Raw genomic sequence first — 62,248 nt, forward strand, 5'->3', positions numbered from 1 at the left:
GTAAAATGAAAGTAAATGCATATCTGGGGGGCTGAGGTGGGGAGTAGAGAAAGTTTAAGGATATGAGATTGAGAATGGAAAGGTCTGAGCAAGAAGTCCACGAGAAGAGACACCTGGACGACAGGGACCTTGAATGGGAAGACTTAAAGAGAGTGGGGTCCTGGCCGGTGGGATCAGTGGTTAGGGCATCAGCCAGGCACCTAAGGGGTTCTGGTTTCAGAGAGGGAGAGGGAGAGAGAGAGATAGAAACATCAATGATGAGAGAGAATCACTGATGGGCTGCCTCCTGCATGCACCACACCGGGGATCGAGCCCGCAACCTGGGAATCGAACTGTGACCATTGACGCTCAACCACTGGGCCACACCAGCCAGACTGGGGTTCAGGTTTGATTCTTGGTCAAGGGCAAGTTACCTGGGTTGCAGGTTTGCTCCCCGCCCCTGGTTGGGGCACGTGCAGGAGGTAACCAGTCAATGTGTCTCTCTCACATTGAATCTCTCTCCCCTCTCCTCCGTCCCCCTACTCTCTCTGAAAAGCCATGGAAAAAGTACCCTCAGGTGAGGATTAAAAACAAGAAAGGAGAGTAGGAATTGGGGCAAGTTGAGTGGAGTGAGAAGGCCAAAATAAAGTTAGGTGGTTGGAGTCTGGAATCGGGGAGTCAGGAGTTGTAAGATTCAGAACTAGAGGAATCCATAGGCTGAGGTTCAGATTCTAGAATCAGAAGCATTTGAAGGCTGAGTTCTAGAACCAGAAGAATTTGGATCTGAAACCAGAGGCAGTTGGCAGCTGTGAGACCTAGAACCAGAGGCATTTATCAGGAAAGTTCTATAATCAGAAGTTGTTTGAAGGCTGGGTTCTAACTCAGGGTAATGTGGAGTAACAAGATCTGGAGTGAGAAGGAATTAGAGACGGTCTAGGCCAGCGACGGCGAACCTTCTGAGCTTGGCGTGTCAGCGTTTTGAAAAACCCTAACTTAACTCTGGTGCCGTGTCACATATAGAGATTTTTTGATCTTTGCAACCATAGTAAAACAAAGATTTATATTTTTATACTTATTTTATGAATTTAAATGCCATTTAACAGAAAAATCAACCCAAAAAATGAGCTCGCGTGTCACCTCTGACATGCGTGTCATAGGTTCGCCATCACGGGTCTAGGACCAAGGGACTATAGTATGAGGTCTGGAATCAGACACGTTTGAGGCCAAGTTCTAGAACCAGAGAAAGGGGAGATAATCAGATCTAGAATCAGAGGGCCCTGGAAATTGCAAGTCCCAGAGGTTGTGTGGTCTAGAACCAGTGAATGGTAGAGGTCATAAGATCTAGAATAAAAAAGAACTACAGCATGGTGTCCGGTTTTGGAGGTATTGGTTATAAGATCAAGACATAGAGCCCAGCTGGCATGGCCCAGTGGTTGAATGCCCACCTATGAACCAGGAGGTCACGGTTCAATTCCCAATCAAGGCATATGCCCAGGTTGTGGGCTTGATTCCCAGTGTGGGGCATGCAGGAGGCAGCCAACCAATGACTCTCATCATTGATATTTCTGTCTCTCCCTCTCCCTCTCTGAAATCAATAAAAATATATATTTTTAAAAAGACACAGAACTCAGTTTTCTCCTTTTTGATGAGAAAAGCAAATCTTGAGTGTACAAAGTTTAAAGGAATGAGCTGGGAATCCTGGGATTTAGAGGTTAGAAAGTCTGGATTTGGAACCAGATGTGTTCCAGATTAGGAAGAGCAGAGCCAATAGGAAGCATGGGGTTGTGGGGTCCAGAATCAGAGAAAACACTCGGTTGTAAGATCTGGAACCAGCAGGAATGGGAGAGAGTGCCATCTAGAACAAAGGAGTTTACAGGAAGAGGTCCAGAACCAGAGAAAGAGATTGGGTTCTAGACCCAGAGGATTCCGGTGGTCAGAGGCTCTGGAGCCAGAGGGAGTTAGAGGGTGTGAGGTCTAGAATCAGACAACTTCTGATGAAAATAGAGTTGGAGGTCATGAAGTCCAGAAGGAGAAAGCAGAAGACTGTGAGATCTAGAGTCAGAGGGGTTTGGAGGGTGCTAGGTCTCCACCAGACCATGTTGGAGGTTGTGCCGTCTAGAAACGGAAGGTAGGGAGTTGTGCAGTCTGGAACCAGAAAGGTCTGAGGTTGCACAGTCTGGAACCAAAGGAAGGCTGGAGGTTGTATTGTACGGAAGCAGCCAACTAGAGGAAGTTGGAGGCTATACCTGGAATAGGAGATTCAAGAGTAAAGTCAGTGTCCAGGCAAGGCTGGGGGCCACAGAAGTCCAGAGTGGAGGAGGTAGCCAGGTCGGCAGAGCTGGGTGGCTGCTTGGGAGGCTAAGGGCTCAATGAGAAGTCGCCGGGTAGCGGGGGGGTCTGGCCCAGAGGCCCCCCTCCCCATTGACACCTGAGTGGGGGGGTGAAGATCAAAGTTCCACATTCTTATGGACTCCCAGCGAGTCATAGCAATTAAAAACAGCATGAAAAACAAAAAAATAGGAGCAATAATAAAAGAAAGATAGATGGGAAGAAATGTGATTGATTATGGTTATCAATACACCCCAGGGCCTAGAAACACAGATCCCAACCCCAGCCTCCCACCCCTAGTTACCCAAAAGGAAGCCAAGAGAGTTGGAGAAAGAAATGAGGTAACCAGTACGAAGAACCCCAAGGGAAGTCCTGAGAGACAGGAGGAAGGGGCCGGAGACCCCCCTCCCAGAGGTCACTGAGCTGAGACCACCCCAAAGAGCCCCCGGATGGGGGAGGGGGACAGGGGCGACGACTGAGGTAGGCCCGAGGTGGGCAGGGGCCACTGTGCATTGGCTGCCAGCTTGGAGAGTGGGTGAGGTCCTTTCTGGGAAGAAGAGAGATGAGAAGAGGAGCTGGTTCAGTGGGCCTGGGTCAAGCTTGTCACCGGCTGGAAGTGGCTTTTGCGTTGGGTGGCGTCCTCATCCGGGTAGAGACAGAGCAGTGAAGGGCCCATGCCTGTGGGGGGAGATAGAAGGTAAACCAGTGGGGAATTGTCACCCCCACCCGTGGGTCCTTCTGGACAGTTAAAAGTGGGTGATGAGGCAGGCAGTTCTGGATTCAAGTAGCAGTGAAATCTTGGGCAAGTTCTGCTCTCAGGTGTCCAGGGTATTTAGGACAGTAGGTAAGGAGTCTAGAGCCAGACTCTACCTGAGTTTGAATCCAGGCTCTGCTGTTTACTTGCTGTGTGACCTGGGGCAAGTGACCTAACCTCTTTGTGTCTCAGTTACCTCATCTGTAAAATGGGCCGATAACTGCCTCTCTCCCAAGACCGCTGTGAGGAGTAAATGAGTGAATCCATGGGAAGTGCTCTGCACAATAACTGGTTTACTACCTGGGAAACCGAGACACTTCTGTCTACCTCATTTAGTGAACACTGTAGAAGACATGCCTCTGTGATTCACCTTCATAGAAAAGAAACAGCATGTGGCCAGTCGGTTACTGAATTTCCCCAGAACAAACAGGATGTGGGGGGTGGGGAGAGGGTGTGAGAGCTGTGCACGGGGCTGGTGGCACGTGTTCCAAGAAGATTCCCCCTTAGACAAAGGGAGGTGGATCCACGGCAGCTAGAAAAGGCCTCAGCCCATTTTTATTTTTTATTTTTTTATTTTAAATATATTTTATTGATTTTTTACAGAGAGGAAGGGAGAGGGATAGAGAGTTAGAAACATTGATGAGAGAGAAGCATCGATCAGCTGCCTCCTGCACACCCCCCACTGGGGATGTGCCGGCAACCAAGGTACACGCCCTTGACTGGAATCGAACCTGGGACCTTTCAGTCCGCAGGCTGATGCTCTATCCACTGAGCCAAACCGGCCAGGGACATTTTTTTTTTTTTAAATAACCCAATAGGAGACCGTAAGACCTAGGTGATGCTTGGAATAGGTTGTAAACTCCATAGTACTCAGCCGAGGAGGACCTGGAGGAGGGACCCTCGCAATAGGATAAATATTGCCTGTGCTAGCGAATTCCAGTGCGCCTGCCACAAGGGACAGCTCTCGAGAGGGGAGGGGATACCCACTCTCTAGTCTGTCATTTGAATTCGGACAGGTGTGCATTTTCTCACAACACCTACTGTGCGCCAGGCACTGGGGACACAGCAGGGAACAGGATGGATGAAACTCCATGACCTTGTGGGGCTGGCATTCCAGTTAGGGGAGTCCGTTAGGTCATGTATGTAAATTTAGCACACATCTTGGCAGAGTGAGTGTTAGATAAATGTTAGCTCTTCCTTTACAAATATATACCGAGGATCCGCTCTGTGCCCAGCCACTGGCCAGCCTGCCCACACAGCAGTGACCAAGATGGGCCTGGCGCTTGCATTCACAGGGCTCACACCCACAGGGAGAAGGCAGCCAATTACCAAATAGCTACACAGTCACCTATGTCAGTGGTCGGCAAACTCATTAGTCCACAGAACCAAATGTCAACAGTACAACGGTTGAAATTCCTTTTGAGAGCCAAATTTTTTAAACTTAAACTATACAGGTAGGTACATTGTTATTAACTTCGTTAGGGTACTCCTAAGCTGGCCTTTGCTAAAAACGTCCTCAATCTGATTGAGGTACGTTCGCTGAGGTCGACCCCTTCCAACTCTCCCATCCACACTCGTCTTGTATACTTGTTTCGTCTATCTTTTGTCACCCGCCGCACGATTTGCACTAACCACTGCACACGAGACTGCTGACTGGCTGGCTCACTCAGCTTGTGCATGAATCGCACACGCCTCCCCCACGCTGCGTATCCTGAGGCCCGCCTGCGCCCGTGTCTCCCGTCGCCCGACCAACCGACACCCCCCACTTGTTATAACGCCACTTCTTCAAATTAGACTCGCCCAGGCCGAAAACCGACTTCTGCGCACGGGCCACGAAGTTTCTATCGCACTGTACGTGCGTGGCCGCACATGGTATTTTGTGGAAGAGTCACACTCAAGGGGCCAAAGAGCCACATGTGGCTCGCAAGCCGAGGTTTGCCGACCACTGACCTATGTAAATATGGTCTGCGATGAGTGCTATGAGCCCTGAGCTTTGGAAGTTGGGGGGGGGGGGGGGCTTCATGGAAGGAGTAATATTTGATAGAGATCTCAAGGATGCACTCAGTCCTAGTCTGTTTGGCTCAGTGGATAGAGTGTTGGCCTTTGGACCTCAGGGTCCCAGGTTTGATTCTGGTCAAGGGCATGTACCTCGGTTGCAGGCTCCTTCCTGCAGGAGGCAACCAATCCATGTGTTTCTCTCACATTGATATTTCTCTCTGTCTTTCCCTCTCTCTCTTCCACTCTCTCTAAAAATCAATGGAAAAAAAGAAGGAAAGATATCCTTAAGTGAGGTTTAAAAATAATAATAATAATTTTTTAAAAAAACTTAAAAATAAAGGTTGCAGTCATTAGCAAAGAATAGATGGAAAAACATTTCAGGTACCCAGATCAGCACATGCAAAGGCCCTGAGGCAGCCTCCACAAGCAAGATGATTTAAAAGCCATTGCAGTGCCCTACAGAGGCCCTGTGGAATCTGCCTTACCCCTCTCTCCCCTCCTCTCTCTGCTCTAGCACTCTGGTCTTATTTCCCCCAAATAAGACAGATATACCCCACCCCAGATCTTTGTATTCACTCTTCCCTCCATCTGGAATGCACTACCCCCAGAAACTGTCACGGCTCACTCCCTCACCTCCATCAGGTCTTTGCTCAAACGTCACCTTCTGAATGAGACCACGCCTAATCATAAAATTGAAATCCCCCCACCCAGGGACTCCCTGTCCCTTTGTATGCATTATTTTCTCCAGTAGCACTTCTTGTCTCCTGCACTCTTTACTGTATTTGTTTCTTCATTCTGTGGACGGGGCCGGGGGGGGGGGGGGGTGGAGCTGGGGGAGGCCACATGCTGACCTGACTAGCTCAGGGAAGGCCTGCAGGGCAGTGTTGCAAACTTAGAGACCTAAAGTAACCACAAAGGATGGTCTGAAATGAAAACGAACTAAGAGCGGTTACTGTTACGGTGGTTAGTCATGTCCTAGGCCAGTATCTTCCCCACAAGGTCAACCTTTACCTTAACTGAGCCTACTGTCTTTTTGCATCTATGATAACATATCACAGAAATGTCAGGGTAGCTTGTAACTTCCCTTTTTTCCGGACGCCTCCCGGCACAACCAAATGCCCTGGGTGCCGGGACAGACACCACAAAGTCCTTCATTGTTACTGTTATCACGTTAATTATTGACTGAGGTAAAAGAAGTAGGTGTCTATCATTTTACTTTTTATCCAATCCCAGAGGTCCCCCCCCCTTTTGCTTTCTCCCGCCTCGCTAATCTATCACCAATGGATTTCATGTGACCCACGGACGTCTCCTTTGAATGTAACGTATAAAACAAGGTGAAAAACCACCATTCTCCGGAGCTTTATCCCAATACGTTGAGATTTTGCTTCCTGGCAATTGTCAACAGGTTGGCTCAAATATACTCACAAAAGTTCTTGACGGGTTTGAATGTTTTTACGTTAACATCTCTGAACCGTCTCTCTCCCTCACTAGAATGTCAGCTCTGCAAGGGCAGAGATGTCTATGTTTCGTTCACAGGGTCTCTGGCTCGTAGGACAGTGTCTGGCATTTCCTGTGTGTTCTATAGATACATTTGTTACATGTATAAAAGGACAGAATGACTCTAAAAACAGCAACTGTGGCCGAAACAGAGGGTGTGAGGAAGCAGAGTGTGGTCTGAGATGAGGCAGCAGTCAGACCCCGGAGACTTGAGTCTCTCCGAAGGGCACTAGGGAGCCATGGAAGGCTTTAGAGCAGAGGCAGGCCAGGGGCAGATTCCTGCTTTGAAAAGACCTCTCTGGCCGATGCCTGGAGGTTTCAAGTGGAGCTCCGGCAGATGGTGTCATAGTATCACAGACCAGAGAGCGGTTTGTCTCGCACCCTGCACTCTGCAGAGGTGCCATGGAAGCAGTGTGGCACCGAAGCAGGCGTTTCTTTCTTTCTTTCTTTTTTTTTTTTAAATATATTTTATTGATTTTTTACAGAGAGGAAGGGAGAGGGATAGAGAGTTAGAAACATCGATCAGCTGCCTCCTGCACATCTCCTATTGGGGATATGCCCACAACCCAGGTACATGCCCTTGACCGGAATCGAACCTGGGACCTTTTAGCCCGCAGGCCGACGCTCTATCCACTGAGCCAAACCGGTTTCGCTGAGGCAGGTGTTTCTTAAGCATTTACTATGAACAGGTCTCATGCTAAGCGTTCCCTGTGTCACGAGTCTTTAAGCATCTCCCTGAGGTAAGAACTATTAGGATAGATCCTAATTGATGGGGTGGGGGTGGAACAGAGACACCAGAAGCAAAATTGCAATCCCAGGTTCGATTCCGGTTAAGGGCATGTACCTTGGTTGCGGGCACATCCCCTGTTGGGGGGTGTGCAGGAGGCAGCTGATCAATGTTTCTCTCTCATCGATGTTTCTAAATCTCTATCCCTCTCCCTTCCTCTCTGGAAAAAGTCAATAAAATATATATTTTTTAAAAAATTGTTTCTCCTAACCACTCAGTTGGTAATGACCGAGTTGTGACTCAGCCCCAAGGCGTAATCAGACACAGGCTTCAGGAGGTCTAGGCGTGGGGCTAGGCGCAGATTCCAAGCCTCCCTCGGGGCGTCCCCTCCCCTCTCAGAGGGGGCCCAGGGCGTCTGCATAGCTAGGCTGCTACTCACCCAGGGGCTCATTCAGTTCCAGGAGGTGGGTGCTGGGATCCTGCTGCCGCCCCGGGGCTGGTCCTGTCAGGAGGAAATTCTGCAGGACAGAGACAAAACCAGCATCATGGAGATCAATATCCAAGGAGGCAGGACGGTGCAGTGGTTAGGGGCACAGTGGGGTTCAGTGGCTGCTCATCAGCTGTGTGACTTTGGGAAGTCACCGTCCCAGACACCTTCCTCCTGTCCCTCCAGCCGTGTGCCCCCCTCTGTGCCCAGCAGGCTCTGTGTGTGGACCCCACCAAGGCACAACCGCGCTCTGAGTGTTCCCGTTGGATTCATGGAATGGGAGGTGCCAGCAGGTGGGAGGAGGGAGAGGAGGGTGTTGATCTTCTAGCTGCTGGGTCCTCGGTTGGCTGTGTCCCTCCACAGAAGGTTCCAGCTCTTCTGAGGCAGAGCTCCCCTTCTCCAAGATCCAGTTGTTAGGGGGCAAGAATAGAATACTGGGGACCAGCCATGGTTATTAATCAAACTCTGGTAACCATGATCGCCTTGTGCTGGTTAAAAAAAGGACATTCTGACCTGGCTGGGAGTTGTACGCCCCCGGGACCTGGGAGTCAACCTTGGAATGCGGTCCCTTCTCATGGGAAGATGAACACCCTTGTTGCCCAAACAGTGGAGTCCCTCCCCAACCTGCAGGGCCTACTCCCCAGGCCTGCAATCCCTGCCTCCCCACGTAATCCTTGTCCTACCCCACATAGACAGCTGGTTTATGGGGGGCTGCGGAGCGGGTTTTTGTGGATGACCTGCTGCTCTCCCATGCTGCCGGCAGGATTGGAATAAACGCTCCCATATGATTCAACCCTCGCTGCTTAATTGGCTCACGCAGTGACAGGCAGCCCGGATCCATGGATTGACCATCCCCTGCTCTCTGCCTTCAGGCGAGGGGTGGTGCCAGCTCCCCACACTGCGGGCCCGGGGGCGCTGCACCCGCCCTTGTCGATTCCTCACATGCTGCCCACACCATTGCCAACAGTCCCGTTAAATTCTCCTCAACACCCCCTGTGAGCGTGTGGTTCTTGCCCAGACTCTGACGGATGCAGTTACCTAAACTCGCCTTTGTAAGTGTGGGCGATGATGGTGATAAAATTTCAAGAATGGTCGTGGGGATTGAATAATTTAATCATGCAAGGAATTAGTGCAGTCAGTGTCCGGCATGTGGCAGGCACTCATAAATACACTGAGTGGCCAGATTATTATGACCACCCCATCAGTGCAGTGAAGTGAATTAGTTATGCAAATATCTATATATATAAAAGCCTAAGTGACCGTTCTACTGTTCGACTGGCAGCTATGACACGCACCGACCGCCAGGGGGCAGACGCTCAATGCACAGGCATGGAAACATGGAACAGACTGATGAATCTTAGATGGAAAAGGGTAGGGGGGAGGGCAGGAAGAGATTAACTAAAGATCTTATATGCATAGTAGAGGCCCAGTGCACGGATTCATGCACTGGTAGGGCCCCTCGGCCTGGCCTGTGGGGGTCGGGCCAAATCTGTGCACCGAGCCTCTGACATCCCCTGAGGGGTCCCGGATGCGAGAGGGCGCAGGCCAGACTGAGGGACCGCACCGGTGCACGAATCCGTGCACCGGGCCTCTAGTAATAATAATAAAACCTTGAGAGTATTTGCTTAGGAAGTTTTCAATATTCAGTATTTTTGGAAGTGTCAATGAAGTACTGATGGGGTGGTCATCATAATCTGGCCACTCAGTGTATAAGTTATTGATATTATCCATCACACCCCTCATGTTCAAACAGCCCTGTTGGGTGAGGAGCCAGAGAGCTCTTCTGGGGCAGTAGGGAGCCATGGAAGGTCCTGGAGTGGGGGGGAGGCCTTGTGGAAGCCACAGTCTTGGCTGGTTTTTAGAAAGGGTTGCTGTTGTGCAGAATTGACAACCAGGGCAAGACGAGGCAGGGAGAATGCAGGGGAAGGGATGCTGTCCTAGTTTGCTTTGCTTTTCTATCTCATCTATCTGTCGCCCGCTGAGGAACAGTGAAGGGCCTGGTTTCGTTTGCTTCTCAGGGCAGTCCTGTGAGATGTAACTCTCCCACTTTCCAGGTGAGGAAACTGAGGCTCAGTTTGGGGACATCACCTGCCCAAGGTCTCAGTCACTAGGTGGCTGACCGGAACCCAGTCAGACTCTAGTGTCTGTACTCTTAACACTACACGAATCATCCAAAGCCAAACCTGTTCTAGGTTTGAAAGGGGACCCACAGGAGCAGATACTGACCCTTGTCATTTCCCCCTTCCCCTGCTTAAATGTCTTCTTAGTACTTCCGACCAACTTACATACATTTCCAAAGCCCTTTCTTACCCCTTACCTGAGCTAAAATATCAAGGTCCTAGCTCCAGATGGGTTACCGACCTTCTATCTGACTATCAGCCCTGTCCCCTCTGGTTCTCCCATCCATAGAAGGGTAAGCTTAAGCCTGCTGGGTTCTGAGGGCCAGGGAACCCCACAAATCCCCACACATACCAGGCTGAGAGGAGGCAGTAGGAAGTTTTCGGGTCTTAGGCTGGGGGACCGTTTAGGGGGTCTCACCCCCAGCAGCTCTGCCCCCTCGGCCTCATCCTCTGAGCTCCGGGCCAGGGTCCTGGAGGAAAACAGGCAGGAATCTCAGAACACAGCAAACATGGGCAGGGGTGGGCACTGGTATGAGTAGATGACGAGTATTCATTCACTCCCCCAAGCACCTATTTATCTACTCATCCATCCACCTGTCCAATCATCCATCCATCCATTCATCCATCCATCCATCAATCTATCTTCCTTTTCATCTATCCAACGATCCATCACCTACCCATACAACCTCCATCTATCTATCCTTTCATTCATTCACGTATCCATCCACTCACTCACCCACTTACCATCCATCCATCATCTATCTATCCCTCCACCTACTATATTCATTAATTTACTACCTTCCTCATTTTAAAAAGTTTTTTTAAAACATATTTTTATTGATTTCAGAGAGGAAGGGAGAGGGAGAGAGAGAGAGAAACATCAATGATGAGAGAGAATCTTCGATCAGCTAGCTGCCTCCTGCACGCCCCACACTGGGGACCGAGCCCACACTGGGGACCGAGAGGTTGGGCATATGTCCCTACCTGGAATTGAACAGTGACTCCCTGGTTCACAGGTCGACGCTAAACCACTGAGCTACGCCGACCGGGCTTAACAAGTTTTTATTAGGCACCAACTGTATACCCAGTGTCAAGCTGGGAGCCTTGGGGAATACTGAGATGTATGCATAAAAGCTTCACATGGACAGTAGAGACCACTCTGGAGACTAAATGGGCGTGTGCCCACAAGTTGGCGAGCAAAAGCTTAAGTATTGGGAATCTAACATCTTTGGAAGAGGGACACGGACCCTCTGACATTATATGCAAAGTGTGTGTCTCTATGTGTAGGTCAATTTTCTTGGGAAAGAGTCCATAGCTTTCAATAGATTCTCAAAGGTATTAGAAACTTAGTTCCAGCCCTAACCAGTTTGGCTCAGTGGATAGAGCGTCGGCCTGCGAACTGAAAGGTCCCAGGTTCGATTCCGGTCAAGGGCATGTACCTTGGTTTCAGGCACATCCCCAGTAGGAGGTGTGCAGAAGGCAGCTGATCGATGTTTCTCTCTCATGGATGTTTCTAACTCTCTATCTCTCTCCCTTCCTCTCTGTAAAAAATCAATAAAATATATTTAAAAAAAAGAAAAGAAAAGAAACTTAGTTCCAGACAGTGTCTCTGACATTGTGGCAAGTCCTCTTAACTATGACAAAAACCGTCAGTAGGCCAGATATAAATATGTCCCAACGGAGGGGGCCTGGCTGACTGGTGGGATTGGATTACCAGTGGTTCTTAACCTTCCTAATGCCGCGACCCTTTCATACAGTTCCTCATGTTGTGGTGACCCCCAACCATAAAATTATTTTCGTGGCTACTTCATAACTGTAATTTTGCTACTGTTATGAATCGTCATGTAAATATCTGATATGCAGGATGTATTTTCATTGTTACAAATTGAACATAATGAAAGCATAGTGATTCATCACAAAAACAATATGTAATTATATATGTGTTTTCTGATGGTCTTAGGCGACCCCTGTGAAAGGGTCGTTCGACCCCCAAAGGGGTCGCGACCCACAGGTTGCGAACCGCTGGATTAGATGGTGAGCACAGTGAAGTGCACTCCAGAAGGAGGGCGAGGCCTAGGCATAGACATAGAGGTTGGGACAAACATGCCATGCGGGGCACACTGTGGGTACGGCTAGGGCAGGTCAGTGTGGGAGGGGTGATGAGAATGAGGCTGGAGAAGGAGGCAGGAGCAAGACAGGGGGTCAGGGACCCTACACACTCCCTTGGTATCCCTCCTCTACTGTGGCTCACCTCTTCCGAGCCCCAGCCATGGATGGGGCGGAGGTGTCCCTCCTGGAAGGGCTGGAGCAGCTCAGCCGGGGGTCACTCCCCCAGCGGGGCAGCAGGGAGGGCTCAGGAGTTGGGGGAGACAGGCCGTGGAAGCTCCGGGCGCGAGGCCGGGGGGCAACCCCCAGAGGTCTGTGGTAGAGCCTGGGCAGGTGCTCACTGGAGTTGAGCTGGAAGTCATCATCCATGGAGATGTAGGGGGCCAGCATCTCCAAATCCAGGGCATCGCCGTCCTGCGGAGGGCAGGAGGGAGGTAAAAGCATGAGCCTTGGCCTCGGACGGGCCTGGGCTCGTGTCCTAGCTCCCCCACTTTGGAGTTCTGTGCCTGCTGCGTTCTGAGCTTCAGGTTTCCCATCTGTAAAATGGGTAGGACTCTGTGGTAACCAGCCAACATGGCCCCTGAGGATCCTCTCGTCTTGGCACTCACGCCTTCATGCAGTCCCCTAGTACAGTGACTAGGGTTGCCCTGGGAACAATAGGTTATTGACGAGATGATGGTGTGTGACTTCCAACATATACACTAATGAAAGAGAAAGATGCATATTGACTGTACCTTTGCGACACCCACCAGCCATTTAGGAGTGAGTATGCAAATTAATCCAACAAAGATGGCAGGTTAATTTGCATATGCAGGTACTGAGTGGCCAGGGCTGGGGCAGGAGGCTTGCGTCGTTCCCATGATGCAGGCGTTCTGCACCGCCCCAGCCCCTCCTGGCCTCTGGGCAGCGTGGGAAGGCGGAAAGGCGGCTCAGGCCAGAGTGAAGGTGGTGACGGCAGCCAGGGGAAGGAAGGCCCATTCTTGCATGAATCTTCATGCATCGGGCCTCTAGTTAGGTTATAAAGACACCATGGCTTTTTTTGCACTCTCTTTCTCGGATCACTTGCTCTGGGGAAAGCCATGTCGTGAGCAGCCCTATGGAGAGACTCACATGGCAAAAAACAGATCCCTTGCCAACAGCCAGTGAGTGACCTTGGAAATGAATTGTCTAGCCCAGTGGTCGGCAAACTCATTAGTCACCAGAGCCAAATATCAACAGTACAACGATTGAAATTTCTTTTGAGAGCCAAATTTTTTAAACTTAAACTATATAGGTAGATACACTGTTATTAACTTGATTAGGGTACTCCTAAGGCTTAGGAAGAGCCACACTCAAGGGGCCAAAGAGCCGCATGTGGCTCGCGAGCCGCAGTTTGCCGACCACGGGTCTAGTCTAGTCAGGGCTTCCGATGATTGCAACCCCGGATGACCTCTTGACTGCAATCTCGTGAAAGACCTGAGCCAAGCCACCAAGCTAAGTGGCTTCCAGATTCCTGACCCTCAGAAATGATGTGAGGTAATACATGATTGCTGGTTTTTAAAAAAATATATATTTATTGGTTTTAGAGAGGAAGGGAGAGGGAGAGAAAGAGATAGAAACATGAATCATGAGAGAGAATCATCAATCAGCTGCCTCCTGCACGCCCCCCACTGGGGATCGAGCCCACAATCCGGGCATGTGCCCTGACCAGGAATTGAACCATGACCTCCTGGTTCATAGGCTGACGTTCAATCACTGAGCCACACTGGCCAGGCACATAATTGCTTTTTTAAATGTCTAACTTATAAAGTAGCTTGTTATCCAGAAGTAGATTACAGGTGAGATTTTGGAACTGAGAGTGGTGCACTGCTGTAACAGAAGCCCACTGCCTGGAGAGCCCTGGGGAGAAGACCTAGGTTACCTTGAAAAAATGTTAGTGAAGAGCTAAACCTAGAGGAGTGTGCCAGGGAGGGCCTTAAGCAGCGGTTCTCAATCTGTGGGTCGCGACCCCTTTAGGGGTCGAACGACCCTTTCACAGGGGTCGCCTAAGACCATCGGAAAACACATATATAATTACATATTGTTTTTGTGATGAATCACTATGCTTTCATTATGTTCAATTTGTAACAATGAAATTGGGGGTCACCACAACATGAGGAACCGTATCAAAGGGTCGTGGCATTAGGAAGGTTGAGAACCACTGGCTTAAAGGGAAGTGAGGAACATGTTCTTTGAACAGAGGAGAGGGGATTTTTGATGTGTAGTAGCTGAAAGTTTAGCAACACTGCCACCTGCAGTTGTGTGGGGGGAAAAAATGTAACTAGTGACCTGGGTGATCTAGCTAAGGAGAGTTCTAGGCAGACTGTCGAAGGAGCAGCCCGATTTCTTCTTGTTACTTGGAGTAGAAGGCAAGAGGAGAGAGAAGCCAAATAAAGAAATGTTGCCCTAACCGGTTTGGCTCAGTGGATAGAGTGTCGACCTGCAGACTGAAGGGTCCCGAGTTCGATTCCGGCCAAGGGCACATGGCTGGGTTGCAGGCTCGATCCTCAGTGGGGGTGTGCAGGAGGCAGCCGATCCATGATTCTCTCTCATCATTGATGTTTCTAGCTCTCTCTCCCTCTCCCTTCCTCTCTGAAATCAATAAAAAACAGATTTAAAAAAAGGAAAGAAAGAAAGGTTAAACACGAAGGAGCTGGGACTTGACAATCTTGAAAATTCTCAATCTCTCTGCATCCTGAAGCATTAACTTTACCCAAAAAGAGGTTTGGCCTTTGACCTGGCTCCTGGGAGGTAACATAGAAACCAAGGGAATTTCCTGAGTGATAGGTGTGTCTTTGCTGTTCAGGGTGGGCCCCTTGGGCCATGCCTGATAGTTTATGCCAGTGGTCAGCAAACTCATCAGTCAACAGAGCCAAATATCAACAGTACTTCTTCAAAACAGACTCGCCCAGGCCGGAAACCGACTTCTGCGCATGGGCCACGAAGTTTCAATCGCACTGTCCGTGCGCGCCCGCACGTGGTATTTTGTGGAAGAGCCACAGTCAAGGGGCCAAAGAGCCGCAGTTTGCCGACCACTGGTTTATGCTAACAAGATGACTCAGGGTGAGTGAGGCCTGGCTATGTCAGAAAGGTTAATCATGTGAGTAGAGGGTTGGGGTTTGGGCCGTGTGAAATCAGCCTGACCTTCAAGGAAAGTGTGTGTCTTGGGTGAGGAAGAGATGGTGATCAAGCCCAAGTACCTGGGCAGGAACTCAAGCAGTCATGCCTGCAAAACCTTAAAAGCTTGAGTGAGCTTCCTTGAGTGTCAATACTCTGTGTGTGAGTGTCACACTTCAATGCCAGGAGGGTTACACCTCCCTGGGACATGGAAGCTTTGCATTTGGGACCCTCCCAGTCCTAGGTTCCACCCTATGCATCTCGACCTTTGGTTATAATATTTTTTTTTTTTGGCTGTAATACAACTGTAATAATAACTATTGCACTTTCCTAAGTTCTATGCCTCGTTCTAGAAAAACATTGAACTTGAGGGAGTCTGTGGGAATCTCTGAATTTTAATCCAGATGGTGTGAAGTGAGGGTGGCCCTGAGGACCCCTGAACTTGGGCAGACTTGGTAGTCTGGAGGACTGTGTCTTTCACCTTGGGTTTAGCTGCCTCTGGGAACTCCCCGGATGGCAAATGATGCTGCAATTAAGAAATGGCTTCTGAGCAAAGACGGGCGCTCTCAGGAAAGCATGGTCTGAAGATGAAGCCAGGGCGTGACTATAACATACCTTTTAAACCCTCAGAGGGATCAAAGGTGGCGCCTAGCAGTATCCTTCAGACTCAGACAAAAGATTCTAGAATTTAGGGATGTGCCTCATAGATTTTCCCAAACACAATAGGGCTTCTATTCAACTTCAGGGCTCTGTCACTCAGCCATCTCAGCAGCAGTGCAAGGTAGACAAGGTTCTATCTCCATGAAATTTGTGGGTGTGACTTTAATGGTGTGAACTCCCAAAGAAATTCACATAAGACCCATGAAAAAATTTTAAGAGAATTATATGGGGAGAAACATTGCCAGCTTGGACTGAAAGGGACAGAAATGGAACAAAATGAAAAGAGACCTTTGGACCACCAAAGTTCCCTCAGCTGGAAGCCAGGTATGAAAACCACCCAGCTGCAGCACATGTTGCATTTTATGAAAAAGGAAGGATGACGACAGTGAGGAGCCCAAAGCCCAGAAGGCCGGGCCAACCACCACGAAGAAAAGCTGGCAAGTCGTCGGAATGAGTTCTGATCAAGGAACTGCCGATATTTGCCTAACTGTATTTCAAAACTGCTGTGGACCAGTGGCACCTGTGTGTTCTCCGTTGACCCTTTTGAATGGGAGTGCATAGAGCAGTTATTCTATGCCTCTCCCACAGCTGTATGTGGGGTATGTGGGTGGCAGATAACTTGTCTCTTCAGCTCACAGGCCAACAGATTGAGATGGGGGTTCGCTGCACCCAGACCTGGTTTTAAGCGTGTGTGACATTCTGGAATTGAAGCGGATGCTGTCATGGGGAGTGACTTTGTCATGGAGCCCCAATGGTCCTTGTATTTGGGTTTTCACACTTGAATGTGGTTGCCTTTCACATTGTACTAGGGTTGGTCTACATTACAGAAAAATGTCACTTCTAAGATTAAGTTATAAAAGACAGCATCTTCGGTCTTGGGCTCACCCTCACCCTGTCTTGGATTATTTGCCGTGGGGAAATCCAGCTGCCGGGGTGTGAGGGCACAAAGGTCAGGAAGGAGGCCTCCAGCCAGAGCTAGCGAGGGACCGAGTCCTGCCAACAACCCTGTGCATGCGTTTGGAAGTGGATCCTCTGTAGCCCCAGGTGACTGCAGCCTTGACTGAGAGCTTGACTTCAGCCTCATGAGGCACCCCGAGCAAAAACCACCCAGCTAAGCAGCTCCCAGATTCCTGATTCTCAGAAACTGTGTGACATCATACAGGTGAGTTGTTTTAAGGTGCTGAGTTTTGGGGTAATTTGTTATATAGAAATAGATAATTAATACATCATGCCACTATCATTGATCTATCCACTCAATAATTCAAACATTCTCCACCCATCATCCATCCAATGAACCAAAGGTCTTTCCCAGTGGTCGGGCAAACTGCGGCTCGCGAGCCACATGCGGCTCTGTGGCCCCTTCAGTGCGGCTCTTCTACAAAATACTGACTTCTGCACATGGGCCATGAAGTTTCAATCGCACGTACCGTGTGCGCCCGCACGTGGTATTTTGTGGAAGAGCCACACTGAAGGGGCCAAAGAGCCGCATGTGGCTCGTGAGCCGCGGTTTGCCGACCATGGTTTTATCCAAACATCTGTCTAAACATCACCCATCCATCTACCCACCACCACCCACCTAATGAATACAATGGTCTGTCCATCTGTCCACCCACTCATCCCTTCAACCATCCCGCTACCTTTCTTCGAAGCCCAGATATGTCGGCCCCCACGCCTGCCCTTACCTGAGCTGTGGCTAGATCTGTCTCCACTGCCTCAAGGTCTCTCCCAGAGGCCAAGACTTTGTGTGCGTTCTCCGTGTCCACAGGTGGCTCATCTGGGAGATCAGCCTGTGAGGAGACAGAGTAGAGGCATCCCTTGAGCCTGGGCGATGTCAACAGTAAGACAGTCTAGGGCAGTGGTTCTCAACCTTCTGGCCCTTTCAATGCAGTTCCTCATGTTGTGACCCAACCATAAAATTATTTTCGTTGCTACTTCATCACTGTCATGTTTGCTACTGTTATGAATCCTAATGTAAATATCTGATACGCAGGATGGTCTTAGGCGACCCCTGTGAAAGGGTCGTTCGACCGCCAAAGGGGTCGCGACCCACAGGCTGAGAACCACTGGTCTAGACATTTGAGTTCGGGAGTAGAAGGGAGGGTCAGATCTCAAACAGCTGGACACCAAGAGGGTCAAATAGCAAATGCAAATGAGGTCTGAACCTGGGTGTTCAAAGAGTGTAGGGATCAGGTCAACAGGAAAAACATCAAAGGTTTGAAAGACCAGAGCCCGAGGCCAAGACAGGCAGGCCCTCTGGGGTTAAAGGTCTTGGGGTGGGGGTTGGGGGGGAAACCATGCAGAAGTACTGCTATCCCAAGGGCGAACAGTAAGGTCAAAGGTCACAACCTAGTTTTGTGGTGGAGAGAAGATATTTGGGAAAATAGGGTCGGGATGAGGAAAGTCAATATGGACCCCTGAGTCAAAGGTCAGGCTATCTGGACTCTTAGGTAAAAACAGCAACCGCTATGGTCTATTGAGCACGTACTAGGCGTCAGGTTCCTACTAAGGTCTTCCCGTGAACCCTCACAATAACCAACGAGGTGGCTGTTTGCCATTATCCAAACTTTACAGGTGAAGAAACAGGCCCCACTTGTCCAGGGTAACACAGCTGGTAAGTGGCAGATTCAGGCTTTGAATGCAGAGTCGTGTAATTTAAGACATTAGACGTTCTTGAGTCCTTGAAGTCAGAGTTCAGAGAGCCTGGTGCTTTGTCACAAGCCAGGAGGGGGCCATCCATGCCAATCCAAACACACCCCCGGTTTTGGTCCAGATCACAGTTGAACAATCTGGAATCTAGGTCTTAAGAAAACCCCAGGACCCATGTCATCCCAACCTTCCCACTACACAGATGGAGAAACTGAGGCCCAGCAAGGTTCAAGCCAAAGAACAAAGCAGCCCGGATCCTCAGGGCTCCAGTGCTAGGGATTGCTTACCGGAAGGGGGCTCGGGGGGCGCCGTGTGGCTGGGGGTGCGCTGGGGGTGGCAGCTACCGCAGTCCCATCTAGGATAGGTGCCAGGAGGCGACGGAGATCAGGGCTACAGAAGCGGCGGGGGTCAGCGGCCAGGGTGGCCTCGCTCAGGGCAGGGGGGTGTAGGAAGGCCAGGATCCGGGGACCAGAGACGTCTGCAGGGCACATGGAGATGGGGAGGACACAGGATGGAACCCAGGGCGGAAGAGTAGAGTCCTCCCCGCCAACCCCAGGGAGCATAGCTGACATCTTCAACAACCAATCAGGGTGGACACCGTTCACGGGGCTGGGGAGCTGGGTCCTGGGGAACCCTTGCTGGGCCAGGTGCCTTCCCTTTGGTCATGGGGCAACGTGGGGTGGGGAGGGCACACAGGAGGCCCGAGAGAGTAGCAATTGCCCAGTGGTGGGGAAATACTCGAATATTTAAAATAGACATGGCTGGACCCAGTTTTCCAACCGCACAGAGCAGCATTCGGCTACTTGGCTCTGGAGGGAAAAGACTGGCCCAAGGCCCTCAAAGAGGTTCTAAAGTCGCTGCAGGTCAAGACATCGCCTGAGCCAGTTCTGAGCCAGAAAAGGAAAGGAGACTGTCAACCCCACACCACACCCAGGCGCATGGACTGCCAGCAACAGCTTGGAGCAGGTGAGGCCCTGAAGAGTAAACAGAGAGGGCAGCTCATCCCAGGGCTGGGGAGAAGGAAGAGGTAGAGAGGAACCAGATTTGGGAGGGTCACGATGACTGGACGCCGAAGAACAGTGAAGCAGGGGGCGGGAAGTGAAGGGTGGGCGCAATGGGGAGCCACGGCAGGTTCCAGAGCAGAGAGTACAAGACTGAAGCCATCATCCCAGGGCCACAGGAAAAGAGGGAGGACAGGAGAGAGGAGAGCTTTCTGGGCAGAGGAAACGGCATGTGCAAAGGCCCTGAGGCACAGAAAGGGGCTGGTGCGATTAGTCCGAGAGAGCACCGCAGGAGCTGGTGTGATCTTAAGGTAAGAAAAGGAAGGAGGCAGGCCACACGGGGTGAACCGTGTTAAGGTGCTTGGGCTTTCTCCTAAGCATCCTGGGGACACAACCCCTCCCAGCCCCAGCCCTGCCCCATACCAAGGCTGGCCCGAGGGTTGGGGGTGTCCTTCTGAGAGGGGGTGGCTGGCTGCAGGGGTCTGCGAGAACGTCGCTCCGTTTGCTGCAGGGACAGCACCACTCCGGTCTCTTCCACCCGGCTGGGTACAGGGCAGAAAGGGGAGGGGGAGTCAGGGAGGGTCCTCGGCCGGCCCAGGCAGCCCCCTCGGATGATGTCCTGTCTTAGGAGGCAATCCCACCGGGGGGCAGGAGGGCATCGTGCAGGAAATAATTGGCCACATTTACTTGTTTCTGGATTTAAGGATTTGATTGGTCTCGAATGCTTTTTATTATAATAGCATTTACAAGAAAGTTGAGTGTGTCTTCCCCAGCTCCCTCTGTGGAAGGAAAGACAGAAAAAAGAGTTGGCATTTAGTACAGCTTGGGTAGAGAGAGCAGGCTGAGGCGGGTGGGGAACTGAGGGGGCAGGGACGGGGAGAGTAAAAGGTATAAAAATGAAATACCCTCTTTATAGATACGTATTCATAAACATTCATTAAAAGGAATTCATGAAGAATATATATTTAACATTCCTATGTTACCAAATATGAAGAATTGATAGGGATATATTTTAACGAATAAGATTTTAGTTATGAAGATTCTATTCATAGACGTTCAAGGGAATGGCTTTATAAATACATCCTTCTTACGTCCCCCGCGCCTCCCCTCCCGGCAGTCCCTAGCTGTAGAGACAATCCAAATGTTCCTGAGCCAACTGGCTTCTGGAGAAATGGTCTGTGGCGGAGGACCAGGCCCTCATTTGCATCTCATTTGCATGACGCTGTCCAGGACAGAATGTGGGTGGTCCTCCTGCCAGCTCTTATAGAGAAGCTATGATCCTTTCCCACCCTTATCAACCCCCTTCTGGGCTGGAAACATCCCCGTTTAGGCTGCACCAAAGCCACCCCTCCCCTTTGAAAAGCACAGCACACACAGTACACATGCACGCACACTCGGTGCACACAGGCACCAACAACAACACCCGTATACGCCCATGGACATACAAGGACAGATAAGTGCACGTGTTCCATACACTCAGGCTGACACACGGAGTTGACTCGTTCATTCGTTCCACAAACATTTCCTAGACCAGTGATGGTGAACCTATGACACGCGTGTCAGAGGTGACACGCGAACTCATATTTTTGGGTTGATTTTTCTTTGTTAAATGGCATTTAAATAATATAAAATAAATATCAAAAATATAAGTCTTTGTTTTACTATAGTTGCAAAGATCAACAAATTTCTATATGTGACAACGGCACCAGAGTTAAGTTAGGGTTTTTCAAAATGCTGACACGCCGAGCTCAAAAGGTTCGCCATCGCTGTCCTAGACAATCAGTACTGCTTAGTAGTGAAGAGCAAGGGCTCTGCAGCCAGTAGGGCCTGGGTTCAAATCCCAGCTCTGCCACTTATGAGCTGTGTGACCTTGAGCATGTGGCTGAACCTCTCTGGGCCTCTGCTTCCTCCTCTATAAAGACGGAATAATAATGGTGCCTTCTCCCCAGGTTGCTATGAGGCTTAAATGAGTTAATATATGTACTCATATATTAACTCATATATGTACTCATATATGTACTCACATATTAAAGGGAGTAGACTTTACAAAGTATCAGCAACAACAACCACACAGTCGCGCACTATACAATAAGTACACAGCACTAAGGATGATGAATACCACATGCTCCTTAATTCACTGTTACTACGTAAACTCCTATCATTCCTCACCCATTTTCTGCCAGTAAAACCGAAATCTCCAGGCCTGCTCTTTGCTTAGAGTGTGAAAAATGGAAAGCGCAGGGCCCGGCCATAAAAAGGCGAATCTTCGTAATGAATAAAAGGAGTTTCCAGGAGAGATGGAGGCAGGTCCCTTCTCTTTCAATGTAAGTTATTCAAAGATTCTGATTTGAAAAGGTGTTGAATCGAGAACATTTAAAAGACGATCGGTTTGTTTTTGTGTGCAATATAAAGACATGTACGAATACTCCTGTTACAAACTTCTATTTTCTAATAGAACCTCTCCTTGATCAAAAAGACCTGGGAAAGCCCTGGCTGGCTTCGCTCAGTGGATAAAGCATCAGACTATGGACTGAAGGGTCCCGGATTCGATTCTGGTCAAGGGCACTTGCCCCGGTTGCCGGCTCTATCCCCAGTAGGGGACCTGTAGGAGGCAGCCGATCAACGATTTGCTCTCATCATTGATGTTTCTCTCTCTCTCTCCCTCTCCCTTCCGCTCTGAAACCAATAAAAATACATATTTAAATCAAAAAAAGATCTGGGAAAATTCCTAAGACTTCAGAAATTGGTGCCATGTCCCAGAAGGTTATCACCAAAGAAAAACTGTCATTCTCACCTGGCTGGCATGGCTCAGTGGCTGAGTGTTGACCTATGAACCAGGAGGGCACATGCCTCAGGGCTACAGGCTCAATTCCCAGCGTGGGACACGCAGGAGGCAGCTGATCAATGATCCTCTCTCATCATTGATGTTTCTATCTCTCTCCCCCTCTCCCTTCCTCTCTGAAATCAATAAAATATTTTTTTTTTTTTTTAAAAAAGAAAAGCTGTCATTGTTTTTGTCTTAGGTGATTAACTAGAGGCCCAGTGCACAAAATTCGTGCACGGTTAGGGTCTGTAGCTGGGGCCTCCCTTCCCCTGGCTGCCTGCTGCCACAGCCAGGGTGGGGCTGGCTGGAGGGAGGAGGGAGGGGCCATGGGCGCTTGGCTGGCTGGCTTTGCCCCCTGGTTGAACTCCCAGTTGAGGGGACAATTTGCATATTAGGCTTTTATTATATAGGATGTGCTGTCTTCGTTACCATGTGGTTATGGTAGAAAACTTCTAAGATGCACAGCGGGGGAGGGGTAAGGTTTACTATTACACTTCCAGTAGAATGGCTAAAATTAAAACCAAATAAGCTCTGACCAGGGTGGCTCAGTTGGCTGAGCACTGTCCTGTGCACTAAAAGTTTGCCAGTTCGATTCCCAGTCAGGGCATATGCTCAGGTTTCAGGTTAGGTCCCTGGTTGGGGTGCATATGGGAGGCAACCAATCGATGTTTCTCTCTCCCTCCCTCTTCCTCTTTCTCTCAAATCAATAAAAACATATTTTCATATTTTATTTTATTTTTTAAAAAATATATTTTATTGATTTTTTTATGGAGAGGAAGGGAGAGGGATAGAGTTAGAAACATCGATGAGAGAGAAACATCGATCAGCTGCCTCCTGCACGCCCCCTACTGGGGATGTGCCCGCAACCAAGGTACATGCCCTTGACCGGAATTGAACCTGGGACCCCTCAGTCCACAGGCCGACGCTCTATCCACTGAGCCAAACCGGTTTGGCATATTTTCATATTTTAAAAGAAAATTAATTAAACCAAACAAGACAAAAAGACCCAATACAAAACGCTGTCGAGGATACAACTGGAACCTTCCTACACTGCTGATGGGATGGATGCAAAAGGGTAACCCGCTTTGGGAAAACAGTCGGGTGGTTTCTTACAAAGTTAAATATACACTGACCACATGACCCATTCATTCCACTCCTAGGTGTTTACCGAAGGGAACTGAAAACATATGGCTTCACAAAGTCTTGTGTGAGAATGTTTACAGTAGCTTTTTTCATAGTCACCCAAAATAGGAAACAGCCCAAGTATCCTCCAACTGGTGAATGGATAAACAGACTGGGGTCCATTCAGGTTCAAACCACAGATGACTAGTCAGCATTAAAAAGGAACGAGTCATATACACCGCAACATAGATATTAAATGCATTATGCTGCCTGGTGGGCGTGGCTCAGTGGTTAAGCATCGACCTATGAACCAGGAGGTCACAGTTTGATTTGCAGTTCTGGTCAGGGCACATGCCCGGGTTTCAGGCTCGATCCCCACCGGGGGCATGCAGGAGGCAGGCAACTGATGGCGTTTCTCTCTTGTTCTCCCCCCCCCCCCATTCCTCTCTGAAATCAATAAAAATATATTTTAAAAATACATTATGCTAAGTCAAAGATGTTTCCCTCTCGTCAATGATTAGACTGAAAAGATTACATATTGTAGAATTCCATGCACATGACATTCTGAGAAAGGCAAAATTCTAGGGTCAGAGAACATCAGTGGTTGCCAGGGATTAGGGGTGGGGTGGGGTTCACTGTGAGAGAATTTTTGGGGGGCAATGATTGTGGTAATGTTACACAATTCCATGCATTTATCAAAACTCATAGACCCATATACCCCAAAGAATGAGTGTACTACTTGTAAAAGACACCTCAATTTTTTAAGAAAAGCAAAACAAGTCCCCATGAATCTACTAGATTTCTTATTTAAACTTGAATATAGTCCTTTTAACTTAAAAGAATGGCATATGTACTTATGACATTCATATGCACACAGGCCTCTGTGTGTGTTCAGTCGCACATGTTCCATATACTAGTACATGTATGTGTATACACGCTCACACATATGTACACAATATACAGCCACACTTGTGCGCACGCACACACACACACACACACACAACCTGTTCACACACACATACACACACATACACATACACCTGTTCACACACACATACACATACACATACACCTGTTCACACACACACACACACATACACATACACCTGTTCACACACACACATACACATACACCTGTTCACACACATACACACACACAGACCAGACCCAGGTGCACTTACCTGATCAGGAAGTGGACGCAGACGATACTCTCAGACTGGGGGCCCCGGCCCCCTGACACCACGGTGGCCTGGGTCTGGGTCCACAGGTAGCCACCACTCCGTGCCAGGAAGCGATACCGCCCGGTTACTGCCTGTCCCTTGCTCAGCACTGGGGAGGGGGACGGGAGGACTCAGGGCCACGGCACGGGCAACTGGGGAGAGAAGGCTCTGGGGGCAGGGGGTTCGGTATGAGGAGCCAGGGAAGACCGGGTTCCTTGGGGAGCGGGGAGCTAGCTGGTATTGGCAGGCTCAGGCCCAGGGAGACAGAACCCGAACACATACAGGTGTGGATGCTCCGGCCGACGGCATCAGAGTCCAGCGCGTGGATGTACTCGTAAGCAGAACAGCCAATCAGGTCATCGGGGCTGTAGCCAGCGACGTCAGCAATCCTGGGGCGGGGACAGTGGAGCCTGGTCAGTTCAACCGGCTGAGGGAAGGGGCAGGGGACCCAGGGACCAAGCCAGCAAGACAGACAGAGGCAGGTTTGTCACGGAGAGAAAGGGAGAGAGGAAGGAAGAGAGAGAGAAGAGCGTGGCAGGCTGCCCATCCTCATTCCTGAACCTGGGAATGTGTGAGCTCTCACGCCAAAAGGGACTTCGCAGGTGCGGTGCAGGTAAGGGTCTTGAGAGGCAGGGGTTACCAGGGATGATCTGGGTGGACCCATGTAGTCATGGGGGCTCTTCTAAGAGGGATGCAGGCGACCAGAGTAGACGTGATGGTGGAGGAAGAGGTTGGCGTGATGTGCTTTGAGGACGGAATGCAGGGCGTCCTCAGAAGCAGGAAAAGGTGAGGAGGCCCACGCCTCCCTGGAGCTCCAGTAGGAACACGGCCCTTGATTTTAGCCCCAAGAGACTCATGTGAGACTTCTCGCCTCCAGAGCTCGAGAGAAGGCATTTGTGTTGTTTGAAGACACGGCATTTGTGGTAATGTTATAGCAGCCACAGGAAACTAGTATGGGGGGGGGGGGAGGGGAGGAAGGGTGGGAATGGGACAAGCAGAGCAAAGAAAAGGGAATAAAAGAACGTGAAAGAAATAGGAAGGAAGAAAGTCACAAAAAGAAAGATGAGAAAGAATGAATAGAAAGCCCTAACCGGTTTGGCTCAGTGGATAGAGCGTCGGCCTGTGGTCTCAAGGGTCCCAGGTTCGATTCCAGTCAAGGGCATGTACCTTGGTTGCGGGCACATCCCCAGTGGGGGATGTGCAGGAGGCAGCTGATGGATGTTTCTCTCTCATCGATGTTTCTAACTCTATCCCTCTCCCTTCCTCTCCATAAAAAAATCAATAAAATATATTTTTTTAAAAAAGAATGAATAGAAATAAAAAGTAATAAGGATGTTCATGACTTTAAAAACATAGACCCTCCTATAGTGCTTTGTACCAGGCAACTGGCTGAGTGCTCAGAACAGCTGCGCACAGTAGGTCCTGTTAGCATTCCGTAGGGCAGATGACAAAAGTCTGGCACGGAGAGGTGAAACCATTTGGCCAGGGACACACAGCCACGATTTAAACCCAAGCAGTCTGAACCCCGAGTGACCATTTCTGAGTACAACGCCAGGGTGAGGAAAAGAGGGAAGATGCAGAAAAATGAAGGGAGGAAGGAAGGTAGGAAATGCAGAGCAGAAGGAAGAGAGAAAGAAGAGAGAGATAGAATGAGAATGAATAAGGACAGTGTGTTGAGTGCTTACTGCCTGTTGGGCATGGTCCTAGCTTTTTCACACGAATTGACCCCTTTTAGGAGAGCAACGGACAGGGAGGGAGAAACCGAGAGAGAGAGAGAGAGAGAGAGAGAGAGAGAGAGAGAGAGAGAGAGAGAGAATCAAAGATCAAAAGACCCACAGAAAACTCAGCGACTTGGGCAGACAGGAAGAGGAGGAGCTGGGCGGCGGGAGGGGCTCCTGCCCACCTCTCATCGCAGTAGGTGAACTTCATGTCCAGGCTGTGGCGGCTGAGGAAGGCCCCCCGGCCCAGCGGGGGCTCCAGGCTGTCCGGGTGGGGGATGGCTTCACAGATGAGCACCAGGCATTGCAGGGGGGGCTCGAGGTTGGGGCTCCCAGCTGAGGAAGTCTGTGCGGGGGGCTTGTAGACCCTCAGGTGTCCAGAGCAGTGTAGCACCTGGAGGCGGAGGGGTGAGGCGTGATGCGCAGGGGCCTGGGGAAGCCATGGGGCTGGGAGGCAGGTCTCTGCGGGCCCCACGGGGAGCAGAGAAGAAATCCCTGAGGACTGCGGAGAGTTCTGGGGACCCCAGCCCCAACCCCACAGGGACCCCACCTCACGGGGGGAGCTCCAGGTTTTAGGACGCAGGGAGGTCTGAGGGCCCAGATATCAACCCCAGGGAGACTCTAGGCTAGTGGTTTCCAACGTGGGGCACACGCCCCACAGGGGGGCAATTTGATTTTTAGGGGGGCAATTTGAGAATGAGCTATTAACAGTGAATTTTTTGCATTTCTTATGGTTCTAGGGGCCTCATGTACAGTATATAAATATGATTGTGACATATGTATGCATTTCAGTTCTCTATTATAAGTTTTGAAACTTTATTTGCTATTTTTTCACATCACTTCACAATATTATTATTTTTTTTAACAGTTTCTTGCCCTAGCCGGTTTGACTCGGTGGATAGAGCGTCAGCCTGCGGACTGAAGGGTCCCGGGTTCGATTCCGGTCAAGGGCACATGCCTGGGTTGCTGGCTTGAGTCCCAGTAAGGGGTGTGCAGAAGGCAGCCAATCCATGATTCCCTCTCATCATTGATGTTTCTCTCTCTCCCTCTCCCTTCCTCTCTGAAATTAATAAAAACAAACAAGAAACAAAACTGCCACAAGTTCTTAGTGTTGTCTTCCTCAGTCCTTCCACTGTCCTTTCGTCCTTTTATTTTTCTCTTTCATGGCTGCCATGTTCTTTGGAAGCTTGTTTAGACCAAATTAATGGCCTTTTAGGCTTCCTCCACGTGAATAGGAGCTCACTTTTTGAATAATGAGAATCATATGTCACAGGGGATTTTAGACGCTTAGGTGGGGCATGGCCAAGAAAAGGTTGGGAACCACTGCTCTAGGCCCATCAGTCGGGGACACCCCAGGCCCACAGAGATTCGGGCTAAGAAGAGATACAGGGGCCCCCAGCACCCCAATTCCACAGACACCCAACCTCCTAGATGCCCAAGAGACCCAGCAGCCCCACTCTGAGAGAGCCCACAGCATGCTCGGCCGAGGGCACCCCTGGGCTCCAACCCCTGGCAAGGCTTCCGGGCTCATACCCCCCCCCCAGCAGGCCCTCCTCCAGCCGGCCCTGCCCACCTTCCAGGCGGCCGCCTTGAGGTTGAGGGTGCGCCCGCGGCTGGTGAGGGTGCTCTTCATGCGCAAGGAGAAGCAGCGCTCGGTGGGGGCCTCCGGCTTCCTTCTGGACAGGCCTGGGGAGGGCCGTGGGGGGCAGGGGAGAGGCAGGTCAGGGGGCGGCTCTGGACAGGGCCCAGCTCCCTCCAGCATCCTGGGTGCTAGTCTCCCAGCCTCATCCCCACACTCAGACCTGGACCCCGCGAGGTGGGGTCTGCAGGAGCACAGCCACAGCCTCTTCCCACCTTTTTCAATCCGATATTCCAGAGGAGGAGGGGCTATGCTGAGGGCAGGCAAAGCCTCAGTCTCTGTAGTTTGGGGACAGAGGCCTCCAGGGAACTCACTGTGCCGGGGGGTCAGGGCATCCTGAAGCTCCTCTTGGTCACAGGGATGGATGAAGTCAAAGATACTGTGTCCAATGAGCTCAAGCTGTGAGGGCGGGAAGCAGGGGCGTCTTGGGGGGGAAACATTTCACCAAGAACTCTGGCCCATCTCCTCCTTCCCAGCTCATCACCCAGCTGAAATCAGGAGCCTGGGTTATGTCATCAGTCTCCCTATTCCTTCTTCCCCCTCCCCCTTCCCTCCTTCCCTCCTTCCCTCCTTCCCTCCTTCCCTCCTTTCCTTCCTTCCTTTCTTCCCTCCTTCCCTCCCTCCCTTCTTTCCTTCTTTCCTTCTTTCCTTCCTTCCTTCCCTCCCTCCTCCTTCCCTCCCTCCCTCCCTCCCTCCCTCCCTCCCTCCAGCATACTCTTTTCAGGTCTAGATGGTATGGGCACAACAGTGACCACAAAAACAAAGTCCCCGCCTCTCAGAGCTCACTGGCTCGTGAGGGAAGATGGCCCAGTAAACAAAACAAAACACGTATTTATAAAATAATATAATAAGAAATATGAAGAAAACTAAAGCAGGGTACGGTGATGAAATGAAGGGAGGCTATTTTAGAGACAGGAAGTCAGGGACAGTTTCTTTGAACAAAGCCAGCGAGGTGGTCTTGCAGCTCCCGGAGCAGAGTGTTCTGGGAAGCAGAACAGCAAGTGCAAAGGCCCTGGGGTGAGACCACAGTCAAATCCCACCTGTTTGGCAGGCCAACGACCCAACTCCTTTTCCCAGTTCAGGCAATGAGCCTGGTGCTGGGGGTGGGGAAGGGGGCGGGCACAGATGAAAAGGGACCACATTGCTTACCGCCCAGCGGACATGGTGAACAGGGGTGGGTGAGACCTCCCTTCCCTGACAGCACCTCTCTCTCTTTTTTTAAATCACTTACTTTTATTTATTTATTTAATATATTTTATTGATTTTACAGAGAGGGAGAGGGATAGTTAGAAACATGGATTAGCTGCCTCTTGCATGCCCCCTGCTGGGGATCGAGACTGCAGCCAAGGTACATGCCCTTGACCAGAGTCGAACCAGGGACCCTTCAGTCCACCGGCCGATGCTCTATCCACAGAGCCAAACCGGTTAGGGCTGACAGCACCTCTTGTTGCTGGATTTGAATCCTGACTCTGCCACTTTCTAGCTTTGGGACCTTGGGACTTTCATCTCTCTGAGCCCAAGAGGTCACGCTGAAGGACAAATTGGTACCCAGAGTGGGGTAACGAGGCAGGGACAAGGAGCAGATGCCAGCGTGGAGCCCTTTCATGTGAACTAGGAGAAATAATGGTAACGCTCTCATGAGGCCGGCTCTAGGGATTTGCTAAAATTCCTTCTACTCCCTAAGTGTCTCTTGTTTGTCTTCCCATCCTCAGGCCCCTACTCTGACTCCTCTTCTCCCACCCGAGGCCCTCCATCCACCTCTTCGAGGCTCTCCCAGCCTCTAGTTTCACTGGCTCCGATTCTATCTCTGTGCCGCACTTAGAGGAATCTTTCTAAAATAGAAATCTGGCCCTGGCCTGTTTTGCTCAGTGGATAGAGCATCAGCCTGAGGACTGAAGGGTCCCAGGTTCAATTCCGATTAAGGGCACGTGCCCGGGTTGCGGGCTCGATCCCCAGTAGGGGGCGTGCAGGAGGCAGCCGATCAATGATTCGCTCTCATTATTGGTGTTTCTATCTCTCTCCCCCTCTCCCTTCTGCTCTAAAATCAATAAAGAGATATTTTAAAAAATAAAATAGAAATCTGATTCTCCCTCTCTAACACAACCCCTCTTTTGCTTAAAATCCTCTCATGGCTCACCAGTGGTCTGGAACTAAACCCTCTCCCTTGGCCCTAATTCTCCGCCCCTACTGGCCCCTCTCTCTCTGCACCTAACCAGGAGAAATGTCTTTATTTCCCAAAATGCTCTGTGTTTTTAAAAATATATCTTTATTGATTTCAGAGAGGAAGGGAGAGGGAGAGATTGAAACATCAATGATGACAGAGGATCATGGATCAGCAGCCTCCTGCACATCCCCCACTGGGGATCGAGCCTGCAATCCAGGCATGTGCCCTGACCGGAATCGAACCCAGGACCCTTCAGTCCGAAGGCCGACACTCTACCCACTGAGCCACACCGGCCAGGGCCAAAATGCTCTCTTTTACCTCACCTCTAAGTCACTGGATATTCTGTTCCCTCAGTTATCTACTAGTATATTTCTAGTCTTTGCTGGCCCCATCCATTCTCCAGGCCTTTTGACTGGCTTAAGTCCTTCAGGTTTCAGCTCAGATGTTTTCTCTTGGGAACCCTGGCTTCCCCCCAGGTCGGGTCAGGTCCACACCCTCCCCGGGACTGCACAGACCCTTCGGCTGCCCCTTCCCAGCCCTGAGCATTCTGAGTCTCCGTCTGTACTGTGAACCCCACAAAGGCAGGGCTAAGGCGGCCCTGGTCGCCTCTGTATCCCAGCACCACCTGCACGGACCAGGCACAAGGCAGGCAGCTCTTCTCACCTGACTGAGGCCCAGGTGTTTGCTGACGTTCTCCGACAGGTAAGCCATGTCTCCCTCGGCCGTGAGCACCATGACGAAACCCTCCAGGGCCTTCAGGTAGCAGGCGTCCAGTGGCTCCAACCCTGTTCCCACCTGGCTCCACTCCCCTGGCGTCCAGGCCAGCGTGGGTGGGGCAACTCCAGTCAGCCATGGGCCCCACTGGCCAGCTCCCCTCTGCCTTCCCTCACTCAGAGGAAATTAAAGGTCACCCCCCCCCCAGGCGAGGGGGACACACCCCAGTGGCTTGGAATCCCAAGGAAGAGGTCAGGGCCACCAAGGATCGGAATTCTCAGGGAGCAGGGCCTCTCAGGGGGACAGATTCTAAGGCGGTGGGGTCTCCCCAGGGACTAGAACTCTTAGCGGGGGACAGAATTCTAAGGGGATGATATTCCAAGGGGTCAAAATGCTAAAGGGCCAGGGCTTAGGGGGAGTCAGAATTTTAAGGGGGCCCGGATTCTTGGGGCAGGGCCTTCCGGATGGGCAGAATTCTAAAGCAGCAGAGAGGCCCAGGCGACAGCATTCTAAGGGGGCAGAGCCTCCCAGAGAAGCAAAGCTCTTCTGGGCACAGAAATGTGACGGGCAGAGCCTGGGGGGATGACTCCGCTTTCCACATAACACAATTTTGTCAAGGGCCCTGGGATTCCAAGGGGTGTGCGTGTGTGCAGAGGGAATTCTAATGGGACAAGAACTAGAACTAGGGAGCTGGGAGGGGAGGGGGACTTTCTCAAGTAATTCAAAACTGGGCAAGAAGCCTCCCGGGGTATTTATTATAAGGGGCCCAGGCCTTGCAGAGAAGGTCCCCCAGAGGATCAAATCCTAAGGGCTGAGGGGCTTAGGGAATTAGCCCGCCTCCTATTCCGCAGATTTCTAAGGAGGCAAAGCCTCCCCAGGGTGCGATCCAAGGGGCGGGGCCTCACTGGTCATTGACATCTCAGGGAGCGAGCGCCAGGGCCCGCGGGGCCTCACCGGGGAAGTGAAAGGGGGGGCGGAGGGGGGCTGGGGGTCCGCAGGGAAGACGTCGGGGGGCGGGGCCTCCGCAGGTGGGGATTCCCAGGGGCGGGGCTCACCTGCGGCGCAGAGGCGGTGCATGCGCAGGTAGCTGATGGTGAGGCGCATGATGGAGGCCTTGTCCAGGTGGGCGCTGACCCCGCGCGCGAAGGGCAGCGTGTGCGCCAGCTGGTACAGCACCTCGGTCTCCTGGCTGCGCCGGCTGCGAGCCGCATCCCGCGACTTCTCCTTGCGCAGCTCCGTGCTCGACCTGCGGGCGCGGGCAGCGATCACGGGCGGCCCCTCGGGAAGGGAGAGAGGGGGACCGGGCCAGCACGTGGGGCGCTGCCACATGGGGCGCGGGCTCGCTGTACCAGCTCCCGAAGCACCCAGGGGCTGAAAGGGCTATGCGTGGGGGCTGCTCCTAGCCTCGGGTTTTATCTGCCCTCCAGCGCCCCGCAGGCCCGTTTGGTCCCCTCCCTGACTTATCTGCTGTTTATTCCCTGGCTTGGGACGTCTGGGGGGACAGGGAGGCCTCCTGCTGGGAGGGGGTGGCCGCGCTGGCCCGGAGCCAGGGAAGGGAAGGCGCAGGAAGAAGCTGCCTGCAGCTAGCCAGACCCCTGCCCTCCGGCCTCCCAGGATCGCCTGTCCTGACCGTCCCCCCTCCTCAGCTGAGCTGAGGCCTCAGAATCTTGGAGCTCAGATCTCAAAGTCCAAGGAACCCACCAGCAGGGGCCCCGCAGGGCGGGCGACGCGAGGCAGATCAACCTAACGCTCACCCCTGCCCTTGCACCCGCTCAAATGTCTGAATTCTGAGAGTCGAGTGGGGGGTAGAAGGATGAGTATGTTTCTGTCAGAAATATATGTCACTTATTCCGCTTCTATTATGTCAGTCCACATGCCACGTGTGTTACTTATATTCACCCATCTAGAGCTCAGACAACCCTAGAAGGAAAGTCACATCCCCATCCAACAGATGGGGAAACCGAGGGACAGAGGGGTGCCGCGTTTGCCCACAAGGAGTGAAGCCAGGGTATTAACACTTCTATTTTCTCTGTCTCTCTGGCTCTGGGTTGATCTCCAGGTTTCAGTGCTTCTCTCTTAAAAGTCAAACTCCAGGTCTATCTGAATCCAAACTCTATAGTTTAAAAAAAATATATTTTTATTGATTTCAGAGAGGAAGGAAGGGGAAGAGAGATAGAAACATCAATGATGAGAGATAATCATTGATCGGCGGCCTCCTGCACGAGTGGGGATCAAACCTGCAACCTGGGCGTGTGCCTTGGGAATTGAATCATGACCTCCTGGTTCATAGGTCGATGCTCAACCACTGAGCCACACCGGCCAGGCCAAACTCTATACCATAGTTGTTCTGGTTTTTTTTTTAGGTTGTAGAGTACATTACATACAGCATCTATAATCGTATCTGTATTTATAATAGTGATAAAACCATTAATAATAAGCAGCTATAACTTGCTAAGTGTTTCTGTGTCTGGCACCGCACTAAGTACTTTGCCTGTCTGTACATATTCCATCCTAGGAGAGCTCTAGGCAGGAGGCAGCTTAAGCCTCCGCTTCACAATGGGGAAACTGAGGCTCTGAAAGGTGAACTCCTTTGCTCAGGAAGTCACAAAGCCAGAAACTGGCAGAGCTGGGATTCGAACTCAGGCAGGGAGGTTCCAAAGCCTTCATGCTTCTAATTCCTGCCGTGTGACCCACCCCAGGGAAGCAGGCCTCTAAGAGGGGAGGCTGTCCCTTCCTAGAGACCAGAGGCCACTTCTGGGGGTGGCATCAACCTCACTCCCCAGCAGACCTGCAGCCCCACCCACAGACACCCAGCGAGGGGGGAGAAGACTGTGCTGGGGGACTGCAGAGGGCAAAGACTTCTCTGGGGGGGGGGGGGAGGAGGGTTGAGGGAGCCAGCGATCACCCCCATTCCTTCCCTCCCAGCTGGTGGGGGGAGCAGGGGCCTCCACTCCTGCTCTGCCCAGAGGACATTCCGTCCTGTCCCGTGCTGGTTCTGTTCCAGCCCTGTTTGTCATCCTGCCCTGAGGGTAGGGGTGGGAGGGCCTCACTGGGCGGAGGGAACAGGGAGTGGGAACGGGGGTGAGGCCGGCCCCCACCGCCCGGGCAGCTGGGCTCTGTAATCTTCTCTGTGGCCGACTTCTCCCTCCACCGAAGGAACCAGCTGGTGCTGCCGCAGACCCTCCTTCCAGCTCCCAGCTTGTGCTCTGACAGGAAGTGTGGGCCCCTCGGTGTCTTCACAAACGTCTGTGTCCCCCGCCTTTCCCACTGCAAAGCGGGGGCTAGTGCCTCTGGCTCAGGGTTCCAGCCTTGACAACATGACTAATGAGCTGTGTGGCTTTGGGTAAGTGGCAGAGCCTCCCCGAGCATAATAACAACACCTACCTCACAGCGTTCTTTTAGTTATTTATTTTAAAATGTTTTTTATTGATTTAAGAGCGAGAGGAAGGGAGGGAGGTAGGAAGGAAGAGAGAGAGAGAGAGAGAGAGAGAGAGAGAGAGAGAGAGACATGGATGCTGCCTCCTGCATGCCCCCGATTGGGGATCAACCCAGGCATGTGCCCTGAGTGGGAATCAAACCAGCGACCTTTTGGTGCACGGGATGATGCGCAACCAACTGAGCCACATTGGCCAGGGCCTCCCACGGTTCTTTTAAACATTAAATGAGTTAATATATAGCAAGGGCTTAAAAGAGGGCCTGGCAACTGGAGAGTGCTCTATAAAGGTTATATATAATTTTTATTACACCCCTCCCCTTTGTCCACATCAGAGATGGAAGGCTTAGGAGCCTCTTGGGCACTGGAGGGACTGGGCGCTTTGGTGCGAATTCCGAGGCGAGGCGTATGCACAATTACCTACAGGACTTTTACACAAGCACCTTTGGAAAAGACTAAATAATAGCAATAGTAACTGTACTGATAGTGTTGGGGTATTGAACACTCATTAAGCCCTTTCAACAGGCAGAGTGGCCTCCCTGTCACGGTGGCATCACAGGCCCAGAGGACCCAGCTGCCGATCCCGGTCCTCCACCGATGGCCAGCCACGCTCTAGGCGTCTCAGTCGGACCTTGTAGCTACTAGTATTTTCCCTGAAAAGAAAGCAGGGAGGTGATGGAACTTGCCCGAGGCCACACAGCTTTTAGCGGCAGCGCCAAGTTAAAAGCCAGGTCTGTCTGTCTCCACCCAGAGCTCTGTCTGAGCTGAACACGGTTTATTGCATACCAATGGGGTGTCCTGGTCCCAAGATCTGTTCCCTCACTGCTCTTCAGCTTGATGAGGGGCGGGGGAGGGGAGGCATGGCTGCTATTTTTCCAGGATATGAAACTGAGGCTCAGAGAGACAGTCGCTGGCACAAGGTCACACAGCCAGGAAGCGGGTGAACTGGGATTTGAACCCCGGCTTTAGGGGCCTGTGCTCTTAAATGCCTTGGCAGGGGTGCCCACCCAAGGGATCCCCTGCCCCGCCTCTCCTTTGCCCAGGGGCCTGAGTCGTCGTCCCCCCCCCCCCCCCCCCACGTCCCATCCCTGCTGCCTCCAGATTTCCCCAGCTGGACAGTCTCCCCAGCTGGCCCGGTGCCCAGCCCTACTCCAGCCCCCCTGGCACCCTGCCCAGCTTGGGACGTGCAGCTGGAACCCTGCCACCCTTCCGCTGTTCCAGCAGAGAACAGGGGGCGGGGCCAGGGCCTGGAGGCCCCAGGGTGAGGCCCGAAAACAGGGACTGAAGCCCAGTTCTCCGCCCCTCCTCCCCCGACTGGGAGAGGGAGAAGCAGACTTCTTCCCTGTCCTGGAGAACTGGCCACCTGGGAACACAGGCCCAGAGAAAGTGGGGAGACCCTGCCCCTATTCAGGGCTGTTCCTGGGCCTCTCCTCTGACACGGAGCTGAGTACTGGGGGTCTTGCAAAAAAGTGTAGAGGATCTGGGAGGTTTAGGCACTGCCCAGAGGTGGCCTGAGAAGGTAGTCAGGGTATGGATTTGAGAAGGGATTTGGGGTGTGGGCCAAGAGGAGTCTCCCGGCTCCCCGACTTGCTCCTTCCCAGGGACACGGTAATCCAGTGGGGTGCCCATACCAGAAGAGAGGGCTTGTGGGCAGTGTGCCCATCAGAACTTCCCAAGAACATTCCTGACCAAGGTGGGCTAGCAGTAAGCCCAAGCTGGCAGAAAGGAAGGGGGTGAGAGGCTATGGGGGCCCCACTCACCATCACCCAGGCCCCCTTTGGCCCAAGTGCCATCCTAGGGGTGCGGAGGGGACAGAGTGTGGCCGGGACCTGGGTTCGAGTTATGAGTGGGGTGGGGTTGTGGTGCTGGGATGACAACCCAGGAGAGAATTGGCCTTCAGTGGGGAGGGGAGAGCACTCCTGTTCAGCCAAGAGGGGGCCTCACCCAGCCAAGAGGGGGCACTGGGAGGGGTAGGGCCAGGCTGGCCCATTAGGGATGGGATGGAGTTCCCTAATGGGCCTAGAGCCAGAGACTGGAATAGATTTGGGGGGGAGGGGGGCAGGGGAGGAGGGAGATTGCTTAAGGGGGAGGGTGAAAAACATGGGGGTGTGTGGATGGATCCAATCAGACCTGGGAATCCAGGGAGGAGGGAAGGGGGTGAGGCTTCCTGGATGCCTCAGATTGGACAGGGGAAACCAAGGGCCTGGGGCACTTTCTGGGGTCCCCATGCAGACATAGCCAGGTCAGCCCCTTGGCAGAGGACCCAGAGCACAGCCCCCCCCCCCCCCCCAGCATATCTGCACCTGCTGGGAGCTGAACACAGAAGCCTCCCTCTGCCCAGGATGATCCGCGGAGCAATGCAGGAGGCTTCTCCTTAATCAGGCACAGCACCCTCCTTTGGGTCCCCCCCCCCCCCCCAAAAACGCGGTGCGTCCCTTCCCATGATCACAGGAACGGGGTGGGGTGGAGGAGGGACATGAAGGTCTTTGGCAAGTGGGTCAGGCCGTTCCCCTGTCATCAAAGGGGGTGACCCCACTTTTCAAAGGGCTACAGAAAGGCCCCTGGGGAGGGTCCCAGGTAGCGTTTGAAAGGTGACCCCTTCTGAGTATTTCTAGGGATCTCAAGTTTGGGAGACTGTGCCAAGAAGGGTCCAGTTAAAGGGGATCTGTCTTCCCCTGATGAGTCCCCATTCCAAGGGATTCCCTATGTCTGGGAAGGCTCAAGTTGGGTGTACCCCATACCCTTTAGGATCTCAAGGGTCTGGTGGCAAAGGACAACCTCAATGTTGGGGGTTCCGAGGCCAGAAGGGTCAATATGTGGAGCGAGAATGCCTTCACGAGAAGCCCAGGAACCGCTCAAACAAAACACCCCCCTTTCCATGGGGACCCCGAGTTTCATCCCCAACCAGGAGGGGTCACGAATCCGCAGCAGCAAGAAATCGGGGATCACGACTCTCAAGTCGCTCCTGGCAAGAGAGGCGGGGCAGCCAGGGACTTGGGGAAACCCCCGCACCCCTGCAGCCCCCTAGGGTGGAGGGTGCGGCAGAGACGTGCCTCCCACCGCTCTTTCCGGGGGGCGCCCTTGACTTGCACCCAAGCATCCCCCACCCGGGTCAGGGGTCCCTAGAAGGAGAGCCCCCCATTTTCATCATTCCGGCCCCTGAATCCCAGTACCTTGCGCGCTGCAGCCCCAGCGCCATGGCTCGCGCGTCGCAGCTCGGGCGCCCTCGGCGGCCCCCCGCCCCCTCCCCTGCCCGGCGAGCCCCCTCCCCAGCTCCTCCCCCGCCGCGGTATTGGCTGCTCTGAGCCCGGCCCGCGGCTCTGATTGGTCCAACCGTCTGTCACTTCCGAGAAAGAGGCGGGACCAGAGACGAAGTCTTGGAAGGCCAGGCGAGAGGGGAACACACCCCCGCTCCCAGCCACGCCCCTGGCCGCCCGCTTTCTCAGCGGAGTCGCCAGCCCGGTCGGTGGCCGCGCCTCCTGGCCCGGCCTCTGTCGGGACGTTCCGACACCCGTACTCCGCGGGGGCACCCAGTAATTCTGTTCCTTGCACCCGAGTCCCCACCCTCTAACCCCACCCCCGCTCACCCCTCCACTTCCTACCCCCGGTTGGCCCCTTCGACCTCCAGTCCCACCCCCTCCAGTCGCCCCGCTCTGCCTCCTCTCGCCTCTTTTATTTTTTAAAAATATATCTTTATTGATTTCAGAGGAAGGGAAAGAGAGAGAGAAACATCCATGATGAGAGAGGATCATGGATTGGCTGCCTCCTGCTCGCCCCCTACTGGGGATCGAACCCGTAACCCAGGCATGTGCCTTTGACCGGAATCGAACCCCGGACGCTTCAGTCCGCTGGCAGGCGCTCTATCCACTGAGCCAAACCAGCCAGGGCTCCTCCCGCCTCTTAACCACCGAGTCCCCACTTCTGCCCGCCACCTCCCACCCCACCCCCGCCCCAGTTCTACAAACTCTCTCCCTCTGCACCCCACCATCGCCTCTTAGTCCCCAGTAGCTGCTCTCATCCCTCCATCCCGCACCCACTCCTCCACTTCGGCACCCCCACCCCCACCCCCGCCATGGCCCCAGTCCTACCTGCTTGCCTCTCTCACTCCCTTTGCAGGTTCCCACTGCCGAATGCGTAAAATTCAATCGCTCACTGTTTTAAAGAGCAGAGAAATGGTCATTTCTGCCAGTGAATTAAAGAGGGAGAAGTAATCGGACCTTCCTGAGACCACCGAAAGTCAAAATGGAGCAGCGAGAGTGACGCCTGGGCCACAGCCACGGACCTTCCCCCACTGTCTCCCACCTGCTCTGACGGACTCATTCTTTCCTCCCATTTCCCCCAAACATAGAATAGTATTTGCTTTTTAGGCCATTTTGTTTTCAAAACAATTTAATATCAATCAGAGTAATTCTTTTGTACATTGAAATGAGGGGCTTGGTTTAAAAAGAAACCTTCCTCCAGCCCTTACCCCTAGGCCAACCAAGATTGGAAGGTGCCACCCACTGGTGCTGCCTTCTCCACCCTGTAACTTAATGTTTTGTACTTCACTGAATTGTCATGGTTAGAGACTTCGTGTATAGTTTGTGGAAATCATCCGATTAAACATATTGCTTAAAATGGTGTTGCTGTGACTTCAGATCCAAGCCTGGGCCACCTGGGGAAGCCCCTTTGCCTCACTGTCTCGCTTCTGGGTGTGGCACCCTTCAGAGCCACAGGTCAGACAGGGAAGGCAGTGGGCACACAGAGCAGTTGCTTGACACCCTGACATCCTGGGGTGTTAGGCATGTGTTCTTCCGTCTGACTGGCCAGTCTGCGTGGCATGAAGCTCTGCGCCATCCAGACCTGCTCACTTCCCAAAGAGCTTGCTGTCCTCCATCTAACACCATTATGTCCTAGCCTGTCTGCATTCATTAGTGGTCGTATTCTGTATGTGTAATAAATTTTTACACCTTAAAAAAAAAAAAAAAAAAAAAGAGGGAGAAGTACAAGCTGACCGGTTTGGCTCAGTGGATAGAGCGTCGGCCTGCAGACTGAAAGGTTCCAGGTTCGATTTCGATCAAGGGCATGTACCTTGGTTGCGGGCACATCCCCAGTAGGAGGTGTGCAGGAGGCAGCTGATCGATGTTTCTCTCTCATGGATGTTTCTAACTCTCTATCCCTCTCTCTTCCTCTCTGTAAAAAATCAATAAAATATATATTTAAAAAAACATTTAAAAAAGAGAGGGAAAAAAAAAAAAAAAGAGAGGGAGAAGTACAAGGTCACCAAGGAGCAGGGAGAGCGTTACAGTGGGATGGGAACAGGGGATGGAAGGGGGTGGGGTGGGGTGGAAGGGAGTGGGGTGGAAGAGGGTAGGAGGGGGTGGGTGAGGGTGGGAGGGAGTGGGGTGGAAGAGGGTAGGAGGGGGTGGGGTGAGGTGGGAGGGAGTGGGGTGGAAGAGGGTAGGAGGGGGTGGGAGGGTGGGAGGGAGTGGGGTGGAAGAGGGTAGGAGGGGGTGGGGTGGGGTGGGAGGGAGTGGGGTGGAAGAGGGTAGGAGGGGGTGGGGTGGGGTGGGAGGGAGTGGGGTGGAAGAGGTAGGAGGGGGGGGTGGGGTGGGGTGGGAGGGAGTGGGGTGGAAGAGGGTAGAAGGGTTGGGGTGGGGTGGGAGGGAATGGGGTGGAAGAGGGGAGGAGGGGGTGGGAGCATGGGAGGGAGTGGGGTGGAAGAGGGTAGGAGGGGGTGGGGTGGGAGGAGTGGGGTGGAAGAGGGTAGGAGGGGTGGGAGGGGTGGAGGGTGGGTGGGGAGGGAGGGGGGGTGTGGAAGTGGGAGGGAGGGTAGGAGGGGTGGAGGGGTGGGTGGGGAGAGGGTGGAAGGGGTAGGAGGGGTGGGAGGGAGTGGGGTGGAAGAGGGTAGGAGGGGTGGGAGGGATGGGGTGGAAGAGGTAGGAGGGGTGGGGGGGTGGAGGGAGTGGGGGGAAGAGGGTAGGAAGGGGTGGGAGGTGGGGAGTGGGGTGGAAGAGGTAGGAGGGTGGGAGGATGGGAGAGTGGGGGTGGAAGAGGGTAGGAGGGGTGGGAGGGAGTGGGGTGGAAGAGGGTAGGAGGGGTGGGAGGGAGTGGGGTGGAAGAGGGTAGGAGGGGTGGGAGGGTGGGAGGGAGTGGGGTGGAAGAGGGTAGGAGGGGTGGGAGGGTGGGAGGCGGTGCTCTGCAGCTGACCAATACTGTGGGTGCAGACTGGGGCCGGGAAAGGGACACTAGAGCAGGAGCCTGTGGATTTTGCCCACCCAGCACCCCACTCAGCTTTCCTCTGGGGAATCACTTCTCTCCCCTCTCAGTCGAATTCATTTGAATAGGACTGGCCATAACCCCCACCAGCCCCAGGGACACAGGACCCAGCCCCAGCCAATCAGTTTATTCCCTTTCCCTGGGTCCAGTGACCCGTTGGGGGGAAGGCATGAGCCTAACCTAGCTCAGGGAGAACCAACGTGGAGACATTTGATGCAACGACCAAGAAGGAGGTTTTCTATTTCTGCGGGAGTTGCCAAGTGGGCGGGAAGTGAGCCAGAGCTGATGGGGCTCAGCCTGCCACCAAGAAAGGACAGGATTTATGAGATGAAAGTCAATACAGAGGAAAGCAAGAATGAAAGTGTGTGAAGGACATTCTTTTTAAAAATATATATATTTTATTGATTTTTCACAGAGAGGAAAAGAGAGTTAGAAACATCGATGAGAGAGAAACATCGATCAGCTGCCTCCTGCACACCCCCTACTGGGGATATGCCCGCAACCAAGGTACATGCCCTTGGCCGGAATCGAACCTGGGACCTTTCAGTCCGCAGGCCGACGCTCTATCCACTGAGCCAAACCAGTTAGGGCAATGAAGGACATTCTTGACACCAGCGCATGGGTGTCTGGGTTCATCCATACCTGAACTCCAAATGAATTCTTAGAACATGTATGTGGTTGTTTTTTCCCCATTTTTTTTTAATTTTATTGATTTCAGAGAGGAAGGGAGAGGGAGAGTTAAAAACATCAATAATGGAGAGAATCATTGATCCGCTGCCTCCTGCACGCCCCTTACTGGGGATTGAGCCTGCTAGCCAGGCATGCGCCCTTGACTGGAATCGAACCCGGGACCTTTCAGTCTGCAGGCTGGCACTCTATCCACTGAGCCATACCAGCTAGGGCTGACCCTTTATGGGTTTTGTGTGTTTGTTGCTGTTGTTATAAGTATTGCTTTATTTATTGACTGTGTGCTTAGGTTAGATGGAGTTCATTTCATCTGCTTGCACCCAAAAGAACCAAGAGAAAATACCTCCCAAGCCTCAGTGGGGAGGCATGTGGGATGTGAGAAAACGAGAGGCCCAAATTAGAAAGGGCTGCAGGGGAAGCGTGTGCTATTCCGGGAAGCAGGGGCTATCCAGTCATGGCAGGTAGCCAACCCGAGGGATTTACAGTGCCCAAGGAAAACGGCACTTGTTCTACAAACATTAAAGCAGAAGTAAACATATATATGAGAGGCCCGGTGCATGACATTGGTGCACTGGGGGCATAGGTTCCCTCAGCCTGGCCTGCACCTTTTCGCAGTCTGGGAGCCCTCAGGGGATGTCCGACTGAGGACTTAGGCTTGCTCCCTAAGCCCTCCGTGGACATCCTTAGCACTGCCATGGAGGCAGGCTGCTGCTCTTGCTAGCTGTCAGCCCAGCTTGTGGCTGAGCGGCACTCCCCCTCTGGGGAGGAAAACAGTCTCAACTTTTTTTTAAAATATATTTTTTGTTGATTTCTTTTTACAGAGAGGAAGAGAGAGGGATACAGAGTTCGAAACATCAAGGAGAGAGAAACATCGATCAGCTGCCTCCTGCACACCCCCTACTGGGGATGTGCCCGCAACCAAGGTACATGCCCTTGACTGGAATCGAACCTGGGACCCTTCAGTTCACAGGCCGACGCTCTATCCACTGACCAAACCAGTTAGGGCCAGTCTCAACTTCTTGATGGGGAGAGGCAAGCTTCCACAGGAAGAATAGGTGAGACCAGAAATATTAATGTGGCGATTTGGATAAATATCTGCCACACTCGTTTTAAAAAATTGATTTTAAAGAGAGAGAGGAAGGGAGAGGGAGAGAGAGAGAAACATCTATGAGAGAAAGCCATCAATGGGCTGCCTCCCCTACCCCGCTACCCCCACCCGCCCTGGGGATCAAGGCTTAAACCCAGGCATGTGACCTGATGGGGAATCCCACTCGCGGTCTCTCACTGCCTGGGGTGATGCTCAACCAATTAAGCCACACCAGCCAGGGCTCTGCCACACTCATAATAGGAATGTCTTGGAGCTCTGCCATGAGCAGCACTGTGGAGGTGGGTCTTTGGCCTCGGGATACTGGAGAAGAAACACTTGTCTTATCAACAGGGAAAGAGTTCAGCGACAGAAACCCATCACCACACACACACTAGTTCTGGTAGGTCAGTGTGTCTGGTTACTCTCCCCTAGGCATCTGCTCAGATGTTTTACTTGCTGATGTTCACGTCTGTATGACTCCCCTGCCAAGGCTGAGGTAATTGCTCCAAATCTCTCTACAACTACCTTTAAAAATATATATATATATATTTCAGAGACGAAGGGAGAGGGAGAGAGAGGGACAGAACCTTAATGATGAGAGAGAATCATTGATTGACTGACTGCCTCCTGCACACCCCACACTGGGGATTGAACCTGCAACCCAGGCATGTGACTGGGAATCGAACCATGACCTCCTGGTTCATAGGTCGACGCTCAACCACTGAGCCATGATGGCCAGGCTACAACTACCTTTCCTGATCTAATTTTATCTCTACTCTCCCTTCCCCTGACTCTGACTGCTCGTAATATGGGCTTATAACGGCCAGCTGGCATTCCTGGAACACAGCCAGGGGTAGAAGATCCCTCCAAACTCAAGCCACGGCCAACCTGGAATTAGGTGATGGAAATAAACAGCTCGAGTCCTGAGCAGCACGCATGGTCCTGTGCCAAGTGCTGGCCTAAGCCCTTTGCGTTCCTGATCTTACTGGGACAGCATGACAGCCCCGTTGGGTGAGCTCCATTATTTCCCTGGAGTGTAGCAGTGTCCATCCAGGGCTCTGGAGGCAGCCTGCCGGGGCTCAAATCATGGCTCCGTCAGTTGTCAGTTGTATGACTTTGGGCAAGTTACTTACCTTCCCTGTGACTCAGAGAGTCCCTTCTGAAAAGTGCATTTGATAAAAGATATTGTTCTTTGTAGTATGTTGAATTATTGTTTCCAATTTTTTATTCCCTCCATGTTATAGAACTACTAGAGGCCCTGTGCAGGAAATTCGTGCACAGGGGGTGGGGGTCCACTCAGCCTGGCCTGCACCCTCTCCAATCCGGGACCCCTTGGGGGACGTCCAACTGCCGGTTTAGGCCCCATCCCTCGGGCCTAAACCTGCAATTGGACATCCCTCTCACAATCCGGGACTGCTGGCTCCTAACCACTTGCCTGCCTACCAGCTTGATTGCCGCCTAACCGCTCCCCTGCCAGCCTGATGGCCCCCAACTGCCCTCCCCTCTGGCCTGGTCACCCCTAACTGCCTCTGCCTTGGCCCTCACCACTGTGGCTTTGTCTGGAAGGAAGTTGGACGGTAGGAAGATGTCTGGTCTCCCGGTCTAGTTAGCATATCACCCTTTTATTAGTATAGATGGCCTGTTGCTAGGGAGAGGAAGCTGGGTGTTGCTACGTCATTACCCAACGCCCATAGCCACCGTTTCCGGGCTGTGCTGGGCTGAGCTGTGGCCCACATTTCGTGACATGGGGGTCTCGGCAACATTGGCTGTGTGGGCTGTCACTCCAGGGTGGTGGCGGCGCCTGTGTCCCACTTTGGCGAAGCCAAGTGTTGCATTGTGAGTGCCAGGTCCGCAGTGCCGTTTCTCTGTGTGCGTCATGGCAGCTCCAGCATTGAGTGTCTGCCCCCTGGTGGTCAGTGCACATCATAGCGACTGATCGGACGATTGAACACTTAGCATATTAGCCTTTATCACATGACTTTAGAGGCCCTCTGAGTCAAATACCTTCTCTGGCCCATTGATGTTGGGCTCGGCCATGTAACTTCCTTTGACCAATGAGATGAGAAAGGTGCTATTGTCATCTCTCTCTCACACACACAAAGACACAACCAACCTGGATGTGCCCCCTGGGAGAAGGACACAACACCTATGAAATATTTTTACCAAAATAATTGCACCTGAATCTGATTAAGCTTCCAGATGTAGCTACTAGTTTACAGAAAAAAAGACAATAAACAGAGGAACAGGTTAAACAACTCCATGAAAAAACAATCAGCCAGGTGTAGACTGTAGGGAAGTCTAGACTAGTGTGGTCCAGTAGAACATTCTATGATGATTAGAATGCTCTATATCTGTTCTGTCCAATGTAGTAGCCTCTGGCCAGGTGTGGCTACTGAACACTTGACATGTGCTGAGGGTGATTGAGGACCTGAATTTTTGGGGACAGCTCACTATTTTTCTTTTTTATGGAGGTGAAATTCATAACATAAAATTAACCTTTTAAAATGTATAATTCAGTGACATTTAGTGCATTCATGATGGTGGGCACCCACCACCCGTATTTAGTTCCAAAACATTTTCATCATCACAGAGGGAAACCCCAGTCACTCCCCATCCCCGACGACTCCAGCCTCTGGTAACCGCCAACCCACTTTTTGTCTCTATGGACTTACCCATTTTGGATATCCTATAAAATTAAGAGCTAATAGGCAAACGGTCATCATGACATCATTCTGTCATACCGTCATGCTGTCATGCCAGGGCCGGGGGACCTGAGGCTGCGCCCCGGGACCTGCGGGGCTTGATGGGAGTAGGGCCAGCCAAGCCTGGGTCTTGCCCATTTTTGAGGCGCATGCAGGTGGGCAGGGGACTTGACTCTGGGTCCCGCGGTGTGCCTAAAATATGCACTGAACATCTGCCTGAAGAAAATTAAGATGGTAAATATATTATACCATGTAACCTGCTTGTTTTTGCTCTACTAGCACTTGTGTGTGTGTGTGTGTGTGTGTGTGTGTGTGTGTGTGAGTGTGTTTCTCTACTTAATGAAGTATAGTGTTAATGTGGCTCTGTATATCTGATTGACTTCAAACCATGTTTGCTTGATTTTTCTCTATTTGAACTAAGTGTAGGTATGGGGAGAAGAATGTTAATTTTATGATACAGTAAGGAAAAAGGAGATATAGAAATTATGCATGGAGTCCTGTTAGTTGGAGATGAAAATCATCAGTATCTTATTTCATCCACGTCCCCTGTGACTGCCTCATAAATCCCCTATTGGAAGTAATGAAGAAAGAATGTTCCTTGACCCCTAGTTCACTTTCCAGTCCTTAGACTTCCGTTGTCTCTTCAGGAAGAATTAGGAAAATCAGACTCCAAATAGATACGTCTTCCCTCAAATGTTTGATAAACTCTCTGAGGTCAGTTTACTCTGAACGCCTTTGACTTCCATCGTGAGATAAAATTTAGAAGCTATTTTCTGGAGGGTTAGAAATATCGATGAGAGAGAAACATCGATCAGCTGGCTCCTGCACACCCCCTACTGGGGATGTGCTTGCAACCAAGGTACATGCCCTTGACCGGAATGAACCTGGGACCCTTCAGTCTGCAGGCCGACGCTCTATCCACTGAGCCAAGCCGGTTAGGGCATATGCCACATCTTTTTGATCCAATTATCTATGAATTGACACTTAATTGCTTCTGTATCTTGGCTATTGCATGTAAAACATCCTCCTTTGTCTTGTGTTATAACCTTTGTCACTCATTCATTCATTCATGCACTCATTCACTCAAGCATTTATGATGCATCTCTTCCCTTCCCACTGGAGGGGAAATAGAACTTCATCAGAACTGTCCCTACCCACCAGGGGGCTCCAGCCTAGAGGACGGACAGACAAGGCTCAGGCAGGCACTTTCACACCCACATGTCCACATGCACACATATTCATGTGTACGTCACTGTCACACACACAGGTGTCAGACACCAGGCCGCCATGAACACACAAGTCAGTATCAACCCACGTGGATTCTGACAATACACATAGTGTCAAGATCTATGTCTTACCCTGAGGCACGCCGTGCTGATAGTAGCAAGCTGTTGATGTTGCATGTTGGTGCACGCACTGAGAGTGGTGACCCAGATGCACATCTGGGTTCTGTCAACAAGGGCATCTGTCGTCAATAAAACATGCAAAAGCTCACAGTCACGTCTGTGTTCACACACATGTAATATTCTCATGCGTGTCATGGTCACCTGTGCGGGTGCTGAGGCATATGTTGGTGTTGGTGCAGATAACTGCCCTGGACAGCGGTTTGATGGGAACTGTGGCCCCAAGTCCCCTGCTCAGACCCTCAGCGCTCTGGCGCCCCCTACAGGAGAATCTCTCACTCACAGCAGGGCGGCCAGGGGTCCTTCCCAGAGCCCTGAACCCCACCTCTCCTGCACACACCTCTCTCAGAGCTCAGTGAGCGAGTCTCAGCGGCCATGGCAGGTCTCTGGGGTGTATGCACAGACCTCACTGTCTAGCTGGTCCCTCTGCTTTTGCTTCTCTCAATCTACACAGTCACATGAACACTCTCATTTAGCCCTTACTTCAAAACGTCAGGTATAAAGAAAAATGGACATTTGGCTGAATATTGTCTTGTCCATCTTAAACCTAAACTTCTCCTTCATCAGAAGCAGGAGCACCTGACTCTGTTGTGCCTGTGAGCATCGACCTCACGGAGCACCTCTGGTGTCTTATAACCTCCAGGCTCGCCGTCCACACACCACAACCCAAGGTCCCGGTGGCTGCACAGGAGACACTGCTGTCTGACGTGCTGGCTGGCAAAGCCTGGCCTGACAGGCTCGTGTGGTGTCTGCATTCTTCCCGCTTCAGTGTGAAGGGCTCCTGTTTCACTGCGGAAACATGAATGTGCTTGATCCCAGGAGCTGCCCTGAGCCCTGCGGGGCTTTCTATCATCGGTGCCACACCCACGGTCACCTTCCCATGTCCCCACTCCTCCCCGGTGCTCACACACTCATAGCTGGTCAAGGGCTGTGGACTGTATTTTCTCTTGTTTCTTCTGTACCTTACAGAGAATGTATTGCAACGACTTTGAGATTAGAGATTATATACCGGGATGGGTAAGTTATGCTGCGTATGTCTCTCATTTCATAATAATAAAGAAAATATTGTAAAAAAAAATGTTTTAAAGGAGGATAATGGATTGAAGAGAATTAAGGACAGAAAGCCTATGCAAGTGGTTCCCAAAGTCTGGTCCCCGAGCCCTGGCGGTCAGTGACGTCCTTTCATGATGTTCACAAGGTCACAACTAGTCTCATAATAACAGTGAGAGGTTCTGTTCCTCACTCTTCCCCCCGGTGCGAGGTGAATGTTCCAGAGGCCACGTGACATGTGATGGTGCCATTGCTCTGATATTAAGATGGAACGGATTTATTGTTACTATTTTTAAACCAATACATAAATCTCTAAAAAAAGTCTCAGTTTGAATTTGTTTAAGGTAAAGATGAATAGTTATCCCGTGGTGTACTGGTGCCGGCCCCTACTGGACACAGAGAACCAAATGTTCAATTCTTAGGCATGTGACCCGGTTGTTAATTAATTATTTATTTTAAAAAATATACTTTATTGATTTTTTACAGAGAGGAAGGGAGAGGGATAGAGAGTTAGAAACATGGATGAGAGAGAAACATCGATCAGCTGCCACCTGCACACCTCCCACTGGGGATGTGCCCGCAACCAAGGTACATGTCCTTGACTGGAATCGAACCTGGGACCTTTCAGTCCGCAGGCTGATGCTCTATCTACTGAGCCAAACCGGTTCAGGCTCAGTTGTTAATTCTTTGGTAGCTTGCGATGGGCCGTGGTGGGGGTATTTACTGCACAGAAATACTGTAGCACGGGGTTACCTTCTCCTCAGAGAGCTGGTTTAGCAGGACACTTTACTGTAAATAACACACATAACCCAGAACACGTCGGGGGCCCTCAATAATTTTTAGAGCATAAGGAGTTTGATACCAAAACATTTGAGAACCACTGCTCTATTTAAATTACAACCAGTCAAACCCTAACCTAAGGCTTCTGCGCCCTCTGCTGGTATAAATTAGAAAGAACGCGATATTATACAGACAAACGTTCACAACTGAAAACGGGTGTATTTCTTATGAAGAAACAGCTACATACAAAGATCACATTGGTCACATGGTTTTTAAAAATGTTTTTATTGATTTTTTACAGAGAGGGAGGGAGAGGATTGAGAGTTAGAAACATCGATGAGAGAGAAACATCGATCAGCTGCTTCCTGCACACCTTCTATTGGGGATGTGCCTGCAACCAAGGTACATGCCCTTGACCGGAATTGAACCTGGGACTCTTCAGTCCACAGGCCGACGCTCTATCCACTGAGCCAAACCGATTAGGACTGGTCACATGTTTTTAGTGTCTTGATATTATATCATAACATCTTCAATTTTTGAAAGATTTTGTGCCAAGAACTGTTATAAGATTTCACATCCTATAATTTAATCTTCACACCTATCCTTTGAGATGAATATTGTTACCTCACTTGTTTCCTAAACCATTTGAAAGTACATGGCCAACATAGTGCCTCATCACCTCAACTTTGCACCTGCTGGTTGGTGCAAACAAGGGTACCTCCCTACACAACCAGATCCAAGATGGGAGGTTAACATAACGCAAAACTACAATCTCACCTTCACAGCTCACCCAGGTCTCACTAATTGTTCCCAAAGCTGCCTTTATAACCAAAGTGCCAAGTTCAGAAGCACACATTGCATTTCATGGTCATGTCTAGCTTTCACTTGCATGGTCTTCATACTTTGGGAGATTATAGGCCAACTATTTTCTAGAACATCCCTCAGTTTAGGTTTGTCTGATGTTTTCTCAGGATGAGCTTCAAGGTTTGCATCCCTTGTAGGAAAAGCACAGAAGTGACTCTGTGTTCTCCTCGCTGCATCCTCTCAGGTGGTATCCAGGATTATGATTTGTCCCATTAACCATGAAATTCACATTGATCACTTGGTTAAGGTGTTGCCCGCCAGGTTTCTCCTCTGGAAAGTGGCTCTTTTTCTCTTTGCAATTAATAAATATTTGGTGGAGAGAAATTTTGATAGTATGCAAAATATCTCTATATCTCTTCCTCATTAAACTTTGACCCCTATATACAATTTCCATTGATGTTACTTGGCCGAATTAATTAATACTATGTAACTTGCTACATGATAATTTTCTAATTCTCTCTTTATAATGCTGTTTTTAATCCTCTTCGGAAGATATTTTTCCTTTGATTTTTAGAGAAAGTGGAAGGGAGAGAGGAAGGAAAAGGGAAAAAGAGAGAGAGAGATGTGAGAGAGACACATTGATCAGTTGCCTGGACCAGGGATTGAACTACAATCCTGGTACCTGTCCTTGACTGGGAATCGAACTCACCCTTTGGTGAGTGGGCTGATGCTCTAACCACTTAGTTATACCAGGGAGTGCTGTAGTTCTCTCTTTCTTCTACATTTAGTATTTGTCATTCCACTGTAAGAATAATATTCATTTTCTCATTTGTTTTAATTCATTATTTATGGCAGGATGGACTTCTAGAATTCTCTTTCATTCATTAGGTTATAATTCATATCATTATTTTGATTCTCTAATTGTCCAACATTTGGTGAGTGGGAGCCCCCACTAGCTGGCTCCTGCATTTTTTTAAAAAATAGACTTTAGCCCTAACTGGTTTATTAATTTCAGAGAGAGAAGAAGGAAGATGAGAAAGAGAGAGAGATAGACATAGATAGACAGATAGATAGATAGAGAAACATTGATTTGCTGCTCCATTCACTCATACATTCATTGGTTGCTTCTTGTATGTGCCCTGACCGGACATCAAACCCACCAGCTTGGCATATTGAGACGATGCTCTAGCCAACTCAGCTCCCAGGCCAGAGCTCAATGGAATATTTTAAAATAGTATCAGACTCCTGGCCATCAATTTGAAGGAAAATAGTTACATGCCAACTTCACAGCATTCATAAAACCACAACGTGATCTGGGATAGAAGGGTAAATATCAAAAAGCAACAAAATTATTAGAAGAAAATATAGGGAATGAGTTTAAGCAGGCTGGTAAAAATGCCTCCTAAAGGCCTATGAGGAAAAAGGCTTATGAATCAGATTCTATTCAGACTAAAATCTCAATATTTTATGTGTAGGACTGAGCAAATGATAATGTACATTGAAATGTTGCAAAGCGCCGTGGTTTCCTCTGTGGGAGAATGAAGTCAGAAACACTGGTGGCGGAGGGAGGATGTCGGGGGCAGTGGATGGGCACTGGGAGCCCTTCTGTTTCTAAAGACCTCCCACCCGGAGGACCCAGCTTCTCAGGAAATCATTGATTCCAGGTCTGGGGAAGCAAAAGGACCAGCGGAGTCTGGCATATTTTGTTGATACAAAGAGTGAAGATGCTCTAGAAAAGGACGGGGACATTGTGAGAAGAGAAAAAAGCCAGCACTAAGAAGATCCTTGTATCAACTTGGGGGACCTGGAGCAGCCCCCCAAATGCACAGGCTGCATTATCAATTTAAAAAAAGTATTCTATTGATTTTTTACAGGGAGGAAGGGAGAGGGAGAGAGAGAGTGAGATACATTGATGAGAGAGAAACATTGATCAGCTGCCTCCTGCACACCCCCTACTGGGGATGTGCCTGCAACTAAGGTACATGCCCTTGACCGGAATCGAACCCGGGACCCTTCAGTCCTCAGGCTGATGCTCTATCCATTGAGCCAAACCGATTAGGGCTGCATTATCGTTTTTGATAATAAAAAGGGACGGGGGGGGGGGGGGGGAGAAAGGAATATTTTGGCATGGAGCAGAACGTCAACTCTCCAAATACAAATTATAAAAAATTTATAATTATGTAATGTGATAAATATCGCTACAACAGCAATCATATTACAACATCCAAAAGTATCAAAGTAACAGGTCTACACTTTATGTGCACACAGTGTTATATGTCAAACATACTCAATTAAAAATACAAAAATTATCTTTGGCAACCGTTATGAAAGATTGGTTCTAAAACAAAGGTTGATTCAGTAATTCCATTGTAGCTTTGGAACTAGATAATGAATCACTGTTTCTAATTTTAATATCTTGTTTTCCCCCCTTTAATCCTCACCAGAGGATATTTGTTCTATTGATTTTTCTCGAGATAGTGGAAGGGCGGGGGACAAAGGGAAAGAAACATCCACTGGTTGCCTCCCACAGGCGCCCTCCTGGGGCCTGGCAACGGAGCCTGCAAGGGAGGACCAGGTGCCCTTGGCCCAGAATCCAACCTGCGATCCCTCAGTCCCAGGGCCGGCGCCATAACCACGGAGACAAACCGGCCAGGGCCTCTGTAAATGTCTAAAACCAAATAACTGTCTTCTCGCCTTACAGTGATTGACATTTTAAATATACTGTCAAGTCAAGAGAGCAATTTTCTATTGGGCGGAGTCAGGCTGACAAAGCGGGAATCACCCGGGGTGGGGGGGTGGGGGTGGGGGTGGGGTAGGGAGGTGTGAAGCCCCGCCCCTTGTCTGGCATGATCCACCGCGGCTATTCTTTGGCTCCTCCTCCTTGTCCAGGCAGCATCGCTCCACTTTCCCAGCTCATCTACCGGCGTGAGCGGATCTGGAGGGAAACAGTCAAGGTCGCTGACTGCCTGTATTCTTGGGAGTCACTGTCACGTCCCAGTTGTGTTTCCCTAAGTCCCTCAGGGAGTGGGTCTTTCTTTAAACAGACGTGGGGCTGGGTTCAGGTTGTGGTGAGAGTGGGCATCAGCTGAACCTGTGCATAATGTGGCCACTTCCAAGACACTTGCCCAAGGCCGGGACACCCATTCACCCCAGTGCCCCCCCTGCCCCCTGCCCCTTCCCCACACACACACCTGGTAGGTCATTGTGGCAGGTGAATCAGAGAAGGAATCCCGGGGTTTCCACCTGTCACTGGCTTCCCCAGCCTGCATTCCTGACCTGCTTGGAGCAGAGATGACATTCCTCACATTCTTGTCTGTCCCCAGGGAGGGGCCCCCTGAAGCCAGGTGGAAAGAACACCCCAGTCCTGCCAGGAGGGAGGCTCAGCCTGTTTAGCTGCTGGGCCCCAGGAGGCAGTGGAATGACTCATTTCCTTCTGAACTTCTCTATGGTTTTGCTGAATATGGTCCAGGGTTTTTAAATACACATTTTTTATTGATTTCAAAGAGGGAGGGAGAGAGAGAGATAGAAACATCAATGATGACAGAGAATCATTGATTGCCTGCCCCCTGCGTGCTGGATGGAGCCCAAAACTGGTAATGTGCCCTGACCAGGAATCACACCATGACCTCCTGGTTCAGAGGTGGACACTCAACCACTGACCCACACCGGCCGGGCCAGTCCAAAGGTTTTTAAATAAAAAAATGTCAATCTTTTCAGTTGACAGTGTTGTCTCAGGCACGTCTGAGTCAGCACGGAGCACGTTCCTCCTGCCAAAGAACTGATCAGCCGCCAGCCCCTGTACTAAAGTTCCTGGTGCTGACATGGGGTGAGTGGTTTCTGTTTGCTGGCAGGAGCCCGTTAAGCAGGAAAGGATGTGGGGAGCCCCTCCAGGCGGTGATCAGGAAAGCCCTGCTGCAGGGACTGCCCTCAGCCTGAAGCCTGAAGAACGCAGGGGGGCCCAGGAGCACCTCCCTGCAGCAGCAAGCACAGGGCAGGCCTGTGCCCTGGGAGTCCCCCTGCATTCCTGACCTGCTTGGAGCAGAGATGACATTCCTCACATTCTTCCCTGTCCCCAGGGAGGGGCCCCCTGAAGCCAGGTGGGAAGAACACCCCAATGCTGCCAGGAGGGAGGCTGAGCCTGTGTAGCTGCTGGGCCCCTGGGAAGCCAGCGGGGAAACCTGTGACAGGTGGGAACCTCGCATTCCTTCTCTGACTCACCTTCCAGAAGCACAGGCCTGCCAGCAGCACCTGGAGCTGGGGGGACGTCTCACCTGGGGTGTGTCCAGCAGAGCCTCACACCGGGCAGCTCCCCTTTCCGGAGGGGCTGGGCCTGGGCCTGAGGGAGACCCTGGCTGGTGCTGGGTGTGTGAGTCCAGTCCAGACCATGCCTGGAACTGCACAGGGGCCTCCGGCCAGGGTCCTCCTTCCATAGAGGGAGCTGGGCAGAGGGTTTCAATATCTCCTATTTCCCACGAGACCCCGAGTGTCCTCTGGTCTTTGGAAGGTACAGTGCCCCCAACTACTGGGCCCTTGCTGTGGCCATGGCAGTGCTATCCCTGACATCACAGAGCTTAAGTCCAGTAGTGGTAGCCGACTGGCCCCAGATGGGGACCACTGAGACTGGGCAGAGGAAGCTGCTATAGCACGTTTGTTGTTGGTGGTGGTGGCTTTGGGTGCCCAGTGACCCAGGCTGGATGCAGGACAGCCCCTCAGGCAGGAATGTATATGAATATCAGGAGGAGTGACACAGCACTAATTTATGCACAATGAGGTTTGTTATGCTCACAGGAGACAACAGTAGGACTCCCCAAAGGAGAAGGGCTCCGGTTTCCTCTGGAGTGAAGTAAAGGGGAAGCTGGGGGCGCGGGGAGCATTGGGGGGGGGGGGTGTTACCATTTGCTTCTATTTTGGCTGGGAGTTGGGCAGGTCTTGCTTTTTATGGTTGAACTTCCCTTGGGGTGAGGGGAGGCAGCCCAGAGGGCTTCCTAAGGGCTGACCCAGATGTGGGGCTAAAGGAGGGGGCATGGGCCCTGAAAGCTGCCAATCAAACATCCAACAGGGAGCCTGCCTCTGGATTCCAGGGAGTGAAAGGGGCTCTGTAAAGAGTGTTTGTTCCCTTGGTTTCATGTCTCCATTAATGAAGCTCCTGCTGTTATTCCCGTTTTTATATCCCTGTATGAATCTGAGCTCGCCCTCATAATGGTCTATGTAGTGACGAGTAGGCCTGTGGGTGATGGCTCTATCAGTGGTTCTCAGCCTTCCTAATGTCGCGACCCTTTAATACAGTTCCTCATGTTGTGGTGACCCCCAATTTCATTGTTACAAATTGAACATAATTAAAGCATAGTGATTAATCACAAAACAATATGTAATTATATATGTGTTTTCCGACGGTCTTAGGCGACCCCTGTGAAAGGGTCATTCGATCCCCAAAGGGGTCGCGACCCACAGGTTGAGAACCGCTGCTCTAGATAGTGGCTATTATTTGTCTTCCTAAAGTTCATTTCCTCTTCTTCTTTTAATCCTCACCTGAGAATATTTTTTTCCATGCATTTTTTTTTAGCGAGCCTGGGGAGGGGTTGGGGGGACGGAGATAAACACAGATGTGAGAGAGACACATGGATTGGTTGCCTCCAGCAGGCGCCCTCACCGGGTGGGGGAGAGGGGGTGTATCAAGCCTGCAAGCGAGGTATGTGCTCTGACCTGGAATCAAACCCCAGACCCTTCCTCTGGGTGCCAGTGCTCTAACTGTTAGGTTAGGTGGCTCAGGAGGCGGCATAGGAAATGAAGACAGTCCAGTGAATCAGAAGAAGAAAGAAAAGGAAAAGGTTTATTTCTACGTCCCTGGGAGACCCACGTACCCCAAAGACAGGGCACATGGATTCACGCCAACAGGGAGGGGGGGCGCTTTTTTATACTGTGGTTGGGTGAGGGGCGGGGACATGAGCTGAGGTATTCAGTTGAGGAAGTTTCAGCTGCAGGGAGTCAGCAGGGGTATTCAGGAAGGAGTCCGTGTCTGTGTGGGGCACCCCGATCTGTTAGAAATGCCAGGGAGAGTCCATTATCTCATCACAGGTCTGCATGTATCCGATCCTGGGCTTTCTCCGACCTAACACTAACCACTGAGAGAAACGGGCCAGGGCTTCTTATTTTTAAGAAGATTTTACCTGAGACACACTGACTCCATGTGCCAGGGAACAAAATCTCAAATGCTCTTATTTTGAAACACACAGCACTAGAAGGAGGAGAGGCCCACGTCCTCTTTTTGTTGTTGTGGTTGTTGATTTTGATAATACTCACCCGAGGATATTTGTCCACTGATTCTTAGAGAGAGTGGAAGGGAGGGGAAGAGACAGAGAGGGAAGCATCCATGTGAGAGTGACCCATCGATTGGCTGCCTCCCGCACACGGGATCGAGCCTACAACCGTGGTGCACGCCCTTGACGGGAATCAAACCCGAGACCCTTCAGTCCACAGACTGCGGCTCTGTCCACTGAGCCAAACAGGTGGGGCCCACATCCTCTCTGATGGTGCAGAGTTGGACCCACATTCCCATAGAAACAAGACAACTGCTTAGGTACAGTCCACAAAATAAAATCAGTTATTTGAGCAGTGTTGATGGGCATCTTTACACATTTAAAGTGAATTCAAATACTTTTTTTTTAATACTCACCAGAGGATATTTTTCCATTGATTTCTAGAGAGAGTGGAAGAGAGAGAAAAAGACAGAGAAACATCGATGTGATATAAACACATCAATTGATTGCCTCCTGCATGTGCCTCGACCAGGGCCCTGGCCAGGGAGGAGCGTGCAACCAAAGTATGTGCTCTTGACCAAAATCGAACCCGGGACCTTTCGGTCCTCAGGCCGATGCTCTACCATTGAGCGGAACCGGCCAGGGCCCAAATACTTTTTATTTCTTAATAAAGTCTTCTAAATTGTTGCTCCTTTTAATGTCCCTCTTTTTGTGTGTGATTTTTTTTACAGCAAAATTGCCTTAAGGCCAATTAGTTATGGGGCAAAAATATTTGCAGCAAGGTGTCTGTGCAAAAATACCAGGCACGTCATTTCTTGACACCTTGGGAGGAGACAGAGGGAGGGTTCAAACCTGGGCCCTCTGACCCCAAGGCCTCAGGCTGTTGAGTGAGAGGCTCTCAGTGTCCACACCTCCCGGGACCAGCCACTGCCCTCCAACCATCAGAGCCCCCCTGACCTCCTGCCCTGGCCCAGAGTCTGACTCAGCTGTTCTGGGAGACCAGGCTCCACGCCCGGCAACTCCGGCTCCAAACATGCCCCAGGGAACATGCTTCTCTCTCACCCTGGCTCCCTGCTCCACCTCACCGTCTTCCTGGCACACACCCCGGCTGGTGCCAAGCCTGCTCCCAGCCTCCCCAGAGGAGTTGGCTCGCATTTAGGAAGACCAAGGTTCCCAGCATCCTCATTCACTTTGGATTCTGAAAGAATTGTCAGCTAACGTGGTGGCCACGGAGGGGGCAGGAGAATGTGTGGGGTCCCAGTGAAGGGGCGGTGTCTGGGGAAAGAGAGACCCTTGGGGCAGCAGGACATGGGAGCCATGGAGGGTGATGGTGAGTGTCTGTGGGCCCACCGATGGGAGGGAGTGTCTGAGGGGGTGCCGGATGGGGGTGAGGAATGTGGGGGTGGGCAGGGAGGCTGGAGGGTGTTAGAGGGCATCAGGTTTATGCTGGCCTTAGGAAACATGTTCCATTTTCTGCGACAGTTCGTGTAAGATTGCTGCTTGGTTATGGGTGCCCTGGGTTCTTGCAATCTTCCAGGATAGACATTAAGGGAGGTCACCCGAAACCGATACTGACAAAGGTTTATTTAAGCTCCTGCACCAGGAAGTCAGCACTACAAAGGGAGAGGAGACAGGCTGCTTCCCGTCAGAGCCTGGGGAGAATGGTGAAGAGGCTGAGGCAGGAAAAGTGCCCGCAAGTATGCAGAGCAGGGGCTGTGGGCGCGTGCACTGAGGAACTACATGCTTCTTCTTGCCTGGTGCGTCCTATGAGCATGTTAAAGCCCCACCCAGGGTGTGTGTTTCAGTATTAAAATGAGGGACGGTCACCAAAAGGACAGTGTTTGTTGCATGATGAGCTGAGCCCTGAAGAGGATCCTGTAGAGGGCAGGTTCCCTCAGGTCAGTCCCTGGTTGGCTGTTTGTCCTAAGGGGAGGGCGGGCCTGAAGGGTGTTATTCTTAAGCCTTTGTCAGAGTTCACTGATGATGCTAGTGGGCCTCGAGTTTTCTTGATAAGAAGTATTAAAAAACAACAAGAAAACCCATTGTGTGGGAAAACATATTTGCCAATGTCATATCTGATAAGGTCCTAATCTCCAAAATTTATAGGGAACTCATACAACTCAACAAAAGGAAGATAAACAATCCAATCAAAAAATGGGCAAAGGACCTAAATAGACACCTTTCAAAAGAGGACATTCAGAAAGCCAAGAGACATATGAAAACATGCTCTAAGTCACTAATCATCCGAGAGATGCAAATCAAAACAACAATGAGGTACCATCTCACACCTGTCAGATTGGCTATCATCAACAAATCAACAAACGACAAGTGCTGGAGAGGATGTGGAGAAAAAGGAACACTCGTGCACTGCTGGTGGGAATGCAGACTGGTGCAGCCACTATGGAAGACAGTATGGAGTTTCCTCAAAAAACTAAAAATGGAACTCCCATTTGACCCTGTAATCCCACTTCTAGGAATATATCCCAAGAAACAAGAAACACCAATCAGAAAGGATATATGCACCCCTATGTTCATAGCAGCACAATTCACCATAGCTAAGATCTGGAAACAGCCTAAGTGCCCATCAGTAGATGAATGGATTAGAAAACTGTGGTACATCTACACAATGGAATACTATGCTGCTGTAGAAAAGAAGGAACTCTTACCATTTGCAACGGCATGGATGGAACTGGAGAGCATTATGCTAAGTGAAATAAGCCGGTCAATGAAGGAAAAATACCACATGATTTCACTCATTCATGGATAATAGAGACCATTATAAACTTTTGAACAAAAATAGATACAGAGGCAGAACTGCCTCAAACAGATTGTCAAACTGCAGCGGGAAGGCTGGGGAGGGTTGGGGGGACAGGAGGGAGGCGGGTAGGAGATCAACTGAAGGACTTGTATGCATGCATATAAGCATAACCAATGGACATAAGACACTGGGGGGTAGGGGAGGCCAGGGGATTGTCAAGGGCTGGGGTAAAAAAAAAAGGACACATATGTAATACCCTTTGTAATACTTTAAGCAATTAAAAAATATATATTATAAATAAATAAAAAAAAGAGGCAAAAAAAAAAAAAGAAGTATTCAAACGTGTCCTGAATGTCCTATCACCTATTTAAGAGACTATGGGAGAACCAAGATGGCAGCGTAGGGTGTAGACCTGTGCGTGCTGCCTCCCACAACAACATCGAAACTACCAACTATAGGACAAACAGCTATCATACGGAACCATGGAAAAGCTGGCCCAGTGGAAGCTCTACAACTGGAAGGAAAGAAAGAAGAGCATTGAGACTGAGTAGGATGTGCAGAGGCACCAAGTACAGAGCCCAACCCAGCAGCCTGCAAATTTCCGCTCCTTGAATCCGGGAGGGATGCGCTTGGAGGGCGGAGTCGGCTTCGGGGGAGGCCGGGGCCGGGCCAGGCTGGGCCTCGATGTGGAACCACTGTACCAGCAGGCGCACAAGCACGCCCACCGATTCCAGTCCCGTGTGGGACGCTGGGGGACGGCAGACGGGCAGTCTGTGCACTTGGTGGAGGGCGAAGTCCGAGCAGGCATGCCGGATGCTCAGCCACCAGGAACGCCTGGAGATTTTGTCCGGTGGGGAGCTGCCCGGCAGGGGACAGAGTGCCAAACTTCGTGTTGCCCTGGTGAGGCCCGGATGGTCCTGGTGAGGTCGGGACAGCCCCGGTGAGGCCAGTGAGGCCGATACAGCCCCAGTGAGGTCGGGACGGCCCTGGTGAGGCCGAAACGATCTTGGGGAGGTCGGGACGGCCCCGGTGAGGTTGGGACGGCCCTGGTGAGGTTGAAACGGATAATGGGGACCAGTATAGACTGATGAACAGGGGTAGATGCAGAGGCAGAGCAGCATTGAACAGACTGTCAAACTACAGTGGGAAGCCTGGGGAGGGTTTGGGGGGCGGTTAAGAGATCAACTGAAGGAATTATATGCATGCATTTAAGAATAACCAATTGCCCTGACGGGTTTGGCTCAGTGGATAGAGCGGCGGCCTGCGGACTGAAAGGTCCCAGGTTCGATTCCGGTCAAGGGCATGTACCTTGGTTGCAGGCACATCCCCAGTAGGAGGTGTGCAGGAGGCAGCTGATCGATGTTTCTAGCTCTCTATCCCTTCTCCCTTCCGCTCTGTAAAAAATCAATAAAATATATATATATTAAAATAAAAAAGAATAACCAATGGACACAAGACACTGGGGGTTAGGGGAGGCCGGGAGAATGTCAAGGGGGGGTGGTGTAAAAAGGAGACATATGTAATACTCTTTGTAATACTTTAAGAAATAAAAATTATTAAAAAAAAGAGACTATGGACATTTTATTTTTTTTCTTAATCCTCAACCCAAGGAAGGGGGAGAGGGAGAAAGAGACATGGATGTGAGAGAGCCCCATCCATTGGTTGCCTCCTGCACTCCCACCAACCTGGGAGGGGATGGAGCCAGCAGCCCAGGTACATGCCCTGGACCAGGGAATTGGCATTTCTTCCTGCCATCAGCCCCTCACTGGCTTCCCCTTTTGTCCAGCACCAAATAGGCTGGACCTCCCTCCTGGCGGCTGGAGGCGGTTATCTCCATTGGTCCCCAGGAGGCTGTCCCCGGGGAAAGCAGGAGTTGGGTGGAGAACCAGCTGAGGGGGAAAGAGGCCAGTGAGCAGGATGTCACTGAGGAGGAGGGGCTGGGACTCCAGGGCCACATGCCAGCCTGCACAGGCAGCCTGCTCCCTGCCACAGCCAACAGGGAGCCCCCAGTCCAACTTCAGGGTTTCTGGCCTGATCTCTGCTACCTGCAACAGGGCATTAGGGGACCATGACCTGGATGGGCACCCAGACCCTTCCTTGCTCTTAGAAGGAGGCTGACAGGTTCCCTGGCAGGTGGATGTGCAGGCTCATGCTGGGGCTCCAGAGGTGCCCAGAGCAACACTGCGCAACTGGAAACTTCAAAAATTTAAAAATTAGAGTCTATGCAGCAAAAGCATAGAGAAGTCCCCAAGGACATGAGCCATCCCTTCCCTTGTGGGTGGGAAGCCACCACAATTAGATACCAGGTGTGGTGGGAACCCTGGGGTGGCATGGTGTTCCGTCTGTGTACACAGGTCTTTGAAGTGGCACGTTATGCACAAGTTCAGATGATGTCTACACTCACTATAAACTGAACTAAGCCCCAGCTCTGTCCAAAGAGAGATTTCAGTTCCCTCCTCCCAGAGGGACATAAGGAAATACAAGTAGGAGCTGATGGCGATACCAGAGTGGCAGGTAGATGATGACCTTGAGTGTGTCCCCCACATCCTCTCAGACCTGTCCGTGAGCGTGGAGAGTGGAGCAGTGCTGCCTGGACAAGGAGGAGGAGCCACAGACACACAGATACATTGGAATCCATCAGAGTTAAAGCTTTTTCTTCAAAAGGCACCATCAAGAGAGTGAGCTCAGCTGGTGTAGGTTAGTGCACGGAGCGTCTTCCCCTGGACCAGTGGTCGGCAAACTCATTAGTCCACAGAGCCAAATATCAACAGGACAATGATTGAAATTTCTTTTGAGAGCCAAAGTTTTAAACTTAAACTATATAGGTAGGTACATTGTTATTAACTTAATTAGGGTGCTCCTAAGCTGGCCTTTGCTAAAAACGTCCTCAATCTGATTGAAGTATGTTCGCTGAGGTCGACCCCTTCCAACTCTCCCATCCACCCTCCTCTTGTGTACTTGTTTCGTCTATCTCCTTTCGTTCATCCTCTCTATATGTCCAAACCATCTCAACATACCTTTCTCAATCCTCGACACCACATCTTCTTTCACTCCACAACGTTCCCTAAAATTAACTTAATAAACTTTACTTAAAGTTTTAAGTCAACTTCGCACTGTATATGCGCTCCTGCATGTGGTATTTTGTGGAAGAGCCACACTCAAGGGGCCAAAGAGACGCATGTGGCTCACGAGCCGCGGTTTGCCGACCACTGCCCTGGACCAAGAGGTTCTGGGTTTGATTCTCACTCAGGGCACATGGCCGGGTTGCAGGTTTGATCCACAATAGGAGGCGTGCAGGAGGCAGCCAATCAATATGTATATCTCATCGATGTTTCTATCTCTCTGTCCTTCTCCCTTCCTGTCTGAAATCAATAAAAATATATATTAAAAAAAAGCAAGTGAAAAGCCAACTCCCAGTATGAAAGGAAATATTTGCAAATCATATGCCTGATAAGGGAACTGTATCCAGAATATAGTAAAAACCCTTACCAGTCAACAATAAAAAGCCAAACAATCAAGTTAAAAGTGGGCAAAGGATTTGAAGACATTTCCCCAAAGATGACATACAAACAGACACAGAGCCCATGACGAGATGATCCACACGCTGAGTCATTAGGGAAAGTGAACCAAAACCACAAACCTCTTCACGCCCACGGGTACAAGTGTGCATTCACAGCGCAATTACTCTTAACACCTCAAGTTGGAAAGGACCCAAATGTCTATAAGCTGGTGAATGGTGATGTGCGGGTCTCCGCTGTGGATGCCACAGGGTGGGAACGCCTGGGGCCCTGCCCTGGGCCATTTGTCCTTGTGGCCCGTCCCGCAGGCATTTCCTCCATGGCAGTCCCGTTGTGGCTGGACCAGCCCTCGGAGTTAATATGATTGCAGGACACGCCTCCGCACCAGCCATTAGATAATCTTAAGAACAGGATTTATTACTCACAGATCCTGGAGGGCACACGGCAGGCCAGAGCGCCGCACAGCAAGTGGAGAGCGGGGAGGAGGGTGGGCCTGTGGGTCTGCCTTTATTAGGGTCCAGGGGTGGGATTTCTAGGGTTTGGAGGGCTCACTGTTTATTGGTGAATTTAATGCGATAAGAGCAGGAACGAGAGCACAGGAAGGGAGGCACAGGGGTCACCAAGCTGTCAGTTACCAAGGTTACCCAGGACTTTCTACAGGGGATCCTCAAG

At 51.1% G+C, this 62,248-nt stretch overlaps 1 protein-coding gene across 4 annotated transcripts; it reads right to left on the bottom strand.

Annotated features, from left to right (window-relative positions):
- Window positions 1-1,485: 1,485 nt before the first annotated feature.
- Window positions 1,486-37,520, bottom strand: HIF3A (hypoxia inducible factor 3 subunit alpha). Of its 4 annotated transcripts, none has more exons than XM_036302981.1 (15): window positions 37,446-37,520; window positions 31,895-32,085; window positions 30,789-30,934; window positions 28,276-28,360; window positions 27,896-28,008; window positions 26,508-26,716; window positions 24,887-24,993; window positions 24,566-24,713; window positions 19,862-19,980; window positions 18,725-18,915; window positions 17,474-17,578; window positions 12,142-12,410; window positions 10,243-10,360; window positions 7,723-7,801; window positions 1,486-2,985 (listed from the first exon to the last, which is right to left on the bottom strand). In XM_036302981.1, exons 1-15 carry the CDS (start codon window positions 37,469-37,471, stop codon window positions 2,888-2,890), a joined length of 2,004 nt encoding a protein of 667 aa, XP_036158874.1. In that variant the 5' UTR covers window positions 37,472-37,520; the 3' UTR covers window positions 1,486-2,887. The 4 variants fall into 4 exon arrangements, with proteins under 4 accessions (XP_036158874.1, XP_036158872.1, XP_036158873.1 ...); XM_036302979.1 differs by having other exon boundaries at window positions 19,862-20,217; XM_036302980.1 differs by lacking the exon at window positions 37,446-37,520 and having other exon boundaries at window positions 31,895-32,168.
- Between the last annotated feature and the right edge of the window lie 24,728 nt (window positions 37,521-62,248).

Source organism: Myotis myotis, unplaced genomic scaffold (assembly GCF_014108235.1).
Source record: "Myotis myotis isolate mMyoMyo1 unplaced genomic scaffold, mMyoMyo1.p scaffold_m19_p_34, whole genome shotgun sequence".
NCBI classification, from domain to species: Eukaryota; Metazoa; Chordata; class Mammalia; order Chiroptera; family Vespertilionidae; genus Myotis; species Myotis myotis.

Bases quoted from the DNA above. Each gene is read 5' to 3' on its own strand.
- HIF3A (XM_036302979.1), bottom strand. From the start codon at position 37,471: ATGGCGCTGGGGCTGCAGCGCGCAAG. The intron at 18,916-19,861 runs GTATGGGGCAGG...TGTGCCCTGCAG, and splicing joins CAACCCTCGGGCCAGCCTTG to ACGTCTCTGGTCCCCGGATC. The intron at 10,361-12,141 runs GTGAGCCACAGT...GTTTTCCTCCAG, and splicing joins ATGGCTGGGGCTCGGAAGAG to GACCCTGGCCCGGAGCTCAG.